This window comes from Myotis lucifugus, unplaced genomic scaffold (genome assembly GCF_000147115.1).
Source record: "Myotis lucifugus unplaced genomic scaffold, Myoluc2.0 scaffold_0, whole genome shotgun sequence".
Lineage (NCBI taxonomy): Eukaryota > Metazoa > Chordata > Mammalia > Chiroptera > Vespertilionidae > Myotis > Myotis lucifugus.
In genome coordinates, this window is record NW_005871048.1 from 6,076,978 (window position 1) to 6,149,066 (window position 72,089).

Sequence of the window (72,089 nt, forward strand, 5' to 3'; positions counted from 1 at the left end):
AGTGACACATGCACTGTTAAAATTACACATAAGGTTGTCATGGCTAACTTGCAGCTAACAGGATGCAGTTATTCTTTATATTTGCATGTTGATGTTTATAATAAATTTGTACTTTTCATCTTTGTTATATAGACATTTTTATTTGTTAGGTGGCATAAAAGCACTTATATGCCAGATACTGTTCCAAGTGAATACATTTAACCTTCAGACTGATCCTAGGAGGTAGGTACTATTACTTCTATCTCTATTTTATAACTGAGAAAACTGAGTTACAGAGAGATTAAGTATCTAGTTCATGGTCATATAATTCTTAAGTGTTGGGTTTGAAACTTGAGCCCAGGTAATCTGGCTTGAGTCCATGAATGATTTGACCCCTGCTGCATCATTTTATTTCCAAGTCTCTCTCTCTCTCTCTCTCTCTCTCTCTCTCTCTCTCTCTCTCACACACACACACACACACACACACATAATAAAAAGATATACTTTGTGTCTGGCCACAGTGTATCTCAGTGTTGAGCATCAACCTATGAATCAGGAGGTCACAGTTTGATTCCTGGTCATGGCACATGCCCAGGTTGTGGGCTCTATCCCCACTAGGGGGTGTGCAGGAGGCAGCCGATCAATGGTTTTCTCTCTGTCTCACCATTGCTGTTTCTCTCCCTCTCCCTTCCTCTTTGAAATCAATAAAAATATATTTTTAAAAAGTTGTTCTTCAAAATAATGTACCTTTAAAATATGTATGTGTATGTGTGTATGTCACACATACACATACATATTTTGAATAATGTCATAAATTTAAATGACCACCAGAACTCAAGTGGAAATATAAAGTATGTATTATATGGGCTGGGGTATGTAAGAATCCAAGTATATGATACCTGAAAATTACATTTTATAAGATCACCTACCCATTTATCCCTTATCTCTAGTTATGAAACATTATGTTATGAAACTTTATCATGTCGGGTTAGCAAACACTCAAGCCTTTCCCTTATTTTTAAACACAGCATAATAGCCTTCGTGGAAAACCAACGAAGTATTCTTAATGCTCTCCATTAAGAAATGTCCAATCTCCTGCTGAGGGACAAGAGAGATGAAAAGTACAGAGGCCTCATTTAACAAGTCACACCGTTGCCAATACACTTGTAAAGCCAGCTATATATTTACTGGTTGATATCATGTTTGGCAAGAGAGCAGAACAAGCTATGGGAGAAGCTCCCTCTTCAAGTGGCACCGTGGGTGTTACATCATAACCATGACAAAGTGTGGAGGAACAATGACTTTCATGTGTAGCGGTGAAGAACATAGATTCCAGAGCCAGAACGCTGCAATCCACACCCCAGCTTTGCTACTTGCTAGCAGTGTGGCAGTGGGAATGGGACGGCCCCTCCCCGTGCCTCAGTCTCCTCATGTATAAAAGTGATAATAATAGCACCTCAGAGCTGCTAAGAGGATTAAGTAAATCAATAATATAAAGCACTTAGGATAGTGCCTGGCAGAAGGCACCTGCCATATAAATGTTTGTCAAATAAGTAAATAAAACGTGTGCTACAGATAATTCACCCTGCAGTTGGCTAAAACTGCTGCTGTACAATGCAGTGCATATATGGCCACATATGAGGGAGAAATGTGGGACGGCTGTTGTTCTCATTAACATGGCAAGGGAATACTGGACAGAACAGACACTTCTGGTTACTCATTATCTGATGGGCTGTGACAGAAAAGGAAAGTTAGTTTGAGTATTGACGGGGTGCTAAACTATGTGTGCACCAAGAATACAAGAGTAAAATGATGGTCCATTATTAAATAAGTGTCACTCCATACCCAGCTTTATTCACCAAGAACAGCCTCCAAATCTTAATTAAATGTTGAAGGAAATAATGAAAATTGTAACTATAATCAACTCACGACCACTGGATGTCTTTTCGGTGCACTGTATGAAAAAGCAGTGACATACAGGCCTGCCGGTTCCCCACGCAGAGCTATCTACGACACAGCCATCCCATGGAACAAAGAATCACAAAAATCTTCATGGCACACAACACACATGCTGCTCGTGTCGGGGGACCACTGGGGATTAGCTTGGCAGCACCGGGAAGCTGGCTGGGCTCACACAGTGTCTAGGAGTTGGCTGGATATCAGCTAAAGCTACTGGGACAACTTGGGTCAGTTCCAAGTGTCTCTCCTCCTCCCCAGGCCTGTTCTCATGGCAATGAAAGAGGTATGAGAGAGCAAGCAGCAACACACAAAACCTCCTGAGGGCCGGGCTCAGAACTGGCACGCAGTCACTTTACACACTCTATTGACCAACAAGTTAAATGCCAACTCCTATCGGGGGTGTGGAGAAACACTCCGCTTCGTGTGGCCCAGATACAAGCTCACAGGGCAAAGAGAAGGAAAACAGAGAGAGGCAAAGTAAAAGGCCATTCAATCATTTAAAAACGTTCCCCCCCGCTTCCCCCAATATTTATTCTCCAAGGAATGCAAAATGTACCTAAAATTGGTGGGCTGTATTTTTATGAACTGCTCATAATGCATTCTGCTTCTATGATACGTTCTACAATATCGTGAATTTTAAGTTAAAACCATAATTTCTTAATAAGACAAAACTGGAGCACACATGTCTAACTGCCAAGAGCTTTTCTGACACTTGATCATTTTTGTCATTTTTTTGGAGAAAAAAAATCAATGATGTAATATTGGATACATTTTAAAACCATAAACAAATGCTGCAGCAGAACAGGAAAAAATACCTTCCACAGCCACGGCACCCAGAGTGGATTAGGAAACCAGCCTTTAACTCTCACGCTGAAATTTCAAATTTCCAACTTTGAAACTGTGCATGTTCTTCAGGTTAGATTTCTGACACAATGCCGAATGAAATGTTCAGTGAAAAAATTCGTAATTCCTGGCTTTGTGTCTAACCTGAATGTCAACGACGCTCTGACAAAGCCATCAGCTACCTGCTGCCCTTGCCAATAACTTAGAATTGGAAATTAAGTGTTTCTAAATTAAAACAAAGAAAGAAAAAGGAAAGAAACGGATGAGATGTGGAAACTGATCTATGACTCAAGCTATTCAGCTTGGAGCCACTTGACGAGATTACCTTTCAGGAAAATAATTTGGGGAAAGATTACAGATACTACCATTCCTATAGTTTATGTGAAAAAAAAATATGGTGACTTTTTAAATGTTTTATTTATTATTTAAAGCTTATAAGAACTCTTTTAAAATACTATACCTAAAATTGGCAGGCTACACATATGCCCTTTGCCATTATATTGTCTACACACAATAAAAGTTTAAAAAAGAGGTAATAGTTAGCAAATGTCTGAAAAGGAGCTTGCCAACCCTGAGAGTCAGCAGAATACAGATTCTGTATAGATCCAGGCATTTAACTGACTCAAGAACAGTTATTAGGAAGGTAGTCATTTTGCACGCCAACAGCCACAGGGAAAGCCTCACTGACCAATGAGAGTCAGAGCAAATGAACTTATCTCCGTGGAGAGAATTTCCCAAAGCACACTTCACTGCCCACTCACTGTTATGCAAAATGCGTAAGCTCCATGGTGTGTTAGTTTCCTACAGCTGCCCTGACAAATTACCACAAACTTGGTGGCTAAACACAATAGAAATTTATTATCTCACAGATCTGGAGGATCTAACAGTTTGAAATCAAGGTGTCAGCAGGGCCAGGCTCCCTCCAAAGGCTCTAGGGGAGAACCTTTCTCTGCCTTTCTTAGTTTCTGGTGGCTCCGGGCATTCCTTGGCTTGTGGCTACCGCACTCCAATCTCTGCTTCTGTCTTCACATGGCCATATCCTCATGTGTCGTCTCTTCTGTCTCTTATAAAGGATACATCACTGGATTCAGGAGCTAACTGGGCAACCCAGGATGACCTTGAGATCCTTAATTATGTCCACAAAGACCCTTTTCCAAAATAAGGTCACATTCATGGGTTCTGGGTACCACTCAACCCACTACAAAGGGGAAGGAGTATGGTAAAACCCAGAAGAGAATACAAACAGAAGCTTGAAATTTTTTTTATTAAGGATATCAGAGATAAAGTAGATTATATGTGTGTGCCTGTGCAAGTGTGTGTGTGTGTGTGTGTGTGTGTGTGTGTGTGTGTACTGACTACCTGAACACAGGTAAAATTGAAGAAAAGACCTTGTAAGAACAGTCCCCTCACTATAATATGGTGAGTTTGTGGCTAAAAGTTCTGTTTTACTTGCTCTGATAGGTACTAAATAATTTATTCTGGTTGTGATTGGGATTCCAAATAATTATTATTCCCTCACATTTGTAAATTGTGCATACATTCTATACACTCAGATCTGGTTTTAATTTAGGGATGGGGAAAAAGGAATAATCTAGGATAAGAGGTGGAAAAAAATCCCTGCCTGGTTGTGTCACCCCTTTTAATGATAACGAAAGGACCTCTCTAACTTATTGATTTGGCCTGGCTTTCTGTCTAGGTCTCCATGGGCCTCATACCCAGTCATAAACAGGAAAAGAAGCACCTATTACTGACCACGCCCCATTCATTTTTTTATAGAAGCATCTCAGCATATACACTTTTTAAAAAGTATTTGTTAAGTGAGTGTATACATGAGTGATGAACAACCAATACAAGTTGTCTGAGGACTCGAAGTCACATTAAAGCTGCTTGAAACAGTCCCAACCACAAGGCTGAAAACCAGAACCACCCCCCTGTCAGGCCCTGCCCTCCCCCCACCAAGTGGCACTGAACTGGGTCTATATTCTGACCAGAGAACTGGAGACACAGGAGAATGGCGCCATGTGCATTCCCAGAGCACCCTTCCTTAAAGAACCTCCAGAATGAGAGCGGTGTCCCACAGTGCAGAGTTCTACTAATTTCTAAGGAGAGCCTCCCTTCTGATGTAATCTTTCTCTCAAGAAACGTATGCATGTCATTCCTGGGCAATGGAATACCCATGTGGTGCCACAGAGGAAGCAGGAAAAATTCAACTCTGTTTGCAAACAGGGCCGGCTGCTGAGCCTGGCCACGCAGGGGAGTCAGCATCCTTGTCAGAGCGCTGCCTACTGTGCATGATCAGATTCCTGAAAAAGTTCATCTTCCCGTTGCTTAAGCCCCAAAGCCTTGGAGTCATCTTGACTTCTCTTTTTATATAACATCCCACAGCCAACTTGTCAGTAAATTCTGTGCATCTTCAAAATACACCCAGAATTTAACCACTTCCTGCGCCTGTCCCACCATCAGAGCAGAAGACATCCCCACCTCCCACCTGTATCAAGAAGCCCTCCTAACCACCTCCATCTGCAGCCCACTTTCCCCTCCTCTATTCTCAGCACAGCAGAAGGAAGGATGGCTTTCAATCAGATCAGGCCCACCTCTGCTCAACGCCAGTTCCCCCACCTCACTCAGAGGAAACAGCCACGTTCTCGTTGCAGCTTCAAGGTTCTAATGGCCCAGCCCACTTTACCGCCTACAATTTCCCGGGCTCTCAATCCACTCCAGGCTCTGTGTTCTCCCTGCTGTTAAGCTCAAGTACTTTTTCTCAGAGCAAAGTAGAACTTTATGTTCTAACAGAACAAAAGGTAAATCCAACAGCTGACGTTGGCTTTCTCACTGAGAGTCTCCTGGCCCTGGAATACTCTTAGAGCAGGAGCTTTCTGCTCTTCTCCAGGTCTTACGAGGGCCAGAGGTCAAATGTCAAGGCCACCCTGCAGCAGAACTGCAGCTGGGCCTCTGCATGTAAGTTTCCTTCAGAACAGACTGGACTCAGCCGAGCGAATGAGCATGCAAGCACAGGAGCGAGGCAAAAAGCAATCTAAACATACCTGAAGAAACCATGGGGCTGAATTTTAACAGTCACTCTGATAGCTAGTGCTACAAGCATTCTATTTTCCAACGTATGCGTTGCCAGGAAGAGTTGGTTGACTTCCTACTACCTAAGCTGCACGCTAGAATCAAACAGTTGGACACGCAACCAACATGGGACTGGAGAGAGATACCATCGGCAGATTAAGTCAGCACAGGAATGTTTTATTAATCAAATATATTTACATGTCTTGGTCAATTATCTCTAAAAGTGTGCCTGTTTTTCATTTAAACATAATGTAATCCCATAGATTCTATCATAAGAGTCCAGCTGCATGCATGATCTCATGGGTCCTTTGTAGTTTTTTTTTAAAAGATGTGTGTTTAATAGAGCTAAACAACATAAGCACATTGTTTCCCATTCTAAGTGCAGGATAATCATTCTTGTCATACCAGTGACCCGTAGAGTCAGCGCCCTCCCACCCACAGTGAGCTTCTCCTCGTTCTCTTGACTGACTTATTTAAAATTTCCAAACCTCAGAAAACTGAAATAGAGCACTAACCCTAGACATTTTATGTGGTAGGAAGATGGAGAGAGACATATTTCTTTTCCAGTGGGGGACCATTTACAGTAGTTTAAATGAGTATATTAAGGAAATTTACACAATGCCTTGACAACATCTAAATGTCACACTTCTATTCGCATACTATTAAGCTAGATGTGCCTTCCCTGTAATATAACAAAATAAATGAACTTTGGGACATCAGATTTCCAAAATTACTTTGCTTTTCTGAGCCCAAGTTTTCCTTCGTGTGAGTCACCACCTTGGCCTCTGCATGTGTACCAAGAGGAAGCTCTTTCTCCGAGTACTTATAACCTCCCAGGAAAAGAATGATTTTTGCTATTTCATCTCTCCAAGTTGGAAGAAACCTGAGAATGTGTCCGAGCTTGTTCGGTGAAAGTAAAGTCTATGAAGGTTGTTTCTCTCGTTAGAGAATGCTTGCAAGGGAACCAGCAGGGACTGAGTTGGTGGACATTTGGTCTGAAATGGCTGTTCTCATGGACATGTGGTGATCACCTGCTGTGACAGGATTTTTTTTTTTTAGCTCCAAAGAGTTCTGCTGTAGAAATATATCTCCAACTTGCTGAAGTTTGTATCAGGATTGTTTTCAGTTGGGAGTGCTGTGCCAAGCACTGGGGGAGAAAGGCAGCAGCAGGGATGCTCTGCAAGGCAGGAAACAGGAAATACCAACCGGAGCCCATCCTGTTTGACTGACAGGGAAAACGTGTTCATCTTTTTCATAAACAAATGTGCCCAGTAGAATCCGAATTTGGACAAAAGTAGCATACAGTGTGGTTTCCATGCCATGGTGAAGAACTTCCTTCTAGTAAAGTCAGGTCATAAAGAAATTGTGTAAACTCACTTTTTGAGTGCATCTTACAAATAGTCTCGTCTAGACTGAGCCTAAGACCTTGAACTGGCTCCTTGAGTGCCTCATTCATGGAACTGCGTTACCTGTGCCTTGGACAAACCAAACCTGACCCCAGGCTTTCTATCTCACTGCTGTAAACCAGCAGGCAGACAGCATAAGCTCATATTCCTAATGGACACAACTGCATAATTACTCCATTGATGCCCGAAAAGGCACTCACTTAGCATTCAGTCAGAACAAAGACAGACAACTAGATTCCACTTAGCCTTGTTCGGGATGCGTCTTCAATAGTGTTCAAGCCTCGTTCTTCATTTTTGGCCACTGCCCAACATCACCTGCCTTCCTGCCTGGTGCCATTTGTCCTAATGTGTGATCACATACTCGAGAGGATTTGTTTTCTTTTAATGCGGAATTTTAACTACGTAGTTAGAAAAATAAAAACAATTCCTGCCAGCAATGGGGTGTTTGACACTCTGCTGTCCAGCCGCACAGATCTGAAGATTACGAAATCGGCAACTACAAGGATGTATATTTTAAGAGTATTTTAGCATTAAGGATAGCATGGTTTCCCCAAACACATTTTGTAAGTAAATTATACTTGTGTTTCTTTTTAAAAGCTCTCTTTCTCAGAAAATAAGCTTTGAATAAGGAAGTATTTTCCCTTTGAAAAGTTCCTATCATGTGGTTTTGGAGGGGGGGTGGATAAAGAAGCGGCTAAGAGCAGATTAAGTATATATTTGAAAGGAGTAATGATAGTATCTTTGTCACAGAGTAATTGAGGGTTAAATGAAATAATCCCTGTAAAGCACTTCAAACAGTGCCTGACAGTAATTGCACTGTATACGTTGCTGTCGTTATTATCATCCCCATCTACATCTGACGAAATAAGCTGACTTTATTTTTCCATTAAAATTCACGCAACAGAGACTTTCATAATTCTAAATACAATGGTAGCTTCTCAATATATAGGGAAGATGATTAGATAGTTTTATTGTCTTTGCTCTGTTTTCTGACTGACATTTTTATCATTGTTCATATTGATCTGATGCAACATCTGACATTCATTACTTAAAAGAAGAACCGAAATAGGTATTTTAAATGTTAAATACAACCATGGATTACAGGCTAAACATCTGCAGCAAGGCTTCCATGGATAGAGCAATATTCTTTTCAGTTTGGCTCTCTGCTCAGTTATACCTGACAGCTGGTCTCTGGGCTTGTAGAACTTAATCTTGAGAAGGCTGAAATATGTGGCTCTTCCCAGGACTCCGCTTGCTGTTTTGTGGTAGTTCAGAGAAGTGCCAGTGATGGGAGAGCCGCAGGCCCTTGGGGGGATAAGTACCCAAACATCTAGTCACTTCATCAAATGTCTCCAAACCTCTTCACCTTGAAAGGATCCTGACAAACGAATGACATTTCTGGAACTTGCTGTTACCACTTAGAGAAGCATATCTCTTAGTATCTTTCAAGATTTGGTGTCAGGAATTCGTAAAGGCAGTGGGAAATAAAATTAAATGACAGGAAGGAAGGAAACAGAAGCTAACTTTTTGGAAAGTGTGCTTATTTCGTTTATTTGTCATCCCTGGCCTGGTTTCTGCAGGCACATGTAGCCTTAATATGAGAATGACCGGTTTGCTCCAAGCGACCCACAGACCCCAGGCTGTTCTGGAAATGCCCTCCTTTGTGCCATGTTCCCCATTTTAAACAACTCAACAGATATTCCATTTCATTTTTTAAGTTCATGCAAAACAAATATATAAGGTGTGCCCCCAAAATGCATACACACTTTAATAGCTGATAACTCACTTAATTTTCACTCCTTTTCAGGTTTAACTGATTTGAAATGGTGGGTAAAGCCAGACTAAGCTTTGAACAAAGAACATTTGTAATAAAGTGCCGAAGACTTTTTAATGGGGATACATAAAAGATAAAGTTTAGGGTTCAAAACTGGCAGCAGTCAACACAGTGAGGGCACACAAATGCCGAACGAAATGACTCTTGATGTTTGCGATTCCGTTGCTTCACGTTACCAGTCAATAGTGCCTGGGCCAGAACGGTCATCAGTTTGAAAACAGGCATTGACAAAAAAAAAAAATCCTGTACATTCTTTTAAATTTTGAAGGTGAACTATATATAAACACTGACTTCATAATAATTCAAAGTGTGTATACACTTTTGGGGGGACACCCTGTAGTAACAGTGCGACTTCTAGTACGAAAAGCAATTAAATACTCGTTTTTTGGGTTTGTTTGTTTTTCACAAGAACAACTCCTTATAACCAATGACTAGCAATGAGCTTTGCAACGATGCACCAGAGCCCGGGGGCCTCGGAGGGCCATGCTGCTGAAGAGGAAGATCCTCCAGTTTTAGTGCATAAAGAGCTTAAAAAGCCAAAACTTAACCAAAGCCGCCATTTTTAAATCGGAGATGAATATCCACTCTGTGCCCTCTGAAGCACCTGAGTGCAGTGTAGGCATCCCCACCTCTGGAAGCACCCCGGGCACACACTGGGGACAGGGCTGCATTGCCCAGACCAGTCACAGGAGGCTCCTCAGACCCAGGCAGGTCTGCAGTTCCTTCCCGGCCCTGGCCCCATTTGTTGCCTTATCACTGGAATAGGGTCATAAAACCCCTACAACCCTGGCCCTAATCCTAGTATCTTGATATTGTTGCTAAGAACCAAGAGCCCAGGGAGTCAACCAAAACCAATCAAGTCGTGCATCTTAATTTGTTTTGAAATATGCTCCCTTCTGATCCTCAGCAGAGCGTACATCCCTCTGATCCTGCAGGAATCCCTGTAACTTCACTGAGACAATGATCCTAGGGCTAAGATATCCATGCTACCAGCCTACCACTACCGGGGAAAACATTATTTCCTCACAAATAGTCACTTGAGTACTGCTGCTTAGCAAGCACCTACAGTGGGATCTTATACACATCAAGAGTTCAGTACATGTTCCTTGAGTAAATTAATAAAACAATGAACCAACTGACTGATGAAAAAACTGGAGGAGTTGGTACATGTGTGTAAATCTTTGCGTATCTGGACTAGAATGAAGTTTTTCTAAGGTGCAATCCAATAAATTGTAAGCCCTGTGAAGACAGAAGTGGTATCATAATCTTTTTCTATCATGAAAAAACAGTTTCCCCCATAAGGCTAACCCTTGCCTGAACATTCAGTAACTATCTACTAATTGAATCAAATTATACAAATTACACAAGATTTCGTTTTATAGCTTTCATTACCCACACAGTAACTTTACAAAAGCATAGATACTGGGGGGGGGGGAGTCATTTTTTAACAATAAAAACAACCAAAATGAAAAGCTTATCTTAAGAAATCATGTGCATGTCCTGGGGAAAATCTTCAGCTTTGCTAAGGTTATTGAGCTACTTTTAGAAATGTGATGTCTGCAGCCCCACCCCTCCTCCTCCGTATCTCCACTTGTATGTGGCATTACCTCTGGTTTAGACTCAGAGCTAGACCAACAAGCATGTGCTGTGATGGTAGGTCTTATTCTGGGGGGAGGGGGGAATCTGTCTCCATTGATCGAAAAGGGCAAAGGGATTGCTTCAAACTCCGACCGTCTCCCTTTCTCATCTTGGCTATCCTCCCCTCTCCTCAATGACTCGGAGCATATATTCTCTTTATGCCATGATTCATTAGAAAGTCATTAAGAAGCGGGACTGGCAAATCTTTAGAACTGCATTCTCTACCACCATTTACAGTGTTCCAAGGGAGTATCTGCCAATTTTACATAGAAAATGCTGAAGCAATTGTTGGGCGGTTTTAAGAAAAAAACCCCTCCCCAGAACATACTTCAACTAAAAGCATTTGGGACTCCATGATCTCAGTACCTGCTTCAAGGCCCCAAGTCAATGTGCGGTGAAGGCCTGTCTCATGGACAGACGGCCTAGGGCCAGTGGTCGGCAAACTGCGGCTCACCAGCCACATGTGGCTCTTTGCCCCCTTGAGTGTGGCCACGAAGTTTCAATCGCACTGTACGTGGTATTTTGTGGAAGAGCCACACTCAAGGGGCCGCAGTGTGCCAACCACTGGCCTAGGCTGTCTGCTACCCCCTGGCAATGGCTCAGCAATGGGAAAGCTGTGAATGTACCCTATTTTCTAAAATACTTTTCTAACCAAATTTGGTAGACAATACATGCCAAGATTTTCTCTTACTAATAAAGGAGAGAAACAAACTTAACTGGGCCAAAGGCTAGAAGAATCTTTTGGTACAGAGGTTACTGCCATAGTAAGTGACACCTGGGGATCAGATGGGAAAGCCATTGGAGTGGAAGAGACTATTGCGATGAAAGCCCTCCCCGTGCCAGATATCAAGAGCAAGTGAAGGCTTCCCATGCTTGCAGGGGGAGGAGCTCAGTGGGGTGCATCGTGTTCAATTATGAAAGGGGGCAAATGACTCAACTCATTTTTCTCGCAGGAAAAAAAATATTAGAAACATACAGGTGAACCCCCTATTATTTTAAAAAGGTACAACCAAGTGTTTTAACCTTAATAAAGGGAACAGCTTGCTCATCTGTGCAGCCCATCTGTCACTGTCTCTCGGGTTTGGGTTGAGATGGCTACATACTCTTTCCACCCTTCCCGTTGCCACACATTGTTGGCAAATGCCTCCATCTCTTCAGGCAAGGAGCAGCAAAATCAGAACACACCCCTAGTGAGCAGAGAGAAACCTTTCAATCAGCCACAGTCACACAGCTTACTATTTGCATGATAAGAAGCCAACGAGAACTGGGAGGAAGTTGTAGGTGAACGACTTGAGAATGGACATAGGGAGTCAGAAGTTGCCACGTTCCTTTCGGGGGCCTATCATCACATACATGTAAATTATGAACACAACCAGCGGAGCCCTGTTTTACTCCATTTTGAATTTGGCATTGGTGCCAAGGGATGGGGAAGCAAAATTAAAAGGAGAGGAGGATTTTCTGAGAACCAAATACATGATGATCCATCAAACTGAACCAGTGGTCAGTTCAGTGACGTATCTCACATTCTTGTTGAGAGAAGACAATGGGAGGCCTAAAAAGTCAAGGAGTTCCTCAAATGGCAATGTTTGTTATCAGGCGACCAAGAAATCTACACAGAGATTGCTACTGTTAACGAAGCATGCTAGATGGAACAGTTTTATCTGCACTGGCCATCAAGGTAGACTCAGTCTCTGAGATGCTACTGTGAACTAATAGACAAGAGGACAGAAGCCTGTTTTTTCCAGAAGTTGAATCATTTCATGTAAGATGATCCAATTTATGGAACATCATTGTTGAATTACCAAAAGCCTCGCTGAAGTTAAACTTACTTTCCTAGCAATCCAGATTCAATTCAGAAATCATGAAATTGTGTATATCATTCTTCCTTTCAATGGGTCAGTGCTGAGAGAAGAATATTACCAAGGGCCACAGGAGACAAAAAGGCAATTTCCATTGATAAATTTAGCTTTTTCCCGGGCAGTCTGTTCTAAGCATAATCCTCGCTGTGGCTCCTCCTCTCAATGTTTCCTTGTCTCGGTTCCTTGCGCCTGTTCCTGCAGGAATGCTCCCTGCACACCCGAGGAAGGAAGATGAAATTGCCTAAAAGGGCCCTGACAATGGGGCTTGGCACTATTTTTCGCATATTCAACACTTCCACAGACACAACAACAAAAAATTACTTGAAGCCTAGTACCTTATATTCAGCCTCATACCGAAGAACTTTTATTTTTGTGGGGTTTTTTTAAGCTAAAATGTTATTGAAAACAAAATTTTCTCCACTAGCTGCTTCAGAACAATATACTGTATTATGAAGCTCCTTACATTTTACATGTTTTTGAAACAGGACAAAGTAAGTCCCCCATTTTCTTCCACTTCCGGGCTCTTCTGCATCAAGACCAGGCTGTTGGATGGAAGGAACCACGTGACAAGTGCATGAGGCGTGAGCGCGGGAAAACACAGAATGGGATGCCCGTGGGGCTGAAGGTGGCACCGACCCGGCGGACGCTCTCGCTTCTGCTTCCACGGGCCGCGCCGGGCCAGGCCAAACCGAAACAGCAGGAAGAAGGGCTGTACAATGGGTCCCCTTGGATCATGCTACTAAAAAAAGGTGCAACGAGAAACAAGTCCCTGTGCATTCTTAGTCACAACGGTGGGCAGAAGAACCCATACGATTCCTCCCTTTGGTATTAAATAACAGTTTAGAAAAGCTTTTTAGAAACAAAGCAAATACATGGTGGGACTGGACCTGCGGGCCATCCCAGGTTAGTTGTCCACTGAAATGAGTCTCATCCCTAGTCATAAATAAATAATCTCTTCCCCGGTCTGACTTCCACGCCAGGATCGATCTCTCTTAACATCTTACTTATTTTATTACTGCTTTTGGTTTTCTGGGACTGATTGAAAGTTGCTCCGAGGAAATCTTTGGTTTTGCTTAAGTGTCCGTGACATTTAATCATGACTTTCCTTGCAGTTTAATTCCAACCAGTCAATCAGTTAATCCACTTCGATTGATTCTGGGCTCTCGGTGATTGGCTTGCACTCATTGGGCATCCGCTGGTGCCGGCTCAGCTGGGTGGCCTGTGTGAAGCTCCTCTCACACCTCTCGCACCTGGTGGAGGCAAGAGAGAAAATTGAGACCAGGGAGCGGGGCCTGCAGGGTGCTGGGCGTCCTCTCATCCTGCCTAATCAGAACAGACACTCCAAAGTGGCTTCAGATTTCCCCGGCTCAAGAGGTTTAATTGGTGGCTCCTTCCAAGGCCTGGACGCCTGTGATGGGACAAAGCCCGTCTGATGCAGAACAGAGGGATCTGTCAATAGGCGGGGGAAGGTGATTTCTCCAGAGAGCCCTGTCCTGCTGCAGCTCTGATCGCTGTCAGTTCAAATAGATAAAGAACAAAAAGAGATTTTTAGGAGTGAGCCATCAAAGCAGCAGCTTGTCTCCAGTTTTCTGCTCCATAACCCGAAAGAGAAATTGATGACAAATAAAATTTCACCTGCTGCTCATTTAAAATCGGGAATTCGACTCCCCTCAAAACAGCAGCCAAGGGGCGAGCCTCTTGGCGTTTGGAAACCAGAGGAAGGAATGTATTAGTCTGCGGTGGTGAGGCAGGGTCGTGTGGGCAGTTGCTTTTGTGCAGAAGTTTGTTCTAGTTTCACAGCCCAACCAAACTCAGGATTAGCACAACGTTTGTGGTTGGGTAGGGGCTCAAAAAACCTGAAATAAACCTATGACTGTGTGGGTCAAGAAGTTCACCTCTCCCCAAAGTACAGTCATAGAATATCCTTGCGGGCTATAATGAAGGGGTGGTGTGTCTGATGAGAAACCTGGTTTCACACCTCAAGACTATTTCCTCTCCAGAACTTAACAAAAAAGATGATAATCAAGGAACCGTAGGCCTGACCTATCTCCCAGGCAACACACATTACTAACTTGATGGCAATTCAATCTAACACACACACACACACACACACACACACACACACACCCCTAATGGTGGCTTCTAGTTCTTCTGTGATGGTTGGTGTTACTGGCTGGTTGTCTATGATTGTACACACACACACACACACACACACACACACACACACACACACACACACACTATGGCAGCAAGCTGGACCCAGTGACTTCCTGTCACTACCCTGCTTGCCTGGGCAGCCTGGAGCAATGGTCAGGCACTCTTTAGGGCACAGTAGCCACCTCAGCCATCCCCTTAATATTCTCTCTTCAAACCTTTGAAGGAAAGACATTCAGGAGAGCTGCAGACAACAACAGTCTCTCTTTTCAATAACACTACCTTGGGTCCTGGGGTCCCTGCATAATTGGGAATATGGCAGAAATCATCATGAGAAAAATCTGCATTGCCCTATCCTGTGCCTGAGTCTTGTTATCTGGTGAGCAGTCCCCTCTTTCTCCTTCCTGTTTAGTAAAGTATACAAAACCCCCTGCCACAGGAATAATCACCTATAAAAACAGAGCACGCCCATTCACCCCGGAGATTCTTGCACGTTTGTGAGTGGGGGGAGGCTGGCGCTTGACTATCAGGCATGGCTTTTTCAAGGTCCCTATGCCAGCTGTGTGTGGCAGGGTGAAGTTGTGTTTCTCTCAGGGAATAATTTTAGCAGCCTGTTCCACTGTTAAAAACTGCACTGTGATCTTGACAAATGTATAATGTCAGCTTTAATGTATCAGACCTATCAACCCAATGAAAATAACTCAGAAGTATTGACCAGCTAATGATTTTTGGTGTATTCATTAACGTCCACGGGCAGCGCATCCCCTCTCCAGAGCTCCTGAAGTGCTGATGACATGTTAGTGAATTGCTGATTGTTTATTAGAAAACTGATTAGTTCCTGGATTAGTGTGTCAAAATATACTACCTTTCACTGCTTGACAAACTTTCAAATTATTATAGTCCTTTTTTTTATTATTTCAAACTCTAGAATCAATTTCGATGAGAGCAGAACCGTTGGAACAATTATGAGGCTTGACAATTTACCTGGCTCATACTTTTGCACTTCTAACCTTGTGTATTAGAATATAAAGTACTCAAAAGGAGGAAGTCTCATATTCATAGAAGGCAAAAGTGTATGTGGATATGTAATATATAAACATCCAGATTGGACAAAGACATTAAGAGGAGAATTAGGCATTTCTCAAGTGTTTGCCTAAATGCCTCACAGATCTTTACTTACGGAACAGTTTGCTGTAATAGTCAGGGATTTTACAAAGTCAGATCTAACCATCCCATGAGATCCTTACTGAAACTTCATTGTTAGTGCCATCTGCCCACAAGTGTGAGTAAAATTATACTTAGAACCAGGCTACTAGAAATATCTATGTGATTTGGGAATTAGAAGAATACAGTTTGTATTATTGAGGAAGAGAGCTTAGATATAAAAATATTTTTAAATAATGGAAGGACTTCAGTTTTATGTATATCATCTTTAATTTTAGAAAAATTTCCTTCACAAGTTATTTTCATAGCTTCATAACACTCATCAGAAGGACAGATTCAATGCAGATACCTAGGTTCTAGCAGGTCAGATCTGGACGTCAGCTGGGTTGGCATTTAACCCTGAACTACAATCCCAGACGCATGACTGTGCATGGGTACCTCTAAGCCTGGACTTCATGCAGGGGAGCAGAATAAGGAGGAGAGAGAGATGCAGGTAATGAGCTGGGAGCAAAGAAATGTTCTTGCACACAGGGTCCTCTTCCTTGTGATGACGTCACGGCCTTGAAGGGAACCTCGCCGGAACAGTGAAGTGGAAAGGCGTCCAAATAGTTCAGCAAAGGGGAAGTCCCCAACTCTCTACCAGTAGGGGTCTCTTAACTGGACTCGATTTCCTTTTAGATTTGAGATCATTCTTTACTTACTGTGATGGTTGACTGGATTATAGGTACAGGGAGTTTAACAATTACCATCTGAAATTGACAGAGATGCAAAATAATGTCAAGTTCTGTTCCTTTCTGTGCCCCTCCAACCTGTCAAAAAATACTTCACGAACCAAACCACACTGCACAGGGGGCTTCATACCTATGATGTGCTCAGTGCATTTTTACTGATGTGCTTTTTCAATTGGCTTTGATTTTGCCTAGTTCTTATTAAAGTATTAGCTGCTCTCTGGAATATCCTTTTTTTTTAACATACTGAGCCAAACTGTCTTTACTTAAGGCAAAATGTAGTGATGAGTATTGCCCCTGCTTCTAACAGATGCAGGCAAGAGCCTCTCCTAGGATACGTCCTGGGCTTCCCAGGCACAGAGCCAGGCGGGAAGCAGCTCACGGGGATCCTTCCAGGCAGAGCAACCTCCCTGAAATCCTGAAAGATTGCGTTTAGTAACAGAGAAGGAGAAAGGATTTGTCATTGCAAAGAATACGTTTTAGACTGCCAACTTCCTTCTTTATTTCCTTCCTTTTTTTCAATCAAGTGCTTGGCAATTGCTGTTAAATGAAACGATGTCTTGCTTTGGTTCCTCGTTCGCCATGACTTCCAGTCTCACAATACAAACTGAAAGCCAAGACCTGTAATATCATCCTTGGTATGCATTTTTTCCTATGTGCTCCTTTATCTTTAAAAGTCTAAGTCTACAGCAGGTTAGCTACCCGACAGACCTTGAGGGATGGAGGCTTTCAGTGGGAATTCAGCCAATCAGACTGTGAGGCAAAGCCTGGAATGTGACTGATCCCTTAGTGCCAAATCTTCTCCAGCCTTCCCTGGGTGGCAATCATCTTGATCTGCCTTCAAAAACCAAGTCGCAGCAGAAGATTTTAGAGGTTGGGAAGATGTGGCAGGTTCCATCTGGCCGGGACCCTGGGAATTCTGTGAAGGCCTCCTGGGCCCTGGGTGGGTGGGACAATTGGGAGACTGAGCCATTTGGGGCATCTATTTGGAAGCTGCCCAACGTGGAGAGTTTAGGGTTGTGTATCTTTTACAAGATTCTTTTCCTTCTTTGCAACATTGTTTAAGCCAATACCCATTAGTTGAAGTAGTAAAATTAACTGTTGTGGTGAAACCCATTTTATTGACTAATCTGCAAGAAAAGTTTTTTTGACTGTTTGTTTTATAAGCTTGTAAAAGGACATTTTCATAATATTTACAAATGTCCATGGGACGGATATCCATGAGCTATGTTGGAAGATTCCCAAACTCCCTTGGGATAGTTCAATCCTGACTGATCCATTTGTGTGTGCTGAAGGGCTTGGCTCTCCACTTTCTAGAAGATGTTAAAATCTTGCCCTTATAAAATAAGCGTACACTCAGTTCTTCCCCCAGGAATATATGTAAGTTAAAAAATGCCTGCAGCATGTGGCTAATCTTAATAAGAGTAGGAGCAGAAGGAACTAAACATACACATAGAATCTAATCCACCGAACTCTGGCTCTTTGCTCTCCCCTCCCCCCAGATGAAAGTAGGTTATGGTCACAAAAGCATCCGTTTAGAAAGGAAGAAGATAAAATTGCTAAAGCCCTTCAAAAGAGTACCCTGATGAATTAAAAGTAAGTTAAAATGGCAACTCTATTGGAAACATGACAAAAACAGGATGTTAAAGAAAAAAAATTGAGTGGAGTCAACGAGGTTACACATAAGTAACACCTTAACATTAATAGAAATCTATTTCCCATTTTGACCCTGAAACCTCTTCAATTAATTACTAAAATCTATTTACACAGCAACAAGATAAAAATCAATCTGATCCTGGCACTGTGTCCGTCTGGCTGCCCTCTGTACTATGAGGGGCCAGAAAGACTGTCAGTCCTGCGCCTCTTTTGAAAAGCTCTCTTGCTCAAAGGCTCTGGGGGAGAGGAGCCACGGTCACCTTCCACCTCCAGAGCAGCGGGGAAGCCAGAGTCTGTGACCCCCTGAGGGTCAGGCCTGAGGGCAATGCAGAGCCCACCTTGCAGGACACAAACACCCGCAACAGGGAACTCTAGGGCTGTGCTAACCCATCTGGTCCTTAAGGAAACTTAAAAGACCTTTGGGAGAGCTCAGACCCAGAGGTCACAGCGTGGCTGGCATTAGTGCAGGCTCCCTTTGGAAACCCATTCAGTCCCCTTAGCCAGATGTCTTCATGCCGTGATCAAGACGCACCCACATACAAAGACGAAAGTTAAAACTATTTTTCTTATCCATGTCATAAATTAAACCACAGTGGAAAACAGTGAAGGATAATGAGTGAAGGTGACTGATTCATGGGGAGGTGAGTGAAGATGCCAGCCTTTTAGGAGCTCTCCTCGCTGGCAGAACAGAGGTGGCAGGATCCCAATGAGCAGGACTCTGCCATCCTGAGCTGAGCCTGACATAGACTGAGCACCAGGGCAACCACCACACCTGGAGGTCCAGGGGGGAACTCATGGATAATGAGAGCCCTGAAAGGCTCCTGGGCTGATCCTGAGCCAGGGGATTAGTTCTACTACCTGAATCTTTTCCTTTCGTGCTTGGTCTTGTCATACAGAAGGTAAATAGGCGATACATCTATGCCCTTTTTATTTGCCTTCTTAACTAGGGGAAGCCACTATGGTAAAAAGTAAAGAGAGATGTCAGGGGGTTGAACAGAAAGGAGTCCATTACACAGAGAGTAGAAAAGGCTTTGAGACCACCGACCAGTCATCCATACTACTCCACATTCCCAAGCCGTCCATATGCTGGCTGGGCTACCAGAAACGTCTCTTTCCTTCGAATGCCTTCAAAACACATCTTAGAAATAAAACAAAGCAGAAACAGACTCATTGATGCGCAGAACAAACATGATTGCCAGGAGGAGGAGGTTTAGGGGGCTGCGTGAAAAAGGTGAAGGGATTAAGAAGTACAAATTGGTAATTTTGTAACAGTCACTGGGATGTAAGTATAGCATAGGGAATAGAGTAGTAATATTGTCATAACTATGTATGGTGCCAGGTGAGCACTTGAAATATGAGGGTATGGAAAGAACTTTGTAAGTGTATGACTGCCTGACCACTACGCTGTACATCTGAAACTAAAGCAAAATAATGTTGAGTGGAAACTGTAATTGAAAAATGAAATTTAGGAAAAAACACTGACATCATCTCCCAGAGACAAAATTGATTACTCCACCTCTACACTACTCTGAGACATTGTACACACACGTCTAATTGCATTTCACGTTTGCATCTTTCACTCTATGTCAGTGGTTCTCAACCTTCTGGCCCTTTAAATACAGTTCCTCATGTTGTGACCCCAACCATAAAATTATTTTCGTTGCTACTTCATAACGGTAATGTTGCTACTGTTATGAATCGTAATGTAAATATCTGATATGCAGGATGGTCTTAGGTGACCCCTGTGAAAGGGTCGTTCGACTGCCAAAGGGGTCACGACCCACAGGTTGAGAACCGCTGCTCTATGTGGTAAGACTTGTTCATCAATTGGGCTTCCCCATAAACCATGAGGTCTTCAAAGGCTGGAGGGCTGAGTCTAATTTACCTTTGTATCTTTTGTGCCTCGAAGGGTGCCCAGTACAAAAGAAAGTGCTCAGTGAGTATTTGCCAAATGAATGAACACGGACATGAACGAACAAATGAATGAATGAATAAGTGAATGGGCCATATTGCATGATTCAGATGTCCATTGCTTTCATGATTGTGCTATATCAAGAAACAAACTCTCTCGCTCAGCCAAAGCCCTTGGAATTCAGTTTCACTTCTTTCTACATTCCCTGAATCTTCAAGAACTCAAACGCGCCCTGTGTTTGGATTTTTTTTTCTCACCAACATGGTAATGCTGATTCAAAAGGCACAATGAAAACTGCAAGTTGGCTGCCATAATAGAGTCAAACCAAGAGGAGGGAAAAAATTCACCAGAATCCTACAGGGTTCAAGGTCCTCAAGAGATGTCCTAAATTGTGGCCACCTTACTGATGGTCATGGGGCTTGCTGATGGCCGTAAGGTGGCACTCTGAAACTGAGCTCCCAGCTCCACTTCTAGAAGAACAGATCCACGGGAACTAGAAAGAATCTTAACATGATTCTTTCTGCCTTATTTTACTGATGAGAAAACAGTCCCAGAAAGTTGGTCTCATGTCCAAGATTGAACAGCTTGAGTGAGGATCAATGTATAGGTTTCCTGACCTCATTTTGCAAACAACAGCCACTAAACAAGTAGGTCCTTTTACAGCCTGGACATTGACCTTCCAAATAGCCTTCTCCAGCCACTGGCTGAGCCGGGCAGCACCGATCCGCCTTGTCTGCGGCTGTCGGAAAGGCTAGGAGAAAGATGGGGTGAAAGGTTAGACACCACTTACTTGAAGGGCTTTTCTCCAGTGTGGGTCCGGATGTGGTTGTTGAGGGTGGTGGCCCCGGCAAAGGCACGGCCACAGTAGCCGCACTTGAAAGGCCGGTCACTGGAGTGAGTGACCACGTGGTTCCTCAGTTCTGAAGGCTGGGAAAAGGACTGGGAGCAGTGGCCGCACTGGTAAGGTCTGAAACAAACAAACAGACTGCCTGGTCATTCTTTTCCATGTTGGTCAGTGGACGGCAGTAACGTGAAACAAAGGCCACAACTTCTTGGTGACATTTTCTGTTTTGCATAGAACTTTGGCCATTAGTTTCCCATGGCTTGTTGCCACAGGAACAAAATTGACATAACTACTGAGACATTAATTCCCAAATGGTTATTTTTTTTCTGGTATTAACTTTACCATTTCAAGAACCCCAACTTTCTTATTTCTATCCCTTCCCCCAGGCCAATGCTAATGTGTTTGGGGGGAGCACAGAGAGTACAGGCTTGATTAGCCAGCATCTTACAAGAGAAAATACGTAATTGTCTCTGATAATTCCATGGCACTTTTAATTTTTCAAGGGGGTTTAAAACCACTTATCTACTTTAATCTTTACAATAATCCTCTGGGACAGGGAAAGCGTCCTTATTTCTGTCGGTTCAGAAAACCGAGGATAAACTGTCCTCAAAGGAAATAAGCTCTTGATGCCAAAGTCCCTCTAGGGCAGTGGGACCTTATTCTAAGCGCCAGGTAAACATGCAGGTGCATCAGCAAATGCATGTGTGGGTTTTTTTGTTTGTTTGTTTGGGGTTTTTTTGTTTTGTTTTATTTTTTAAAATATATTTTATTGATTTTTTTTATAGAGAGGATGGGAGAGGGATAGAGAGTTAGAAACATTGATGAGAGAGAAACATCAATCAGCTGCCTCCTGCACACCCCCTACTGGGGATGTGCCCGCAACCAAGGTACATGCCCTTGACCGGAATCGAACCTGGGACCCTTCAGTCCGCAGGCCGACGCTCTATCCACTGAGCCAAACCGGTTAGGGCTGCATGTGTGTTTTAATAAATACTCATCTATCTTGGGATCTGTTGATGGCACTGCCTCAACATGGAGGCGTCTGATACACAAGATGAACGCAGGCATGCGCCCAGATTGGTTCCTTTGTAAAGTAAGTCCTGACTTCTACCTACTCTCCTCCGCCCCTCCACCCCCATAATATTTCTCCGTTGGGCCTTTCTCCTGAACTCCAGCTCCCTGGTTCATGTGGTAGAAGCAGTAAGTTATCACAGTTCAGAAATGACAGAATGCCACTGTGCCTGCAGAAGGGCGACTACAATGCAAAAGCAAATGGAAGGAAGTTGTGGCAAATACGTGATAATTAGCAAGATTGCCGGAGAACATTCTTTCCAGCTCCTAAGAATCAGATCAATTTTGGGTTTTCATAAAATAGATTAAAATTCTATCTTCTCTACAGAAGTTCTGCTTACTTCAGCAAAAGCTGCCAAGTGATAGAAAACCTGGGCAGTTGTCACTATCTGAAGCTATTTCATGTCATTCTTCGACAGGACTCCAATTTGTTTATCAAAATTTTTGTTAGGAAGATTAAGAATCTGTCATGAGGGATATTAACAGCACTCACGAGCCCTAGTGTATGGCCTGGACTTTTCTGGCTGCATTCAGAAAGCCAACGGTGCAAGCGGACTTAATTGCTCTACCTTCAACAAACACTTAAGCTCCGACGACCAGAAACCAAAATGCAGGGCTAGGAGACAATGGTGACCGAGCATGTACAACAATTCAATTAAGTGCAAAATAAAGTGGACCCTCTCATTTGTCAAGCGAAGTGCTTAATTGTGGCTACTTGCCTCACTGAACACAAATACCATTATTTTACCAGACTTCAGCACGCTGAGCACTGATTGTAGAATTTTTTAGCTTGATTAATAGTCCAGGATTGATCAATAACTCAATACTATACAATTTTAATTACTTACACTTAGAAATCTATTTAACTGCTCTCAAACAGGTTTCAAAGAAATATGTAAGAGTCCTTGATAAGGAGTTTATCAATCTTGACAAATTGCATACACATTTTATTATAATTATAAAATAACGCTTTGAAAGCCATTGAAGTTATATGTAGACGAAAATGTCCTCCTGCCAAATCTGTTCTTTGTTATAACCATTAACTTTAGAGTTTTTCAAGAAATCACTCTCTCAGGGATGAATGTTTTAAATGTTATTGAAGATTATAAATAAAATAATACATTATTATATGCTATATCCACTGACAATTGATTTTTCTAATAGTAAAGGGACCATTAACATTTATTAGCCTCTGGTTATCTATTTTTAATAGCTATCACAATAAACAATAAGCCACTAAACAAAACCAATTAATCTTTTCTTTGCTTTTTCTAACTCTGCTGTCAAAAGTTGGGGTGATTTATTTTCTATCGTCAGAAGTCAATCCATTCTTTTTATGTCAACGGTCACAAAGATTTACAAAAATGACCACAGAGAGGCTTGGGTTGCATTCTTATATCAAGGTAATACCAATGAAAGGCAAATGGGATCCCAACACATCACCTCTACCCAGCACCAGCCTGAGAGGTGTTTGCTAGGCATCTAGTGACCTAAGTGTGGCACAGCTTTTAAAACGTTGCAGAATTTAGCTTAGCTGAATGAAAAGGTCTAGAACAGGAAAAATAGGAGAGGTAAGTGCTACTTCAGCCTCTGGCCCCAATCAGCTGTGGGACTTGGACAAGTCACTCAACTTCCCTGACTGTATTTTTTCACCTCTCACCTCTGGTAAGGGGGGTGGACTGACCTAGACGCTCTCCTGCATCCTGTCATGCTCTGCTCCTGCTCTCAGAGGTGTGCCGCCTGCGATCTGTCCACAACACAGCTCACAGGAGACGGCATCAACAACATGATCTCCACCTGCCGTCATGTGCACTAGCCAGTTCCCTGTACAAAGAGCTTCCCATGTGTGTGTGTATGTGTGCGTGTGTGTGTGTGTGCGCGCGCCATTTAAACTTACTTGGTAAACAGCTGCAAATCAGAGCAACAAGAAAACCGAGTACCAAAATGTAGGACCAAACCTTATTGTAGTTGATCTCAAAAAATCAAATGGCAGCCTTTCTTCTTAGGTACCGTAAGGAATAAAATTTTAGACCGTAAGGTCATGTGTCCCTGTATGGAAGCTGACTTTATGTAAATTTAGAACTAAAATGTCTGCTCTACTTGCCAGTATAAAAACAGATTGCCTCTCTCAGCCTAGAAATCTACAGAAATTAGCCCTAAGAAAGCACAGAAGTTACACAGTGAGTCAACAAGATCCCTTCTTTGCCTGGATTGTCAATATTTCCTTAAAAAAAAGAATAAAGAAAACGACCCAGAAAGTAATTTTAACACTGACTTCCTCCTAGGCTTTCATCTAAGGATGCAGGAAAACATTCAAGACAGAATGAAATCCTCAAGCCCAAACGCAGGGCCTAGAAAACATCGTCACTGCTGTGGAATCTCAAACCTCACAACTTCTTTGGGGACAACTGTACACAGGAGTTGAGACCCTGTAGGCAAGTTCCCATGAGCATATCCTGAATGCCTCACCTCTCAATTTACTGCTGGGGGTTGTTGGGGACACAGGAATAACTGCCATTACTCAGCTTCTTATTCTGATGATTAACAGTCCATCAACTTTTCAAAGATCTAGCCGAAAGGTAAGACTGAATATATTAAACTTTTGGACACAATCAGGTTCACCTCCGAAGTTCTGTCTCCCTTTGGTGAGTTGTACCAGAAGAAGCAGGGCAGGACCGACATCGTCAAATGCTGCATTCAGCTTCACTCCTTTCAGAACCTCGTGTCATTGAACAACTAAATGGGACTCTCCTTTCTAATGCCCTTTGATTCTTCCCAAGCCATCATACACAGACAGCACTTTACTATTCTCAAAACAAGCGCAAAGAGCGTTCCTTGCAAAGGGACATCTCACAACCACAATGAGCTTATGGCTCTCTGGCTACTGGAGACCTGAGGGGTGCAATGTTACCAGCAGTGCTGTCCAGTGATGGACATGTTCCGTATCTACACTGTCCAATATGGGGCCACTTGCCACTTGAAATGTGTTAGGGCGACTGAGAAACTAAAGTGTTATTTTACTTACTTTGATTAATTTTAGTTCAAACAGCCTCCACTGGCTAGTTTCCACAGAGATATCAAGCTTCATGAAAAACTAGAAGGTGTTCCATACTCAAGAATGAAATAACTAGGAGACAGACAAAGCCTAGGTCCATTTCGTTAGTGTCTGTGATGGCTGGTCAGATCTTAAGCAGAAGGAAGCAGGGGGACAATTCTGTACATTCCCCTGGCATTCTCCGTAACTGGCAGCTCCTCTGCCAAAGACTCCTCCACTAAAATGTGCAATTCATTTACTGTGAGTCTGTGATTGGTTTGGTGTACACACAGGAAAAGAATGAAACATTTAACAACATTAAGTGTGGTTTGGTTTAAAATATTATTAATTCTTTGATTTTTCTTTCATGGCCTGAAAGCCTCCAGGACAAAAGTTGTTCAGTTGGGGCCACTTCCTCTCCTTGCCCTGTTAGTCAGACCAAGTGCAAATCCCCAAAGACTTCAAAGGGAGCCTGCTGTTGGCTGTGTGGAGTGAGAAATGACCTGAGCTCTACGTGAGGAGGAAAAGGTTGCAGGGAAGCAGCAAAAGCAGAGCCAAGGGACCTGGAAAACAGGGAATGCCAGAAAGAAGATAACCTTCACACTTGGGGGGAGGCGGGCAGTGGGACACAAGAACACTGACACATTCCAAAGAAACCATTATGGTGATGGATTAGCTCCAGGCTCCTCCCACCAACAGCAACCTCGAGAGTCATCTTCCCCTCTGGTACCAACACAGCCATATACAAACAATGATACTCAAAACACAAGTGTGGGCAGCCGATGATGCATCCAGGAGGTTAAAGGCAAACCCTCCCCACGTGACACAAACAACCAAAAAAAGAGAAAAGGAAAAGGATGCAAAATGAAGATAAGCATTAAAAAGACACTTTCTGCTGAAAAAAAAAGAACATATTTATCAGCAAATAACCCGCGGTGATTGAAGGCTTTGCTTACCCCTTTCTGGAGCCCCCCCAATGGGACTGTTGAGGGTTTCTGCAGCAGAAAAACAGAAGAGAAAAGGGATTGCTAACTCCTGGTTCGAGCAAAAGTGAGTCAAGCTGCCCTGGCCTAGGTCAGAAGCTTATGTAAAACCCCAAATGTTTATGAAGTTCCTGGATGAAATCCTGGTTGGTCTAGATTCCAGCAGTTTCTTCCCTTTGAATTTGCTTAGGAGGAGAGAAAAAAAGCCAGTTGACTGGGAGAAAGGAAGAAGGTATTTGGGGGCTTGTTTGTTTAATATTAACAGAACAAAGTCAAGAAATAACAATTCTGTGGCTCTTCGGACCCTCATGAATGTGAATCGTTTTTCTGTGTTCAATGTAAATAACACGGTAGTAAAAATAAAAACCGGTGATGCTGGCAACCCTGGGTTTCCTTGGATCTCTTTTCTTTATATCAAGGCATAGATTTTTTTATGGCCCCTCACATGAAAAAGCTCACAAATATAGACACACAAAGTCTCTTTGATGAAGGTTGAAATGTCTTAGGTTTCATGGCTAAATACTTAGTCTGTTGAGTGAAAAATCTTTTGGACCTAAGATTCAGGGGCCTGTTTCAAATTTGGATCCATTTGAAACTCTAACCTGTTTACCTGCTGGCTTTGTCTTCTGCATCTCCCTTTCTTGCCTGTGGTTCTAGCGAGATTTTCCTATCAAAATAAAAGTGTGTGTCTTTCTCAAATCAATGGGAAATGAATTCTGACTGGTAAGTTCCAAGCTTTTTCACTGTCTGTGTCTGAACTGGCATCAACTGCCAAAGATGGAAAGCCACTCAATTTATGGTCTCTCCCTAAAGAAAACACGGACATTCAGCACTTGTCATTCTCCACGTGGATAACAGAAAAGGCTCCAAATTTTGCAACCATCATACACAAATTTGATGTTCCATTTTAGTTTTGTATATTTCTCTTATTTAGCACCCATGGGGTTAAGAATTATGGAGAGTTATCTTTTACTTCCAAATTTGCTGGTACAAAGACAACATCCTAGGTTCTGGGACTGAAAGAAACCATTCCAGTCCCATTGCTAAAGGCAAACCATGTCTCCAGAATGAGACCAGTGGGCCAGAGTGACTGGGCATCTCCTATGTTCCCTTTATCCTCAATAACCAACTCGGATGTAATGGAGGAATTCAAGTATATCATCATCATCATTTTGCCTATAAAGGGACTAATTTTTTGAATTCTTAATTTTAACTTATTTATGAGTGACGGTGACCACCTCTCATGTCACCAATAAAGCACAGGAAAGTGAGAAGCAGAACCCACTGCGTGAGTAATCAGGTCCCTCTCTGGCTAACTACATGGATACCGAGCACCTATTACCTCACCTCATCTGGGGAGGGAAGGCGTGGCCACACCACGCTTGGGCATCTGAGCCAGAGATGCCCGTCAGCGTCTAGCACAGGACAGGAGGCTCATGCCACTTGGATTTTTGCCAAGAACTCTAAATTAGCTTGGAATGAGCACTGACCCAACAGTCTTTCAAGGAAGTGTGTTTTGTCCACATATGTTGCCTGATTTGTCAGGTACTCCTCTGACAGTTCATATAAATGTGTTACAAGTTATGACACCATAACGACTTAAAGCTTAATACACACACGGTTTTCTAAGTGTGCCTGAGGCCAGTCCAAACAGTCTGTTTTGGTATCTTCCGATTCACCGTGACATATTTTCATTGCTTTACGTGACATTCAGCGTGGGATTATATTATACTCAAAGGTAAGCTTGCCATCCAGAAACTTTCAACTATCATTTCATTTTCACCTTGCACGTTCAGTTATTATAACAATGAATCTGTGCAAATAACAAATCTATCCACTTGAACTCACTCAATTTAAAAGTAAGTTTATAATAACAAGATACCCCTAAACTACTGAAATGCTTTGCAAACTTTGAATGCATCTATCTTGAGGCTATATGGATACTCGCAAGAAAGGCAAACTTTTTAAAAAGAATCCTTCCTGAGGGAACAGAACATTTTCAAAACTTGTGTGCCCCCTCTGAAGCCAACAGTACTAATTTTCACCAGGTGAGGGTTGAGGCTCTCCTACTGAAGGTAAAAGGTTGTAAAGACACAGCTGCCTTACCAGGCCCTAAAGCAAATGTTTCGGCATAAATTAGCTACAGCAATGATCGATGTTAAGTAAGTGGTTTCCAGAATGGCGCAAATAAAAACACGTACACATGTGTGTCTATGGACCCTAAAATGATATTTTAGAAAAGACCCACCCCCTGTGCACCATGCCCACACCCTCCCTGCTGGGTTTCCTAGCACGTGTCTATCCTGCCGAGCCGGGGAGCTGGGAGGGAAGAGCTTGATGTACATCGTACGGCAAGGAGGGCCATGTGACTTAAGGTTAATCCAGTGGCCCAACGAAGAAAATAACTCAGGAGTCCTGCTCCCTGGTCTCTTTTTCTACTTCCAAAAATTATTTCCTGCTTTTATATTGAAAGTGATTTTTGATGCTATCCTTAGATATGTGAGGGTTAATCAAATTTCCACAGGCTGTGAAGAAGAGATAAAACACACTTTCTTCTTTTTGAATTAATTTGATTTTTGTCTTTTGCGCTCCCAGCGATCAAGGCTGTCGAATAAACCAGTTTTGATTCATAAATAATAGTTCCATTATATCTACTATGCCACTCGTCAGACTACCTGAAATTTTAATTCACTTGTTCAGCTAAATTTCATCCTCAGTTCATGGTCATAAAATTCTTTATTGACAAACTTTCAAACCAACTTTGACTCTGAGGTATCTAGTCCACATTTTTCTTCGGTGTGGATATTAGTTTATTGAATAAGTGGCATCTGTTTTCCTCCACATCACTAGCAGAGGAGGTATTTCCTTTTGACAGCTTTGCAGGATTTATGGGTTTGCATGCTCTGAAGAAAAATAGTACTAAGCAAAAAATTCCAATTCATTACCTCTTAGTACTTAATTAAGTTCCTACCCCCAGCACATTGGAGGTGAACCCTGAAACGACCGTGGCAGCAGCAGGGCGGCCGGCTGTATTATCTTTGGAAGACAGAGAGGATTCTAATTATCCTGACCTCATTTTTCCACCCATGATATTCATAACTGTTCCTCCTATCTTGCTCCCCTTTAGACTCGGACTGCTTGGGAAGCAAGCACAGACTCCTCTCGATACCACTGTTTGTGTGGCCCTTCTACACAGCCAGGGCAAGGGTGGCCTCACAGGCCTCTGACCTGCCAGAACACAGACGCCTCTGATCACAGGGTTTCCCCCAAGGGGTGGCTGGAGGAGGAGATTGGCACCTGTCAGGAAAGCAAGAGGGGTTTTACTAAGCAAACATACCGAGAGCAGAAGAGTCAGGGTTACCTGTCGGGGTTCTGCGTGCACACGTGCATCTGTAACAGGATCCTCTGTGTGAACGTCTTAAAGCACTGCCCGCACTTCCAAAGATGCCAGTCACTGAACTCCGAGTGCAGCTGGCTTGTGGACGTCGGGCTCGCCAGGACGCGCTGGTTTTTCGCGTTGATTTGGTTAAATCCGGATTCAATGGACCCCGATTTATCCAGGAGAGAGAAGTTCCTGCTGCAGGGCGTCTGCGGGAACACCACAGAGCGCTGCTGGGCGGCGGGGGAGAGTTTGCTGCTCTTGCCAAAGGGCTGCAGGGCATCTTGTCGGCACATGGCTTCCATGACCGTGGAGGGGACATTTACTGGGAGAACGACAGAGTTTTACAGGATCAGTTTTATCAGCCCTTAAAATAAGCACAATCACGTGCACTTTAAAAAATTCTTATAAATCAACATTTTAAAACTTCACTTTTCTGGATTCAGAATGAACATAATAGCAAAATTAATAACTCATTCAGTGCTTGTTTATCATGCAACTATTACATGCTCAGGGTTGTTCGTATGTGGTCTTTGTCCTCACGGAGTTCACTTATGACTTTACACAGAAGGACTCCCTCCTGAGGCTCCACACTGCACCCTGGGTTTAGAGGGAGCTCAGATGGGAGGTACAGCAAGAGAGGGGGAGAGAACAGCAGGGACTGGCAGAGAAGGTGGCCTTAAGCCGTGCAGGGAAGGTAGGTTCAGGCCTTCCAGCAGACCCTGCCAGCAAAGGACAGGTCTTCAAGAAAAACTGGCTGAAGAGATGAAGGGAATAATACGAAATGAAAGACACCTGGAGACAGAGGTCTAGCATGCTGGTGAGATGGTGAGAGACACACTGACCAGGCAGGGCCATGGGCTCTCGACACTGTGGGAATAAGGCAGGGGACGGGGAGGCTAGACCTCAAACAACCTTTAAAGTCAAAAAAAAAATAAACAAATGACTTCAGGCCTAGAAAATAGATGCAAACTGTTTCTGAGCAGAAATAGCAAGAAAAAACCCAGTGTTCAGGGAGGGCTTGAGTGAGGCATGATTTACAGACAGGGTGCCAAGGATAAAGTCAGAATGGAGGCAAGAGTATGAGTGCTTGCAACTTGGGCTTTGGAACTACAAAGACCTAGGTTCAAATCCTGTCTCTACCTTTTATAGCTTGGTGATTTTAGGCACAGTTAATAAATCTCTCTGTGCCTTAATTTCCCCATCTGCAAAATGAAGATAGTGGTAGTAATAAAAGTAACAGCAGCACGGTTTACTGGTTGAGGTGGCCTAGATTTTAACTCCACTATTTACTAGCCTTGTGACTGTGGGCAACTATGAAACACTGAAGTCCACATATAGTCCTTGGTCAAATGTAAAATGATCACCCAAAAGGCTGAGTGAGATAATGCACAGATAGCATCTAGTAAATGCCAGGGTTAATACTCAAGAGATGTTGAGCTCCATGAGCCCTATTTCCTCCTCTTTACTCCCCTTTGTGAGTTTTAAATGAGATAATTAAAATACTCATCACAGGGCCTACCATCAATAATAGCCAATTCTCATTATTTATAGAAGGAAAAGAGAACAGAATGAAGGAACCTGACCCTAAACTGGGATGGTGGCAGTGGGAGTGAGGAAAGAACTAGAAGAAACATTTTTGAGGGGGGAAACGTAATATACTTGAAATTTGTTTTTCTTCTTATAAGTTGTTATTGTGTTAAAAATATATATCATGTATTCACTGGTCAACCCACAGATTCAGAAGTGATTAGAACCTAATATGCTTAAAAACTATTATTCTTTTTCTAAGTACCTACTGTGTCAATAAATGCACTTATTAGTTATCTCAGGGGTCACAAAGATTAAAGACTATAAAGTGATTAAGAGAAGGAAATTAGAAATCAAAAAATTTGAAAGGTTGTTTGGCAAAAAGATTGGGGATGGGAAGTAAACCGTGGCTGTTGGCCATGGTTCAAGGCCATGTGGAAGGAGACACATGAACTGGAGGCTCTTATCCTTTCCAGCCACAGAGCACTGCTGAGGTCCCTACAGAGCATGAAGACTCGAGCACACTCAACTATACAGAGGAGCATGCTGCAAGGGGCTCCGTGCTGGAGTGGACAGACAGGGAGACACCATGTGTGGGGACACAGAGGGGTTGGTGTGCTGGCATTGAGCACTCTTTAACTCAGAGCATTCTGTGTAATCCCATGTAATGAGACAAATCCAACAGAGGGAATAGCTCTGCTCGCATGATCCATCCTACCCTGAGAAGGAAAAGGAAAGCAAGAGACTCGCAGACCTAGAGAGAGCAGAGAGTTTTCCTAGGTGACAGTTCTTGACCCTGACTGCACCTGAGACTCACAGGGGAGACTTTTTAAAAATTAGATCAGAATCACTTGGTAGATTCTGGGCACCTGCATGTCTAATGTGTAATTGGGCTGAGAACCAGTGATCGAATTCTACTCTCTCTTATTACAAAATAAAAACAGCTCAAGTCCAAGAAGGGCCAATAACTTGCCCAGGGTCACACATTCCGTTATGGGCACAGCAGAGCTGGAAGCTTTAGCTTTTTAACTTCCAGATAATTTTTTGCTGACCACACTCCTACACTGTCTCTGCTCACAAGCTGTGCTTCAAAAATAAAAAGGACATTTTATAGCCAGTACATCTCACATGAACATGTCATATATACATATAAATACATATATATCTATACACACATACATACATACAGGTTTATGTGTGTATGTGTTTTTATATATAAATATTTATGTACAATTTCAACTTCTGGGGCAAAAGTGTATGATCAATATAACATTTATCCATACATTTTAGACTTTTAAAAAATCTTTGATTGCACACAGACTGTTTTTTTAAAAAAGGTATTGAAAAATAAGGAGCAATGTTTTCTCCTATTTTGGCACTTTTTAAATAAAAAAATAAAAGCAGCAGCATTGTCAGAGATGGGGGTGGAACTCATCTTGTGTAGCCCGTTCATAACTAATCTGGGAGAGACACAGCACAGAGAAACCCACAAGTTTTCAGACAACACTGAGCTCCTGCGGGCTGGGAAATGCCCACTAACAGGAAGGAAGGCACGGTGGGAAGACGGTGGGATGAACATGTCATCAACATGCATGCGAGCAGGAAACCGGCCAGAGCTTCGCTGTTGGGAAGAAGGCTGTGATGCCTTCGGGGGGAAATAATTCAAATAACACTCTAAGTATGGGTTATAAATCCTGACTTCTCATTTACCCTCCTGAAAAGCAACCTAATAAATTAATTTTCAAAAACTGCTACGGTCACACAACCTTTATATTAAACTAAAGAATTTGTGGGCCAATGAAGTTTTATTAAGTTTAATGATCAATGTCAAAATGGTAATAAAGGAAAACTTCAACCAGTTTTTATAATAATCTCAGATTTATGAGATCTGTGTTAATGTTAGTAATAGTAGTATTTAGGCAGTAAGAGTGGGAATGGGTGTAATGAAATTCTTGTCTTATTTTTTTTCTTTTCTGGGACACCCCAAAACAAATGTAATATTTTTTTGAGATATAGGTAGCAATGCTTGCACCCCAGAGATCGACAAAGTATCCTTTCTTCAGGACCTAAAGGATACAGAGATTATTCTTTCCAAATACCAGCCTGACTGGCTATAGCAATCGAGAGCATTAACAAAACGCAGGGAATTATCAGGAAAAAAATAGGGAATGAATTCAGAAAACACTCATCCCAACACAAGACAGTACAGACAACTGCAAAAGGCCCAGAGATGACTGGCTGAAGGGACCAAGAGGATGAAGTGCTTCCTACTTGAAGACAAATGGCTAGAAACATCTCTTCAGTCTACAAAACAAAGATGAATGGGAGGACGGCAAGCTCTTAGAGCCCTAAAGGATACAGTACAGTAAGGATATAGAACATAAACTCATTAAATCCTGGAAAATTAAAACGTTGAGGCAAATTCAGGATCCATAAAACAAAGTCCTGCTTTCCTCCCTTGTCCATTCATTCAATCCACAAGTAGTTACTGAGCATCTATCCCATGCCTGACACTGCAGATACGGGGAACGAGAGCGCCACGGCCCCTGGCCTCCCGCCACTTAAACTCCAGAGAGAGAGACAGTAAACAGATGTTGTTACAAACAAATATTTACACAGCTTCATCAAATCTAAAATTCCACTAATGGCAAGTTGTAAGTCATTCATTGCAAGTCACCGTTCACTGTAAGACATCTTCCAGGTTCGGAAAGAGTAAAATGTGACAAATATATAAATTTTAGAATTAACAATATAACAGCCGATACAAGTTTGATCAGATCTATGAGAGAGAAGAAAGGGATGAATCCATGTGGGTGTGAGGGGTGGCGTCCCTAAGGCATTGACCTTGCAGGTGAGTCGTGAAGGGCACGCAGATCAGACAGGTGTGAAAAGAGGAAAAAGCAATGCGAGGAGATGAAACACCGGCAGCTTTGCCATAGAGCCTGTGTGTGGTGCTGAGGTGAGAAGGTGCGCAGGAGCACTGAAGACACCAAAAGCAGGCTGATGTGGCCAGAGAGAGAGGGGAGGGGGCGGCAGCTGGGGCTGGAGAGGAAGGCAGTGCAATCGCCAGTGCCTGTGGGGGCTGGGCAGGTAACAGAAGGAAGTGATGGGAGGCAAATGATACAATGGAGGACGGTGGGGTCTGCAGCAAACTGAATAGGGCAGAGCCAGTCTAATGATGCTTGACTCTAATTTTGTAAAACATTGTGAGCCATGCAAAATATTTCTGAAGACTATGTGTGGCCCAAAGGCTATCATACTAAAAAAACTCGAGATTTATTATGAGAATAATGACAAGCCAAAAAAAGAATGTAAAGCTAGGGTGATGGTGTGAGGTGATCAGATTAATATATTAAACGCATCATCACTCTATATTGTTAAATGAAAAAGTGAGGTGCAAAGCAATGTATATAGTATGTTACTATTTGTATAAAAAGGGGCAGGAGGCAGAGTGAGAGCCAGAGACAGAATGGGAGAATATGCTTGATGCTTGAATGGGAAAAAAAATATGTTTGGAAAGACACCTGAGAATCTGTCAATTGATGACCTCTTGAAAGGAGAATTATATAAGCCCATGGTCCTCTGGATTTTGATATATGTAACCAAATACCTATTAACAAAGCAAGTAAGCTGAGACAATAAAATAAGCAAATCAATGAAAAACTTCACTTTGGCTACTGTAATCCTAAAAGGACATTGTGACATGCAAGAGGCAACTGCAGCAGTCCAGACCAGGGCTGGTGGTGACGCTGACCAGGGCGGGGCAGCAGAAACTAAAAGAAATGCATTTAAGAATATACAACCACCCAGCCGGCATAGCTCAGTGGTTGAGCTTGGATCTATGAACCAGGAGGTCACGGTTCGATTCCCAGTCAGGGCACATGCCCAGATTGTAGGCTCGATCCCTAGTGCAGGAGACAGCTGATCAATGATTCTTTCTCATCACTAATGTCTATAGCTCTCTCTCCCTCTCCCTTCCTCTCTGAAATCAATAAAATATCTTTTTTTTTATAAAGAATATACAACCAACAGGACATGATGACTGACTGGATAGAAGGGTGAGGAAGGGCAACTGGATGAGTGGGAGTGAGAGTTACTGAGCTGGGGGAGAGGCAGTTGGTGGGAGAGAACAGGTTCAGATCTACATGCTTAGCTGGGGACGCCTGTGAGGCATGCTAGTGAAGATGAGAAGTAGACCGCTGGACAGGAGTCTGGGCTCAGTGGAGATCTGGACGGGAAACATAAGCCTGGGGGTGCCTGTCTTAAGTCAGGTTCCCTGGGAAGCAGACTCTGAAGTGGACATTTGGAGCTTCGTGTGCCGTTTCCTGGGGCGTGCTCCTGAATCAACACCTCCTGAGAGTGAGGAGGAGGATTCTGTTGAGAAAGGAGATGAACAGGTCTGGGCTGGGAAGGTCCTTAGTTGTCCTGCTTTGGGACAAGGGAACCATCTTCAATATCCCCTACAGTGACTGTCAGTAGACATGGGCTATGGAAGAGAGCATGACCAAGGAAAGTGGCCCTCAAGCTAACGGTGATTCCTGGAGTCGCACGCACCTGAAGGCTGTGAGGGAATGGGGGGGACGAGTGCCTCGCCCTGTGCCAAGGGTGGGGTCTGGGCAGCCCCAGAGAGGCCAAACCTCCCACGACAGCAGATTCCCTGTGCTTGTCATTGTCACTTCTCTGTGTGGGTGTGTGTTCAGTGAGTGACCTGCTGGAGTCCTGCGCAGACTCAGAGGCGTCCCAACGGGGTGACCCCTCCTTGCTTGTCCCATAGCCCTACAGGATTCTCCACTTCTGGGCCAATTTTTATATCCGTTTCCTGGCCCAGGATTTCCACACCTGGCAGGCAGAACCAACCCAAGCCACGCCAGTCCTTAGCGAGGGCAGCTTTATCGAGTGTGGTATTCTATTTTCACCCAATGGCTCAAGAAGGACACGTCCTTGGCCTGTTGACTTGAGGTTAGCTTTTTTCTAGTCCCCATTCAGGTACAAAAAGTAACTTCCAGTTCCAGATTTATGTAAGGAGTCCAACTCCAGCTTCCCACTGTGTTCGGGGAACTGCACTGACCCTGAGCTACACACCCACCCACGCCCCGGGCTCCCGGCTATGGCAGCTCACAGGGCGGCTACATGGTGTTCTGTGTTGTAGTTGTGGGCTTATGTGCCTTCTCCTAGACCAGTGATGGCGAACCTATGACATGCGTGTCAGAGGTGACACGCGAACTCATTTTTTTGGTTGATTTTTCTTTGTTAAATGGCATTTAAATATATAAAATAAATATCAAAAATATAAGTCTTTGTTTTACTATGGTTGCAAATATCAAAAAATTTCTATATGTGACACGGCACCAGAGTTAAGTTAGGGTTTTTCAAAATGCTGACACGCCGAGCTCAAAAGGTTCGCCATCACTGTCCTAGACTGAGTCCGTAAGGAGAGGGTCTGCATGTGCTTCCCATGGGCCCTTGCACAGATGTTCTTGTTGGATGGGACTATACTGCAATCTCCTCCACGTTCATGGATATAAAGCTTAAGTAGGACCTTCTTTATCCCGGGGCCGAGGTTTTTCATTATTGGAGGGATAGTGAGGGTGGGGAGCACTACACAGGGGTGCCCCTTTTTACTTTCTGCTCTTTAAAATCAAAAGACAAAGGCCGGCCTCCCGGAGGCAGAGTTCACTCCAGTGCTGGCAACTCCCGCGTTGCCCTCAAGTTTCACATTCTGCTACCTCAGCTTCATCGGCCGAGGCAGGGAAAGCAGCAGGAAGACTTGTTTGACATTTATCCCCAGGTTTTTTTTTTAATTTCCTCTGAAATGAATATGAACACGCCATGGTCTTTACACTCCGCAGGAGCTAATCCCCACTGGAAACTTGGGGCACCTCGCTCCTTCTCGTGGATGCAATCTGTCGACATAGGCGTTCCTTCAGGCTCTCCTGAAGGGCCCGCAGTCCATGCAGCGGCTCTCTCGTTGGAGCTCTGTTACATTTAAAACGATGGCTTTTTAAAAAGAAAATAACACAGGGATTGCTTCCAGAACCCAGGTGCCTGTGTGAAACGCTGCCTTCTCTTTGAGGCGAGGCGGCTTTCAGTGGCTTGTCCGGGCAGTGCGTGTGCCCCACGGCTTCACGGCCACTGCCAGGGGGGCGGTTACTCGGGCCTGAACCCACCGCACACGCTCCATAGGAAATGTGTACTTTCCATGTTGAAAGAACCATGGGAAGAAAATGATATTTTTATAAATGAAAGTGCTTAACCAGTACTATGCACTGAGCAAAATCATATTTTCCTTTAATGTCTTGGGCCAAATATCAATTTCATTAACAAAGAAAAATCTGGCTGAAATATTTAATCCCCAGATATTTAATGGCAATCAGATTCTCCATATTTATCCAGTGAGCATGTATTAATTGTGTGCTGTGTGCACAGCACTATGAGGAGGCTCTGTGGAGGCATTTTGTCAAGTTTTTGATCGCAAGAAGCTTTTGTTAAGAACAATTCTTTAAATTGATTTTGGAGAGAGAGGAAGGGGGGGAAGAGAGACAGAGAGAGAAACATCAATATGTTTTTTCACTTATTTATGCATTCATTGCTTGGTTCTTGTATGTGCCCTGACTGAGATTGCACTCGCAACCTTGGAATATAGGGACAATGCCTTAACCGAACCGAGTTACCCCGTCAGGGCAAGAAGCATTTTTTAAGTCCCTTCATTTATTTTGTGACTAACTCAAAATAAAAATTCTTATGTTTGCTGATCCAGTTGAGATTAAATTTCTCAGTGCTGAGGAAGCTGATCTGTCACATTACCTGCCCAGGCATTTCCCCACATCTGTGCTTTTAAATCACACAGAGTATTTTCTCAGTACAGAATAAGGAGTCCTCAGTATAAGCATTCCCAGGTCCCTCACTGAGTCACATGGAATGAGAATCCACCTTCGAGTTAGAGTCAAAGTCATATATCTATCTCCCCCACACTCTCTGATGCAGCTTTCTGCTGGTTTCTTGGGTGGCCAGTCACATGACAGCTATATGAGACAGGAACTGAAATAAAATTCCTATAATACCCTTAGGGGGAAAGGGGATTGTCACTGTTGAGCATTTTAGTCAGTGACTTAATTCCTTTTAAAGTTCCCTCCGCCCTCAGTTAGAGCTTAAACTCGACCCAAAAGAGCTGCTTAGTTTACCTACTGAATCCACAATACTTCAAGCTGCTGTGGTTTTGTGGATTTTCTTCCGAGGATTTCAGGTGCTAAATGATAAAACATATGCCCTGGTAGAGTTTATTCAATACTCTAGTCAGCAAAGCTTCAACCGGGTTGGACTCTAGGAGAAGGAAGAACTGAAAAGCAAAGCAAATGGTGTTTCCAGAAAGTACATTTTTTGATGGTATTGAATCTGAAGACCACAAGGTATGCTCTCAGACACCGATTTTCAGGTGGCTGTGAACAGTACACAGGAATCCTCCAGCCCAACCTCTAAGTCTCTCTCATCATGTAACAAAGTCATGAAGCGGAAGCAATGTTGTAGATGTGTGACTTACACCCCAAAGATCCATGTCAAGGGTAAGAAATGCATCCCCTAAGTCATCGTTCCATGGCACTTTTCCTTTCTAACTAAATAACTCAGTCAATGGCCATTCCATCCTTCCAGTGGCTCAGATCAAAGCCTTGGAATTGTCTTGACTCCTTTCTCTCTTACTCAGCATCCAAGGTGTCAGCAAGTGTTGTTGGCCCAAGGACCAAAAGGTTGCAGGTTCAATTCCGGGTCAATCCTGAATTGCAGGTTTGATCCCTGGTCCTGGTCGGGGCATGAGCAGGAGGCACCCACGCAATATGTCTCACTCACATCTATGTTTCACTTTCTCTCCCCCGCTCCCTTCCACTCTCTCTAAAAAATAAAAAAATCAATGGAAAAATATCCTCGGGTGAGGATTAACAAACAAAAAACAAACAAATAGAAATATATCCAGAATCCAACCACTTCTCACCACCTCCACCACATCTACACTGCTCTACACTACATCATCTCTCCCCTGAATTCCTGCTCCACCCTCACCCCTCACTGTCTCCACGCAGTAGCCAGAGTCATCCTGTTACAACCTCAGTCAGATCGTATCACTCTTCTGCTCAGAACTCTGCAATGGCCTACACAGTAAAATACAGGGCCCAGACAGTGGCCTCCTGGCCCTACAAGCCCCACCTCCCCCCAATACCTAAGTTAACTTCTCTCTATCTCTCTCACTCCCAAACATCTACACCAACCTGTGATGCTCTTCCAACAAGCCAGGAACAGTCCTATCTCGGGGTCTTGCGCTCTTGGACAGCCTGCCTTGGAACACTCTTCTCCCCAGTAACACTTGTCCTTTCACCTCCTTACGTCTCATCCCAAAGGTCACATTTCCAGTAGGAACCACCCTGATCACTCTCTAAAACTGTGATTCCCAACTCCTGGCACTCCTTGCCCCTTCTCTGTCTTGTTATCTCTACAACACTTATCACCACCTGACAAACTATTTATTAACTCCTTTATTTGTTCATAATCTGTCTCCCTCCACAGGAAGGAACATTCCATGAAGGCAGGAATTCTTGTCTATTTTGTCCACTGCTGTATTTGCAGCACCTAGCAAAGACACTGGCCTATAGTAGGTGTTCAGTAAATCTCTGAACAACGAATGAATGAACGAATGAGCAAACAAATGGCTAGTTGGACTATGGGGCTATGTATTTTAGAACTCTAGGCTTTGCTGTTTATTCCCAGATAATCTTCAACACACATATCATAATAACATCTTCAGAGTTTGTAGCAGGTTTTATTAAAGGACTTCTGGAATCCTTTTGGATCAAATGCGGTATTTCAGAAAGTGAGGTTATGTCAAGGCTCTACGTACAGACAGGCTCATGCCAGCAGGTCGGGTCAGGGTGGGGGTTTGGGGGTCTGATACTGGTGCTTTTTCTGTCCAGGGACCTAGAGCTAGTGCTAGGGAAGCTGGGGCCATTCTGGGATGAGAGAGCGTACTGGCCTCCATGCCCCTATCTGCCTCTAACACCAACCACACACTCATGTCCAACACTGAGATTTTATTTTATGCAAACACACACTCCTTCAAACTGGGGTATCACTGCAGGAAAGAAACTTTCCAATGGAAACTTGGGAAGACGGAGGAATGTACTATATGTCCAAAGATTCATGTTTTGATTTGAGAATGGTTTTGGGTTCAAGTAGAAAAGGAATGTTGATAGTAATACGCCTTCTGAGGATTCTATTTTTCACAAAGAAAATAAAGGCAACATGGAAAAGAAATACCTGATCATCAGCATTTTGTTCAGTAGTAATGTTAACATTTTGGGGCGGGGGGTGGCGTTTGTGTGGGTGAGAGAGAAAGTTAAGTGGAGAAGGATAAAGTAACATAAAACTTGTTTTCAAAATAAAGTTTCTTGAATAGATCTATTCTCTCGGCTTCTTTTTCTGTTGCATAATCCCAAAGGATCAGTTCACAGATTAGTCAATTTTGGGACAAGAAAGAAAATAGCATCATTGAAACCAGTGTTTCTCACTGAAGGTCATCAGAATTACCCAATTCTGTTTCAAATACTGAAAATCACCTTAAAATATTTTCCAAAGAATTGATAAAGCACCGATATAAAGTTTAAATGGAAATTGCTGCAAGTTTGCATTTGCTTAGATATTAGATTCTTTTTAAGAAGATAATGGCTGCCCTGGCAAGAAGGATAGAAGAACATTACATGGTTCATTCAGGCTAAGAAATGTAGAGGGACACACATTCCTCAGTCATAGGTCTACGATTTTTACCATCATTTCTCCTTGCAGTGACCACTTAGGAGAAAGCACACGCCATGGACTGGTGGGGTGCTAGTCCTGCTGAGCGGGCCTTGCTTTCTCATTCTCTCATTTCTGCAGGGAGGGTGACGCAGCAGGACTGCACATCCCTTGGGAGCAGAAGTTGTACCTTACAAGGTACCCTGCAAGGTGGCAAGCACAGAACCAGACACACAGTGGGCGCTCAGTAACTCCCAGCTGCCCGAACATTGCTGCCGGCGATTATGTGAAACTCTGACATACGTTTTGACATTGTTACCAGGCACAGAAGGATTGCCCTGTATAAGGCAAGATGCCCTGCGAAAAAGCCAAGGACACACAGGGAAAAGAAAGTGATGGAACAGACCGTGCACGTTTGTGTCATATAGCAGAGTGAACCGCATGTTTCAGGAGTTTCAAACAACACTCTACAACGTCAGCTTTACAATAGGGATTTTGAGGTGTAAATTCAGAGCTAAAATAAATTCTTACAGTTTTCATCCTGGGCAATGCATTGTAAGGGGATCCCAAAGAAAGACGTATAGCTGTCATTGTACCACACCAGAAGCTCGGTGCCCCTGGGGATATCTATACAGGCTCGGTAGAATATATTCGACCTATTCAAAACAAAAGAAAACCCAGCTTAGTAACATGTAGCACTCATGTGCCCCCATCACATTCTCATTGCCCCCAAAAACTTCTGTCCATCTCCACCTACACAGTTAATGCTTGCAATAAAATCAGCACCCACCTTATTGTTCCCAGCAGCCAATGAAAGCCTGTAACCCAGTATGATAAACAGCTCACAGTTTATTTCCACAGGGTCCCTTCCTACAGCGTCTTGGCTGAGGAGACTGATATTTGGCCCGGGAGACAGCAAAAAGGAAGGGTTCATTTTTTAAAAAAGAATTCCATCTCACACTGATGAGAAAATTCTCTCTCTTGGCAAATTGCAGACACTGGTGCCTCAACCTTGTATATAAATTAACACTATTGATTTCTTATTTGAAGGAAAAGCATTACGTGTATTCTTGCAACTTGGCATTGGGAGTTCACAAATTTGTAATAAAATTAAGCAGCTCTGTGATGTAAGGATTGAGAGAAATAAAAGTCCCCCTCCCATCGCCTTCCTTCTAAAGTTAGATGCGGGGGAAGAGAAACCCCCTCTTCTGTGAAATGGATGGCAATTCGATAAATACGAGAGAAGCACTTGACTCAGGTGGAAAGATTACACTCTGAAATGATAGAGTGAAGGTACCAAGAAAGAAACATTATTTTACACAGCTTTGGTACTGCAAAGAAAAATCTACAGATTTTTTTAAAAAATGAGACCGCAACTGGTTTTCTCAATGAAGAATTGCTGCAAATATTAGCCTCCAGTTCCAGATAAAAGCGTTGAGGGTTGGTGGGCCTTCACCGTAGCCTCTCTGTAAGGAATGGGCTGTAGCAGGCAATTTGTTCCTTGTACAACACTGCAGACAGAAGGCGAATCCTTCACCACATTTTTCATAGCAGTGAGATATGCACTTGTCAACATATTTTGTCACCACAAAGTGGCTCTTGGCAATAGGATCATAAAGATCAATAAAAAAGTGCAGATTCTCAATATTTTACTTGCAGCTGCAAAAATTTCATTTATCTTGTTATTTTCCTTACTTGCTGCCATTCTGTCTCACGAGGGCACTGCTAGCTAAGCAGAATGTTTTTCCCCAACATTCTATGAATATCTGACAAAAACTCCAGCCAGTTGTCCGGCCCTCGCTACCCTTCCTCCCTCTGCATCCCCGAGCGCTGTGCATTTTATTAATTCTTTCCACTGCTACATAAAAAAAAAAATCAAAATTGGAGCCGAGCTATAAATCACTGGCATCTCCTAACTTGAGAAAAATTGAGTCTACTTTGTACTTCACCCTTGTAACATTTCATCTCTCGGTTTGGCTTCCCTTAATATAAACACAGCGCCCGGCAAATGAATGTGCTAAAACCAAATGACACACTTTGCCGCTGAAAGAGCAGAACTGTTTTCGAGCGATGGGTGGTCCTCGGAGGCACGGAGTCGGCCGAAAGGGGAGGGGGGAAAAAAAGTGTAAGCGTACACCGTTCCTTACAAGCGGGCAGAGCTTCCAAAACTCGCAGAAATCTCTGCATGCTGAAGCACATCAAAGGGATTTTTCCCTTTTCAGATAATATTTCCTTTGCTGACATGTATTTAGTATTGTGGTTGGATGACTCATAAAGATAGCTCCGTGGCGTCCCCACACAGTTGAAGCAGAGCACATGCCAACAAACATTATTGTCAGCCTCAAAATAAAAACAAAACGTTCAGCTCAGGGTCAATCAATCAAGGGCGCTTTGAAGAAAATTCCATTTAGATATTACAAATCATAACAGAACGAATCTAAACCAGCTGACTTTCTGTGAAGAGGACATTCATGTACAATAAAAATTAGGCTGGCTCTTCAGGGTCCAACTTTTCTATTTTCTTACTCTTGGACGTGGTCACCAGTGATGGATGCCAGTGTTTCTTTTTTTAAAAATTGTGTTTTTGTAGCTCATTTTATAAAGATCTGAAGTAATCGAAAACAGATCGGCACGGCAGAGAGAACTTGGAGTTTAAGCGCCCTCAAGAAAGGGGAGCTATAAAATCCACTTACTATTGACAGCTAGGTAATGACTTACTCATGCCCACCTTCCTCTCCGGGCTTTCTCGTTCGCCCGGATCCCGACTTTGCCTCAAGAGCTCCCTGAGCGCTCATTACAGGCCCAGCCAAGCTATCTCTTGCTGAATGGACAAGCGCAATCTTTACTAATTTTCTAGCTGCGAGTTTCATAAAACCTTCATCACAGAAATGCAGCCTCAATAAAGGTGGGCCAGGCCTGGACACAGCAGGGTAAGGAACTACTGCTGTGCGCTGTTTCGTGTGACCATCATTTCATGACTCATAACTGCACAGGAAACCAAGGCAGTGCAGTGTCGAACGCTGCCCCAACACGCTCCTTTGGGTTGGAGACCTTCAGAGAGCGAGCCAGACTGGTGCAGCCTTTAACCTATACGGGGCATAAAGCTCTTTCTCTCTTTTTTAAAGGCTTCATTTAAAAAAAAAAAAGGAAAGGAAAATAAAGAGCCACAGGCAGAACTCCAAGTTGCCGAGCTCAGGGCCTCTTGCTTTGATGTGTCAATGGTGCCTAATAAAGTTAAACAGTTGCTTCTGATTCTAAAGGGAGCATGGCTGTTTATAACTGAGGTCATGTATTTATATGGCACATGTTTTCGAGGGAATTTTGAGAAAAGAAGGCTTAGTGGTAGGGCTTTTTTCCTATGTGATGGCTTGTCTCCACGCCAGCCTTCTTTAGCACTAAACGGGGAAGCTTGACCAACAGGTGCACTGAGCAGATGTGGCTCAGCATCTGCTTCTCAGTCTCCCCCTCCCCCACCCCACCCCAGAGGCTCCCCTGTGAGACTCTGAGAAATGGAGGTGGCTCCACCTTGTCTTTGGGCAAACAGCTCGGAAAGCAGGGGCTTCCCTGTGCTCTGGAACCGCCTCACCTCCTGAAACACATTCTGAATCGTCCAAGGACCAAAGTCCAACGGGCTGGCCCCTTTCCAGGGCTCAGGAGAGGTCACTCTGGCTCAGGTGCTGCTGCTGAGCATAACGGGTTTGGAAAAGCAGCCTTGGGAAGGCTGAGGGACCTTGGTTTCCCAGGCCTTTGTGCAAATGAAACTGTTCCTCCGGGGAGAAGGCCTGAAGGCGACTGAAAGCGAGGGGTCTGGGGCTGGATCTGCACGTCTCTGTGTGTGCGCCCATCAACGGGTGTGCTGGGCTCATCCAGCCAACGTGGAAGTTCAGGTGAGGATGTGGAAATGACTGTACCACATGCACTGAGTGAAAGAGGCCTTCTACTAGGATCTTTATTCTTGAATTCTCATGCAATTACTGCTGCAAGAACTAAGGTTTCAGAAACCTAGCAATAAATAAATAATTTCTGCCAGTCCTTGCAGAGGTCCTGCAAAAAGCCCTGCAGAATTGTTTCAAAACTAGCAGCAAGCCTGAATTCGTATATGCAAGCCCAAGGGCCTCCGCTCCGTAAGTGGGAAATCGAGGTATACTTTACCTGTACTGAACTACTGTTAGATTCTGCTCTCCGCAGTGCCTTGCACATCGGATATACCTCATCCAGCTCGACTTACTAGGTTCCCCACCATCAATAAAGTGCTGTAGTGTCCCATCTTGGTCATATATCTAGAGAAGAGGTCAGAAGGTCAAGTAGTTAGAATGAATCATCAGCAATCATTTTCCCTGCTTCCCTTGGTGTCTTTATGTGTCGGCTGCAGAAATTTATTGTCCTTCGCTTTGCTAGTGCTTATTGATGCTCATGGAAACTCAACCGGAATAACAGGGAAATATTTTTCAGTGATGCAAGTCAATCACACTCTTCTTATCAAGCCAATCTTCCCTGTATTAAACATATTTGTGGTATCTCAAGGATGTAAGGGACCATGTTTCCCAAAGGATATTTAACCTATTTTGACAGGCTTCTCTTAAGTAATGAGCTGCTGGATAAACAAAGCCAGCTGAAAGGAGAGGCCACACGGACACGGCTGGAACATCCACACTGCAGGCCTCCAGGCTCCAGCACACAACTGTCCGAAGGCAGCAATCGTCTGCCCTGCAAGCTGGGCGACACCCAACAGGAGGCAGGTGGAGAGTGAGGGAGCTGTACCAGCCCTGGTCAAATAGACTCTGATGTGGATGAAATAAATGGACTCTCACCTCGAAGAAGATGTAGGACTGCAACTGTCCGGACCTGAAACTATTAGGAGAGGAGTCATCAAAAAAGAGAGACCCTCGAAAAGGAAAAAAATACTGTTTTCTATGGATTCAAACGTCGTAACTGAGGTTGGTCTAGTAACAATTGCCTTGGGTCATCTCAAACAGATTTTCTTTCAACACTGCATTCAAAGAAATGAAATCTGCTTCAAACCAGGCAATCAGCATGGGACAAAAAGGTCTTATGCAAAACAAGTAGCCAGCCAGGCACAGGTGGAGTCAGTGCCGACAGCAGAGGCAGGCAGCTTCCAGGAGCCAGGTCAGCCCTGGGCACCTGGGAGGATGTGGTCCCTACAGGAGCAGGAGATCAGGGGTTACATATGCACAGCAATTCTAGGTCATTCCCTGTCCAAGGAGAATCCAGGAAGTGGTACAATTCTCAGAAGGACCATTGTGAAACTGGACCTTTTCCAATAAAATCAGTGGTGGGATCTGACAGAGCATGCCCAGAGCATCCTAAGAAATCATGTCTTTTACTCTTGCTAATCAGCTTTCCACTTCTTCCTAAACAGTCATAGAGAATAAGTCTTACAGAGAGCCTCACTGGTTACATTTGGGTCTTAAAATTACTATGGTCATTCACATTAATTTAGCTCAGTATTTCTATTGTGGGGGCCAAAGGGCTTAGTGATGACAGCCCCCCCCTTTTTTTTTAATCACCATTTTAAAACAGCTGGTTTTTTTTCTTTTCTTGAACTCAGTTTTCCACCCCAACTGTTCCATTAACCCTCACAAATAAAAGATAGACACCAATCTAATAAAGACAATTGTTTGAGAAGTTATGATGGCATCAGATGCCAGAGTGGTCCCAGCTGATAATCATTATAGCCAAGAAGAATGAATACATCATTACATTATATTTTAGATTAATAACTTCTTTAAATTCCTGGTTTGGGGATGATGGCAGAGAATGGAATCATTTCGGGGGGGTGGATACATCTGCTGCATGAGCAATCTGACGACAGACTTGGTATTTAGGTTAGATGGCACTGTAGTTATTTTATTGTTCTTGTTTTGGTTTGTTTTGATTTTGTTTTAAGAAGCTGGTTCAAAGATTGAAGGTCTCAACCCCGAGCCTGCTGTTGACAGCCCATGAACACTGAACAAGGCCATCAGTTCCTTAAACGCCACTGTTTATCTATTATGGAGCCAAAAATGTTGATGGCCCAGCCCTCTGCCCTGTCCTTTCCCCATGAACAAACAAGCCTTCCAAGAGAACTGCTGGTGAAAATAATTATGAAGCATTTTGAGAAATGCAATTCTCTTTTGTGCTTCTAGCCAACATCCCAGCAAGGAAAACTCTCAACATTTATATGTAGTGGATGCTACCTTCTGTGTTAGCTCATCTGAACACCAGACACTAGCCAATCAGTCTTGCAAATAAATAGAGCATAAAAAGTGTTTCCTCCTACACTCTTGTTTCAACATTAATTTCCTTAAATTAAGCATATTGTGACTACAGGAATCCTACAACTTTTGTCTGTCCAATGAAACTGCTACTTGCCTTAAAGAAAAGTAGACAGCTGCTTGGTCAGACTTCTTACAAATATCACACAATGTAGAACATGGCGGGAGGTTGAGCCTCCCTAGCTTCAGCTAATACTGATATTAAACTATTTCACAGGAAGCTGTGATGAAAATCCCGTACACCTAATTAGAGCCCATAATCGTGCAGCCAATCAGAGTTGAGGAAACTCATTTGATCTTGATTGATCCTCTTCCTGCCCTCAGCCCCCAGAGCCCAGCTATCACCAAAGCCGGTTGGATTTGCCTCTTAAACTTTCCAGGTGCATCCATCTCTCCCTCCCCAGTTAGCCTCCTTGCTCACAAAAGTATTGCAATAGTCTCTTAACTGATCTCTCTACAGCTTCTCCAGGCCTCTTCCAACCTCTTCTCTAAATGTAGCCAGAGTGATCTTTCGGAACAAAAACCTGATGACCTCCATATCACCCAACTCTCCCCCAAATAAAAAGCTTCATAAATGTCATAAAACCTCAAGTCATAACAAAGTTTATTCACAGTAGGTGGGAGCTCATCCTGCTCTTGTGGCCAGCACCTCCTATCAGTTACGCAGAGAGGCCAAACACGTGTGCTTCTGCATTGGGCTCAAGATCATCTTGGGCCATATCTGTTAAGAGTTAACATTTAAACTCAGTGTAAGAGAAACAATGGACCAGAAGGCACTGATGCCTATTTCTGTTCATTCCTCTAGTTAAAGGAGAATAATATTGGGAAAACACCCAAATGTGAGTGCTAAATGGGAATTAAGGACGACGTCTCAAAAAGGTTCTAGGTACTAATTTGGGCCCTATCATTATTCTCCATCACCAGCTCAACTTTGTTTCCATTGAAGAGCTCAGTTTAAAAAAAAAAGAAGAAGAAGGGGGTAAAATTCTGCATGTAACTAAAGCATACAAGGACACTGTGCCTTACCCATCTACTGTACCAGAAAGGGGCTGATGTTCTGCCTCCTACGTGAAAGGGGAAATGTTCCAACCGGTTTCAGTCTAGAGTAGCAGCAACAATTTCAAGTTCAGGAAGCTCTTCGAGGTTGCATTAACATCTACATTTGTGTGACACTAAAGGAAAATTTGAAATTCAATACTGAATAGGTGTAAAAATGTAAGGATTTTAAGGAGACAAATTAATGCCAAAACCAAGAGTTATTTTGTATTTATTACCTTTCAGAAGATTTTAAATAAGCAGAAAAATATTAGAAGCCATATACAAAGTGTTTAGACAATCCCCTTAGGACCTATGTATGTGTGAAAGGTGAGAAATTTTATTCATTCAAATAGTGAGAATGAAGGCAAAGAGTTAGATTTAGATTTAGATTAGGGAAAGATCTGTTCTGAAAGAATGCTTGACTTCAGCACAGTTTTGATGAAAACTGGATTTTATCCTGAATGAACATAAACAACCAAAATTTTGAGTTGAAAATGACTCAACAATTTCACATCTAGAAAGTTACTCCAATGAAACTCTGATACATGTGCCTGAGGAGACAAGTTCAAGGGCATTCTCTGTTGCACTGTTCATAATAGTGAATGTTGAGTATCATCAGAAGAATAAATAGTGGCTTACTTATTCAACGCAATAGTATAAAGAACTTAAAATGGCTGAACTAGATCTGTATATATTAAGATCCAGTTCATATAGATAAATACCAAAAAATATACCTTGACTGAGAAAATCAGGTTGCATATAATACCATTTAACATTTCAAAATGTACAAAATAACATTATTAATAGCCTACCTTATAATAGTATACATATGGCCATGTATCTATCTATCTATCTATCTATCTATCTATATCTATCTACATACATATTGTAAAATTCTGAAAAGGCACACTGGAAGGATTCCTGATAACGTCCTCATAGTACTGGCTTATTGGAAAGAAGAGAGTGGAGTAAAGGGAAGTAACACTTTATCTGCAATGCTTCATTTTTCCTAAAAAATTCCTGAGCAAATTTGGACAAGTGTTAACACTTTTTTGGTGGCCTGTATATTGGCTTTCTATATTATACTTCCTGCTTTTTGGTGTGTGTTCTTCCCCCAAAAAATCGAAAGAAAAATAAATAAAAAGAAAACTTAGCCATTTCTTTCTTTGTAGATTAGTTTTTGCATGTGTTGTTAAAATAAAGAAGCTGACTATTTTTCTCAAGATTAAAAACTACACCTGTATTATGCTCCTGGGAAAAATAGTTGTAATACATATCACTACATTATCAATTACTGGTTTCTTTTGTGATTGTTGCTGTTGATACTTAAAAGCCACTGTTTTGGGTCTGTACTTTCTCTTTTATCTTGTATCAATGGGAGCAGAAACATAAGGGAAAAGAGCTAATTTTTACCAAGTTAAGGGGATTTTTAAAGTTTTCAATTCAATCATACTTATTGGGATGTAACATATGTGGTTGAAATAACAATCACAAATTCTCCCTCATTACAAACCATGTGTGGCATTAACTGAAAACCACCAGGCAAAAGACGTGTTTTATTGCAATCCTGGATATTAGGAAGCACCACTCTTTCCCACGATCTTATTTTCCTAGAACAAGAATCTACTTTAAATGAGAACAGCATGAGCAAAAAATGCACCAACATTGTATCTTATAAACCCTGGTTATGAGTGGCCTGTCCATGGCTCTGTCATTTATAAATGCTGCCAACTTACATTAACAATAATAATAATCATAGAGACAGTGTGAGCCAGAGACTGACTTGGGCCTATTTTAATATAATAGCAAGAAAACCATATTTTGAATGATAAGAATTCATGTATGTTGGTGCCTCTGAGCAATCTGTTTCTCTAAAGTCAGATCTGCAGACTAGTGGTTCCCAGGCTGAATTTGGGCAATTGACCAACACTGCTTTTCCTCCACTTGTATGCATAGCCCATGGACACGGGCAATAGGGTGGCGAAGACGGGGAGGGGGGGGGGTAGGGGGGCAGGGGTGCAAGGAGGGGCTGGGCTGAGGAGACTAAAGAAGGGGAAAATGTATTGTTGACATCTGTAATACTGTTAATAAAAATACATATATATTTAACATTTTTGAAAATTTTACCTATTTTCTTGAGGAAAAAAAAATCAAAATATGGGCACCTGCCCATTGTCTGGTAATCATCCACTGAAGCTGAGAAAAAGTAAGTGGACTCTTTAGTTTTTTGTTGTTGTTGTTAATCCTCACCCAAGGATATTTTTTTCCCAGTGATTTTTTAGACAGAGTAGAAAGGAGGAAGGGAGAGAGGGAGGGACAAATGGAGAGAGGAGAGAGGAGAGAGGAGAGAGGAGAGAGGAGAGAGGAGAGAGGAGAGAGGAGAGAGGGGGAGAGAGAGAGAGAGAGAGAAAGAGAGAAGAGAAGAGAGATGTGAAAGAAGCACATTGATTGGCTGCCTCCCAACCAGGGCCGGGGATGGAACCTGCAACCCAGATACATGTCCTTGACCAGGAATCGAACCTGAGACCCTTTGGTGTGTGGGCTAAAGCTCTAACCACTGAGAACATTGGCTGGGGCAAAAGTGGTCCCTTTAGATTGGCCATGCGCTTTTCTAGTTTTCCATAGTCCCTACCACTCCCTATAGTCTTACATGCTTCCTCGGTAATTCACTTACCTGCCTGGCCCCTTTCAGTATCTAAGTGTGTAATCCCAGCTGTAAAGGAATTACTGCTCCCCTGAATGAGTCTGGTACAGCAGGGCCACTTTCCAGGGAAACCGTTTGAACTGATAGCTTGGAAACACTGCGAACATTCATCACTCCTGTGCTGCCCGAAGCCATCCTCTGACTGAGAGCCGGCTTTCTGTGCTTGTTTTCCAGGGAGCGGGAGGGCAGAGAAAAGCATGCATTTCTTTCATTTTTACCAGCACGGGCTTTCAATGATCTTTTTAAGCAAGGGATCCTTTTTAATGCAAAGAAGTCTAAAATGCAATTCCACTCTAAAAACATGAAAAGTTGCCCTGGTCCACTATAAAAACAGAAAGAAAATTTCCTGGTCCACTATAAAAATGGATAAAAAGCAAGTCCACCGGGAACACCCCGCCAGCTCGGCGAACGAACCTTGCTCTCTGAGGCGGCTCCTGGGGCCTCACCAGGGGTCTGCAGTGAACTGAGGGACCCTGTTTGAAAACCACAGGCAGCACACTTCCTGCAGCAGGTAGACCTCCATGAAGAGGTCAGTCACCAGTTCTTCTGCTAGAACACTGAGTGCCTTGGCCACAATTAGAGCCTCGGAAAATCAGATTTGGAAAGGACCTCGCCGACCATCTGTTCCAACCTCCTTGGCTTACACATAAGGAAATGGGGTCTCCAAAAAGTTGGTGACTGGGACAAAGCAAGACTACTACCAGTCAGCGGCTGAATGGGGCCCAGTCTCCAGGCGTCCTCACACCCTCCATCACCTCTGCCTTCCCATCGGAAGGGTGCTGAGGCCGCCCTCAGCTCATGCAACCCTGCAAACACCCAGAAGAGAGTCACTGCTCTTAATGAAAGGAACTTGAATTGTAAATAAAACAGTAATCTGTTCCTCCCAGAACCTGGGTGCCTGAATGTTGGCATGAGAAAAAAAAAGGTTTTATATGAAAATAATTAGTCAACTTCTGTTGAGAGGGAGAGGAGAAAAAAATTGGGGATGACATCAGGGAGGTGTAGGAGAAAACCAGTCATTCTAATTTATGTTTTTATTTCCCAGATGAGCAGGAAGGCGTCCCAGGGTCCCTCTCTGATGGTTCCACGCGTTGAATGCCCCTGTGCCGAGGCCCCAGACACCAGCATTGGGTCTTGTGCTAAAATGCCAGCCTCCTTCAGCTTCTGCTGAGCAGCTAACACGAGGGAGCATATTTTATGCCCAAACATCTAACACAGGGCCCAGCATGTAAGAGGAACTCAAAGCATGCTGAAGTGAACTGAACTGAGTCTCCACAATAATCCTTCAGCTTCTTAGAGAGCTCAGATTTTATTCCAAGCTTGCGAAGAAATCACCACTAAGGGCAATTAAAACTTCATTCTACTAGTAAGAGCTCACAACCAGGGTTTTTTTTTTAGGAGAATATGACATCCTCCTTGAATCTAACTTCTTATAATTCTATGAAATGCAAGGGTGAATTTCGTAAGAGGATTAAAATGTCTTAAACAATTACCACAGAAACTGGCTGAGGGGAGAGAGGACTTTGGGGGTTTTCCGGTTTAGACCTGAGGACCCAGCGCTGTTTGGGGTCCTCTCACTGCACATGGAGGGTCTGGGGAGGAACAGATACAAAGACGGTTTCTCAGACTTCTTCCCCCTATTCTCCACCCCATGCCTTTATAGGGCCCCGCCTTTCTGTAAAATTCAGAAAATTAGGGTTTCAATAATCGAGTGTATTAGTAATCTGAGAAACTCAGTGGGAAAATATCCTGTTTGCCACGATGGATAACAATGTTTTCCTGTGAGGTTTCTCTGTGTCGGGAGGTGCAATACGCTGTGGCCTGTGGAGAGCAGTGAGCCACAGCATTGTTTTGACGGTGAAAGGTTAAAACCGGAATACCTCTGCTGCTAAATAAAAAGATTTTACTTTTAATAGTGTGGTTGTTAGTGACGACTTCTTAAGCACCACCCGTGAAAACACGTGAGGGAAGTGCACGGAGAGGATAGAGCACAGAGGTTAAGAGCACGCATTGGGTGTCAGCTCCCCTCCCTGTGAGTTACAATCGCGGCTGCACCTCAGGTGGCTGTGTGAGTTTGGGCAGGTACGTAATTTCTTGAGGAAGCTAGACAGTCTTGGAAAAAGAGTGGGGCTAATGGCGGTCAAAGGACTGATAGGCATGAGCTAGTACATATGAAGGACTCGATGGGCACTGGGCACACAGTAAGCGCCCAAAGAGCATTAGCTGTCCTTTGGGCCATCCCTATAACCATACGGAAAACGTCAGCCCAGCGTCACCTCTGACCTGCTCGGGACACTGACCACAGGGTAATATGCACAGCGTAGGCAAACTCCCTGTTGCTAAAGTTACCAGTTGGTAAGCTCAATGAAAGCAGAAATGCATTTCGAATATTTTTTAAATTTATCCACAGCTACCTTTACACAAGGCTTTGTATATACCAGGAAATCAACTTCTGTTGAGAGGGAGAGGAGAAAAAAATTGGGGGATGGAATCAGGGAGGTGTAGGAGAAAACCAGTCATTCTCATTTATGTTTTTATTTCCCAAATGAGTCTATCAAAAAATAAGACAAAACATTTAAAATACTGGATGAATGCGAATCCTACCTAGAAAATAGTCAAGAAGCATTTCTTCAGTCCTACATTTTCCATTACCTCAATTTCAATCAGTCTTCAGTTAACACAGCGTTATAAAAATGTCATCCACAAGACACAAGCTCCCACCACACCTTTAAGAGCATTCCGGGAGCATCCCCAGAACTAACAGGTAGTTATTACAAGTGTTCTAATTAATTACGGCTTAAGGACCCCAAAGACCTCTCGCTGAATGCCACCGATCATGCAGGGTTGCCTGACCTCTGAGACCACTGGCATGTCTGGGCAGAGGAGGTCCAACTTACAGTGCCTCATTCCTACATGAGCCAGGGACATGTCAAGGTAGGTGAGCTATGTGTGTGATCCGCTGTACCTGGACGAGGAGTGGGACACACTTGTGGATGGCAGCCAGAGCATCAAATCCACAGAGATCCCTGTTAGCCAGGGGTTCCGGGCACTGCTTCCCAAGCTAGAGAGGGAGACAGCAAGAACACCACCGTGGTCTCCTAACCGCTTTACTTTTAACCTTTCTAATCAAGCAAATCAAGGCTTGAGAAGACAGACCCCAAAAGAACGCTTTAAAAATGAGTAAAACCATTTGTCCCCACCTTAACACAAAGAAAGCAAGGCCTAGCAGGGGGACACGGTTGTAGCATCGTCCTGTACACCAAAAGGTTGTGGGCTCGATTCCTGGACAAGGCACATACCTAGGTTACAGGTTCCATCCCCGGTTGGGGCGCATACTGAAGGCATCTGAACAATGTTTCTCTCTCACATCGATGTTTCTTTCTCTCTCTAAAATCAATTTTTTAAAAATATCCTCGGGTAAGGAGGAAGGAAAGGAGGGAGGGAGGGAGGGAGGGAGGGAGGGAGGGAGGGAGGGAGGGAGGGAGGACATCAGGTCATACACATTTATGTAGGATTTAGTTTATGAAATACTTCCACAGGCTTACTTGAGCCTTCTAACTGACCTCGAAGCAGGCTGGAACATTATTCTGTGTTACAGGTAAGAAACCTTGGGCTATAAGGTTAAATGACTTGCCCACAGTCAGACAGTTCATGAGTGTGACAAGGATGAAACCCTCCTGAATCACAGGTTGTCATATTATTGCTATTTTCATCACATCCCAGTTGTCCTATCAGAGAGAAATAGTACAGCTTTTCCTCTAAAAGCATCTGAAATTCTCCAAAGGAGGGCCATAAAAATGTTCATAATGATTAATAATGGCATTTATAAAGCAAGCCTATTTTCAGAGTAAATGTCAATTTAGTGAGAATTACTTAATCTGTCAGTAAAATTTATACAAAGCAACCATGCCATGGATAAAGATACAAGTCCCCAACACCGTATTAAACCACTCCCCTTCCGCTGGCAATGGGCCATAATGGCCGGGAACATCAAAAACCAGGTGAGGCAAAAGTTTGTAGATGAAGATGCATATTTTACAAGAAAAGCTTCTTCATTAAAGCAAATACTAGCTATTGTGGCCCTATTTATTTGTGTTCAGTTTTCCAACTTTTTTCTCCAGTATATAATACGATAGGTGTTTTTCTTCATTTCAATCATTTCTTTTTCCTCCCTCCATTAGAATTAATGTATTTTTGTTGTTGTTTCTCATAAGAAAACTCTTTCCTCTTACTTTGGTTTGGACTGTTTTGGAATGCTCGGAATGGCAAGATTTTGAAACGAGGCTTCAAAGGGCAAGTAATAAACGCCCCATAAAATAAATGAGTGATGGTTATATACACCGTCGCGGTATTTTCAGTAATGCTGATAGAAAGCTATATACTGTACTTTGTCAATTCACATTCATCAAGTCCCAGAAATATTAGAAAATCATTAGAGGTTTATGTTGAGCTTGCAGATAATACTAACATATAAGTCAAGACTGAAATATGGTCATCAGAAAAACAGTTGAAAAGTGTCAATAAACTGTAAAACACCCTTGGCGGGGTTTGCGAAGCCTGCCGCAGAGCGCCGGCCTCGTGAAGAAATGGAAACGGGTATTTTGGTCACACTGTGGGTCGGAGACTGGTATGTGTCAGGCTAGCAGGACAGACTGGGCGACCTGGGATTCCAGCCCAGAGATCTGGGCGCTCCCGAGAGCTGCTGAACAATGGCTGAGTCCCACTTATCTCCGGGGACGCCAGCAGCCATCAATACGAAGCCTGCCATCCATCAACCTGGGGTCCTCTTCAGACATCCTCTGCCTGTTGATCAGAGGAAGACTTGGGAGAATTAGGCTTCCATTATCAGGATTTTGTCTGCGATCTGAACAAGCCACTGAACCTTTAACTTTTCACTTGGCAGAAGCCTCGATGCTGGAAAAGTCCTGACAGTTCATTCATTTTGCTCCATCCTGGAGCCAGCTGATGTCTGACTGGTGAGACCCGCCCTCTTTGATGTTGTACTCTTCCGAGAGCGCCCTGCTGGGAAAAAAAATTTATCCGTCCAAATTAAAGAGAAATATTTCTGCATCCAGCTGTTAGCTGTGACATGTTTGCCATTTTTCAGGGCACTGGCTCGGTGCCATCCACAGGCTCGGCTGCAGACCTCTTTTTCTCTCTCCTCCGTGGCAGCAATAATATCCACAGTGCACAACTGTCTCCATGTCCACACAACATCAACACGAAAAAGGAAAATGCTGCTAACCCTGCATTGCTAAGAACAGCCTCAGAAATAGTTTCATGTGGCCATTCCTTTCTTTCATTTCTTTTTTTTAGTATCCTCATCAATGTCTTTCACAAACTCCAAAATTCTTCGACAGAACTCACCCATTTAAAAATTACTTCTGTTCAGTTTACTAAAAATCCAGTTTTTAAGAATACCAACAAGAAGTCCTAACTTCTATTAAATACATTTACAAATGACATGAATTTGGAGCCTGTGCAAACTTGTTTCATATGTACGAGTCCACGTTTAAAAACGGACGTTTGTTCAGGGGAGAGAAATCTGTGTAAATGAAGAAAAACTCTCACGGAAGTTTGAATATTGAGATCTAAGTTATGAAGGAAGCCTGTATCTTCTCGTATTTATTAAGTGCCGGGCAGGGGGGGGAGGGGGGTTATAAAGATTGCTTCCATGAACTGTGTGTGTGACAAAGACAGCTCACGTTGTTACCACGTTTTTCTCCATACACTGAGATGAATGAGTAAAACACCCCAGTTCCCAATGAGTGCCGCCCCCCCCCCCCATTCTGGCCTCTTCTCTCTCATTTTCACTTTTGCTGAGCTGGAAAGGGATCAGTGGCACTAGATCTCAGCATTCTGCGTCAGAGCATCCTGCCTGGAGGCTGGTCTCCCACTGACTAGCAGAAATGCACCATCCTTTCGCACATCGGTAAATGTGAGTTGTGAACAAAGTAAACAGCAAAAACATGTTGTATACGAGAAAGGATCAATTTTGGAAAATAAACCACAGGGAAATCCGAGCGAACACGCTCCTCCATTTGGAAAAACAAAACCTTAGTTTTCCATCAAACAGGAAAGGGGAACATTTTAAAATAATTCTAGAAATATTACCAGTGTGAGCTGATGGGATCTGCACATTATTCACAATAGTATACCAAACAGCTCTGCACCGGAGAACTATAAAATAACACACTAAAGTTAGTTCACACACTGTGGCACACACTCGAATTTTCAATGGCTCATGCAATGCTTCTATGGAGTACTGTTTAACCCTCACTGTAGTGGAAACTTCCGGTTTATAAATTCTAGGTAAGACCATAGAGACCTTGGTGAAAACTGTTACTGGTTTTACACTTCAACGTGGGAGCTAATGAGGAACACGATGTCCAAGAAACAGCTTGGACCGGAGCCTAGGTGCAAACTGCTATGTAGACAGCAATCATATTAAATGCTTACATGGTAGTGAGTAGGGAATATCCCTGAAAAATCAGACAGAGGCAACTTCCATGTATGCGCAGGCGCACACACCATGCCCTAGAACTCACCCGTGGTTTTTTTTAGTAAGAACTTTCTGAAGACACAAAATATTTGTCCCAATGAAGTAATGGTTTCCTATGGTTTTACTCTCTTTTCAGAGCAGTCCACAGCTTTATTTCTTCGCTGAAATTAGTCACTCTTTAAATTATTATGTTTTCCTAAGTCTACGACATTCTTTTCCTAACCACACCAATAAAGTGTGATTGTCAGACACACTTTATTAGAGGGAAAGTGACCATCTGTCCAGGGCACAAAACATATTTTCAGGTCTTAAATTTAGGAGACATTCCTTACGTCAAGTCGAGACACTCATTTCCCGATTTATACCTTCCTGCCCAGGATCCCTGGACAATGGCAGAGACACTATGAACCCTCAGTTTCACAGTGCTCCAGAAAGTGAGCATCTGCGGGTGACAGCTGGCCCAGGCCAGGCATGGTCCCGAGGGAGAGCCCCGAAGTTGCTCTCCTCCCAACATAACTGTTTACAGGAAAAACCGAATGAAATGCTAAGTTTGTCCTGGAACAAGAGACATGGGACAGAGATGGATTTGGGCTTCTCTGAAACATTTTTCTCGAAGGAAGGGTTGCACAGTTGTACAGAGGACTGAACAAACACACTCGTTTGCCATGGGTCTCCTCCCTATCAAAATACAGAAGGTGAAGTACCAAGGACAGAATGTGACGGCAGTGATGGTGAGCCTGGAAGGTACACTCCACTCCTGCCCTTCCAGGCAGCACTCTTTCAACAAACATTTTGTAAGCAGCTCCTATGTGCCAGCCACTCTGCTTAATGCAGGGCATTAAACACTTAAGACCCAGTCCCTACCCTCAAATAATTTATAGTTCAGTAGGAGAGATACACACATAAATCAGAAGATATTTATTCTAGCACCACAATCTGTAGATTTTTCCCCACTCAAATTTTGGACATTTGATGTCTAGAATTGGATTACTAGGTATGGGAAGGGTAATCCATTATAATTTTATAAAAAGAACAACAGAACGTAACGAGTTAAAACTAGTTATTTAAACAAATTATGGACTGTGAAGGCAGCATTAAATAAACACTTGATTAAAATCTGCCAGACTATAACCTCAATGAGGGCAAAGATAAAATCTATCTTATTTGCCACACAGTATCCCTAACAATTAACACAGACCTTAGCTTACTATAGGTACCTGATGTTCAATAAATGTGTGTTGGTTGGTTGGATGGTTGGTTTGTTTGGTTGTTGGTTGGTTGGTTGGTTGGTTGGTTGGTTGGTTGGATGGATGGATGGATGGGTGAGTAGGTGGATGGATGGATAGTCACAAGGATACAGATGAAAGGATACCCAAGCCTTAAGGGCTGGACCATGTCTGTCTGCTCTCTGGGCTGCTCACATAGCCAAGCAGAGTTGGAAATCCAACTGGGAGAATTTTAAGGGATGCAACATTACTTGAAGAAGTGTGCTTTGCCTCACTGGCTAAAATTAACACTTATCTTTTCCAGTTCTTTGGGCTTTTCCCCCCAGTTTTATTGAGGTATAATTAACAAATAAAATTGTAAGATATTTGAAGTGTACATCATGGTGATTTGCTATGTTATACATTGTAAAAGGATCACCCCCACATATTATTAATTAACACATCCATCACCTTCACATATTTATCTTTTAGAACACTTAAGTTTCTTTAAAAATGCCCAACAGTCTCTGAAGAGTTGAGTCCACTGCAAAACAGTTGGATGAAGACTTCAGATAATGGCAAGGCCAGAGGCTACTCAGAGCCTGGCACATACCTGCCTCTCTGCCACTGTTGGTCCCTCCTCCCATCCCAACTCCCCAAATTGCCCCCTGCTGAGGGTTATTGTTGCTCCTCCTAGCCTTCCCTGTAGGTGACTCTCTTTCTACCCTCCATCCTGCTTCAGTCCCTCTCCACGGGGTCCAGTGCTCACTTGCACCAGGACCCCAGTAGCTGAGATTTACTCCTAGCCGGGAACCTAGGTCAAGGTGCTACTCCCAGAAAGATTGTTTGCATTTTGAGCTTTACCTTCAAGTGAGGCTTGAATGGGGGCATAATGCCCTTTGAAAGAAATTCAAGGAACCATGACAAGTGCTGAAGTCATCCTGGGAGGACAAATGACCATCCTGGGACTTCCTGTTGCACACATGGTCCGTTTGGGTCCTTGGACAGCACCAGGCTGAGGCTCTGACTGCGTCCCTGCAGTTCAGGACAAGAGGACAAGCCTCCTCAGGAGGTGGGCTCGGGGAGAAGGTGGGGATTCTGGTGACAGGGCCACCCCAGCGCCTCCTGCAGAAGAGCTTTCTGCGAATCCTCTCCAGGGGATGCCAGCAGGGCCAATCCATGAAGAGCCTCAATGTGGGCCTTTGAAGTGATTTTCAAATAAGGTTATACATACAATCCCAGACAGATTGACAGGATTAATAGGAGGCCTTCTTTACACACTCCAATCGTGGGTCCTTTGACTGGACCACACTGCCTGAAGTGAGCCATAAATTAACATTTTTATAAATCCTGTAATTAACTTATGAATAGCACAATTATATCTTTCTGGTATTGAAAGCATTAAGTTGTTAAAGGTAAACATTTAAAGTATATCCCTGTTTTTGTAACCCTGTTAAGGGCCTCAAAAAGCGGAAGTGGCCCAGGCATCTCCTCAGCCCTGGTTTGGGCTTGTTGATAAAGCTCCCTTCACACAGCTTGTTGATAAAGCTCCCTTCACACAGCTGGGCCAGAGGGCTGGCAAGTGTGCAGCTGACACTGGCACACGGTGCTGTCTCGCCATCAAGTCCATGAGGCATGATTCCTCGGAAATCCAAGCAAGAGACCCAACAAACCTGAATGTCTGGGGTATGAGGTCTGCAAATCCTCTGGTTAGCAAAGGAAAGACTAATGTCAACACCAAGAAAGGCAACCACCTAATTACCACATTGTTATAACCTGTACACTTCCTCATTTTTAGACAAGACTTAGAATTCACTTCTTTCCACAGTAAGCATTTATTTCCAAAGAAAGAACAGAAAGAGACCTCTTACACTGTGGTTCACAGAGGTTTCAGACAGGGCCACAAACACCCTAAAATTTCAAGAAAATGATGTATTTACATCTAAGTCCATAGATTTCAGTAGATTCTCAAAGGGGATGTGTTCACACATGCATGTGCACACACACACACGCACACACACACACAACTGCAAAATTCCACACATTCGCAGAGAAGGGCAGTACTGGATGAAGTGAAAAGGAGATAAGGGCATGTGTGGAAGAGCTAGAATTCTTGGGGTGTTTTATGTACGTTTCAGGAGGTGCTCTTCAAAAACTGGTAAGTTTCTTTGGTCTCTGAATTGGTCTCATTTTTACCTTGAGCTTCCTATGCTCCTTTTACCACATTTTCACTTCGTATTTGATTGTAACTGTTTTGATGTATTGGTTACGCCTAAATCTCTGACCATATTTCCAGGACCACTGGAATGGAGTTCTTTGGTGATTTATTTCATAAGGCTGATATTTTTAGGTTAGACATCCTGTGAGTGTGCCAGATCACACCGGGCAGCTCAGTTTTTCAGCTCTGTGGACATTAACCACTGCCTATTCTGGATTTAGTGACTCAATGATTATTAATACTCCAAAGCATCCCCATTTAGCTTTATCAAAACCTTGATGGCACCATTCATTTTTTCCTACTAAAAAGAAAGTATATAATCACATTTAATCAGTCCATCCAACAGAATCATTTGCTTTTTAAGCTGTAAAGGTTTTATATATTTAAAGCATTGTTTGCCTTTCTCTGGTTCATACCTTTATATTAGTCATTGGTAGATGAGCTACAAATAAGGAATCCTGGGTTCTAATTCTGACTTGGGCAATGCTAACTTTGTGATGTAGGTAAGCCACTTTATCTGACTCTGCATGTCCTCGGATGTGAAGTATGGCTATTAAGTAAGATGATCTCTGAGATCCTTCATCCTTCATCCTATGAATTGATGACTATGTGAATATGTCTTAAAGGTAAGTATGTGGAGCCCTGGCTGGTATGCTCAATGATTAGGGTGCCATCCAGAGCACTGAAGGGTAGAGGGTTCGATTCCCAGTCAAGGGCATGTACCTGGGTTGCAGGTTCGATCCTGGCCAAGACAGGACACGTGCTAGAGGTAACCAATCATGTCTCTCTCTCACATCGATGTTTCTTTTTCTCTCTTGCTCTGTTCCCCCCCCCCCTTCTTTCCCCCCTCTCTAAAAATCAATGAAAAACAATATTCTCTGGTGAGGTTTAACAAAAATAAATAAATAGTAAGTATGTAGCTGCTGGAACCCAGATGAATAAAAGCCATAACACAACCATTTTGAGAATATAAATAATAATATTGCAATGTACAATAAGGGGGGGAGGGGGGCAGAATAACATAACTGTAGGTCACATACCTTTTCATTAGAACTGTGCAAATTTAATTATAATTTATGTCTGCCAACCTATAGTGTATAACTCTACACTCTATAATAAATTCAAGGATAAACTCTTGCCCTGGCCAGTGTGGCTTAGTTGATTGAGCATCGTCCCATGCACCAAAAGGTCACCAATTTGATTCCTGGTCAGGGCACATGCCTGGGCTGCAGGCTTGATCCCAGTAGGGGGTGTGCAGGAGACAGCTGATAGATGTTTCTTTTTCACAGCAATGTTTCCCTCTCCTTCTCTCTTTCTCTCTCAAATCAATAGAAACATACTTTTTTTAAAAAAGAAAAAAACTCTTAAGCAATTATAGTTTTAAAATTCCACATAATTGTAAGTGAACTCAATTATACCAATGTGGAATGTATACACTTGGATTTCAGAGAAATGGAGACAGGGTATTGGAGCAGAATCAGGCAGCCTGGGTCTGAATCTTGGATTCAGCAATTAGGAGCTGTGTCATCCTGGGCAAAACACTTATCTCATTTGTAAGATGAGAAAGATGTTAATGCAACTTCAAAGGGCTTTTGTGAGGATGAAATGAAATAATGCATGTGTCTGACACATAGTAAGTGCTCAATAAATAACACCATTATTACTGCTTTTTACTGGTGGGTTTCAATATTTCTGAAAAACGAAGTACAAAAGAAAATGACAAGAGGATTTTCATTCCTTGGCTGTGTGTGTTAAGTGGGATTGGACAGAGCAGGAATCAAATCTCAGCTGTGTGACGTTAAGCATGTAACTTAATATCTCCAGTTTGTTTTCTGATGTGTAAAAAGAGAATAATCATCTCAGAGGCTGTGCAAAGATTTACAGAAATAAGGCATATAAAGAGTGAAGAATAGTGACTAAGACACAGCTACAAAAGAGAATTCCTAGAAAATAAAAATTATTTTTTCTGTAGTTTCAGTGATCCTGTATTATAAAATACTAAAAGTGTCAAATAATAACAAATTCTAAAAAACTCTATACAATTGTTTTGAAATAAAAATATAAATGCCCAGGTATCCGATAATGTTTGAAATATGAATTGAGGTACATTCAAACTTGAAAATAAATTGCTAAGTCATCTCAGTTTTACTTCATTGGCTCACACTGGATTTCACTTTAAGTTAAAATAATAGTTTAAAGGGAAAAATAATATTAGTCCTACATCCTTAAAACAATCAGAATTTCATATATATATATATATATATATATATATATATTCCCCAAAAATGTATACACGCTTTGAATATGAATAATAATTCCAAAGTTTCTTTCTTTTCAGATGTTTAACCCATTGGAATTGATCATTATTCAAAGTGTATATACATTCTTATTTTTGGGGCACCCTGTATATATGTGTGTGTATGTGTATGTGGATTTTTAAAATTATTTTACAAAACAATTCTAAGTTTGGGATATAATTACTCAAAACTGGGTCATAAAAGCAAGAAAGTAAAATCATGAGAAGCTTCACAGGATTTATACTTTTCTCTCTCAATAGAGTAACTAGCAGAAGTAGCCCTAAAAAATAATTGACTTTATTTTTACAAAAATGTTTAACTTAGAATCTGAGGTTCAATTTGAAAGAAGGGACATGTCTGATGAAAGATTAGGCCAACAAATAACTTCAGAAACAATCATGCCTATAATTATAATGTATTTAAGAACTAACACCTTGCCTTCTCTTGATTAGTAAACCATTTACAAACCAAAGTCCGAGCAAGAGTAAATGAAATAACGTTTCCATGCACTGTAGGGAGGACTGCATACAAAGATTGTCTCATTCATAAAACCCATTTCTCAGACTTTGCTCTCTTTAGAAAGCAAAATGATGTAGCCTTATGAAGATATCTGCCACCTTTTTATTAGGTAAGAGTATTTTTGTTCTATAAACCATCTTTGAATTTCTTTTTCCATAAATTAAATACATGTCAAATTCTAAATGGCATAATTAAAACCCAATATCTTTTTACTTAAATAATTTTGTCTCGCTTAGACATTGCATAAATCTTGGCTAGTTTGTACATTTTTGCTTTCAAGGATGTAATGCAACCATTGGAGCTGTTACATCACGTAAATAAATTTCAAAGATGGTATTAATATAAAAACTATATCACATAACCCTAAAAATTTAAGATAGCTGCCAGAGTAATAACCAGATCATTTTTCCAAACAAATATATATTTCATCATGTCATTTTGAACTTTTTCTGAACTTTTTTTTTTTAAGAAAGAAAACTACAATTGAGACCAAATGTTTTGTGAAAGAAAATACAGGCAAGTCAATTTGGCCAAGCACAGACAATGTCAAGTTACAGATGTTACTATATCTTAGAACTTAACTAATTTTTTTCACAAGCCACAGTAATTATTAAATAATTATGATCTGAAGTTATGTCACTTAGGAGGTCTATGAGCTTGCAACAGTGCTTAGAATATTTTTGAATGGTTTGATATCAGCTATGACTACCAATTGCACAGTTTCTTTTTTTAAAAAAAATTACATGCAGGGTTTACTGCAGTTTGCAATAATAGCTACAATTATGTCAGCATCTTTTCACAAACAAATTGTAAAAATGAAGTCAATTATTTTTTAGGGTTAACTCTGGTTGTTGTTACAAGGGCAATTATAGAAACTAATATTGCTATTGAGTTAAAGTACAAATTCTATGGTGCTTCTCATGGTTTTATTTCCTTGGTTTTATAACCCAGTTTTGAGTACTTTATCTCAAATGCAGACTATTCCTGAAGCTCCTTTTTGCCTAACCCTAACCCTAACCCTTCCTCCTTCCAGGTCATCCTGCCCAACCCTCATGCTCCTTTCTCTCCTATTCAGTTCAATTCATGTTGGTTCCAAATCTCTGTCATCTTTCAAGTCAACCCTGTGCCTATAACAACCCAAAGTTCTGAAGTCCCCACATTTTAAGGACCGTTGGATCAGTCATTACATTCAAAATAGGAGGTGCAGTGACTTAAAATTAAGTCACCAGGTCCGCACAGCCTGCACACACTGAGTGACGCCTATTTCACCAAAGATGGGTTCAGCATGTGTCAATCAAGAAATAATTCTCCGAAGACCCATTCAAGAATAGCAAAGGCCCTAGGGCCCACACTCTCCTCTTTTTCAAGCTCACCATGCAAAAAAACAAAAATTATGGGGGGGAGGGCGGGAATGGATGCTAATTTAATAACACAATGGCAAGACCTAGCTTTCAGTCAATTTTATCTGTAAATTTAAGCAGTACTCCTCCTGGATTGTCCCCAGGAGGAGATCAGTTTATAGATCACCTAAAAAAAAGTGGCTTTCAGAACCTACCGAGCGATTCCATACTATACTTTAAAGCTGATTTGGGCCAGGTTGGGTCCCTTGTTGGAGAGAATAATAACAAGCTGTTCTTTTACTTATTTGTCAAAGAGGTGCAAATTTATTATTAGCATTTTTGTTCACTTAAAAAAATGACCCAGTACACTTTAAAAAGCAGGAGGAGGGGCAAACCAAACACGTGATGTCTAATACGCCCAAATCCTGAACATTCTGATGATGTTGGCTTTGCTTTAAGAAAACTGTTTGACAGTTCTCCTTAAAGCATCCAGCTTCCCCAGAGCCCTAAAGCATGACTCGAATAAAACAGATTCAGAATATCTATAACATTTCAAACACGCGCTACTGTGTGCAGCCGGGTTTACCTGTGTGTACACACAGATAAGGAGAGGAGATGATACAGGCGCTTAACCATCTGGGCTGAAAGTGAATGAGTAAATGTTCATAGGCGTTTGATAAGATAACCCGCCACTATCAGAGCCATTCCTGACATTTGGGTTTTCATATCTGTCTTTTCCTTCTAAAGTGCATTTCACACTTCCCTCAACTTGGTGCAATCGCCAACTACTGCTTCTTTTTGCACTTAGGATTCCAGAGTCTGTCAGATGCTGAACCAATATTCACTGTGCTCTGATTTTTTAAAAAGTTACTAGACTAGGAAAAACTTGGGCCTACAAAGTTTTTTAAATCTTTGGCCATATAATCATGAACGAAAAAAAATCTTTAATTATAGAAAACCATGTGGGCCATCATCCAGTTCTCTCTCCATATTTGAAACCTGGAGTAGGAAGGATTTCCCTTGCCTCAGCATTGACATAAGTTATTTTTGCTTTCTCTTTACACTATCCGTACCATTATGTATTGAATATTCTTCCTTAAATCAATTTTTCATGTTAGCCTCATCATAAGCAATAGTACTTATAAAATTATGGGTTTGATGTACTAGATGCAAGTAATTTCAAGCTCTGTGGATCTCCTGGTTTGTATATCCATGAGTAAAACGTCAGGGTCATGTTAAAAGTCTCTTTTAAATTAAAAAATTTGATGATCCCAGGATTCCTAGAGTGATTTGTACAGTCACCTTACACACTAAATCAGAGCAGAACCAGGTCCAGACCTCAGGGTTCTGGACTCCCAATTTAGGCTCCTTTATCCTCATCCTACTGTGCACACGAACGTTCACGTGACAGGGAAATGAGCATACTGGGAAATGACAGCAAATGCCTATCTAGTGATTACTTTTGCCAGGGATGGTTCCAAAGATGCACCATATATCATACCCCTTCCTCCTCACAGCCATCCATTCACCTATTTCACAGATGGGAAACTGAAGCATGAAGAGAAGTAACTTGCACAAGATTATAGGGTTATTTAGACAGTGATGGGGCTCAAATTGGAGCCCCAGAAGCCTGGCTGCAACATGTGGGCTTTTATCACAGCAACACGCTATGAATCTGGGGTGCCCCTCAGCTGCTTAGGTTCCCATGCACACTTTGCAGGCAGAACTCTGAGCATGTGAGGAGAGCAGAGGGGGCAGACAGAGAGAGAACATCAAAAAATAGTATCAAAAAGAATGGCAGCTAGAAAATTATAAGGAAACAGAATACCCTGCAATACGGATTCTCTTGCTTTAAGTTTAGCATAAATATGATCAGCAATATTCAGTGCTATTTTTGATAGCACTACAAGCAACTGGAAAAAAAAATCCAAATAACATTACATACCCAGCCACTTCGCCACCAAAAAAAAAAAAAAGATTAAAATTAAAAAGAAAAACTGTAGCCAAAATGTTCCCAAATAGAGTCAAATGTACTAAAATATATTTGTAATCTATTATATTTACTAGTTAATTAGTTTCTAGCTAGTTGGTGTTTTTTGTTTGTTTGTTTGTTTTTACATTTTCATTCTTTCTACAAAACAAATAATAACCATTAGAAACACGTTGATTGGTCTCCTAGGTATCTACATGGTAAAACAGTCCACTGGATTGGATGAATAATGTCATATTTCTACTGCCATTCTTGGCCAATGTGAATCCTATACCCACATTAAAACAGGGCAGAAATAAAATAGAAGTGGTGCGATTCACTTTAGGCCTCTGTAGTTCACGTTATAACAAGCCAAAAAATACATTCAATGTTGTATTAGTCTTATGATCATAGTCTTAAAATTTGTAAATGCAACGATTTCCCAAAGGAGATAAAAGTTTGAATTCAAAGTGGGATGAGGCTGGAAAGATAGCTTTATATTGAAGTCTTCCCTGAAAGTCTCACTGGAAACCTAGTCAAGGCCACTTCAGGGACCTCTGCAAACCCCATGCATGTCTAGCAGAACAGTGAGACTTAGTCAAACAAGAAAGTTTCATTTTTATTGTAAGACCTTAGACCAGTGGTCGGCAAACTCATTAGTCAACAGAGCCAAATATCAACAGTACAATGATTGAAATTTCTTTTGAGAGCCAAATTTTTTAAACTTAAACTATATAGGTAGGTACATTGTTATTAACTTAATTATGGTACTCCTAAGGCTTAGGAAGAGCCACACTCAAGGGGCCAAAGAGCCGCATGTGGCTCGCAAGCCGCAGTTTGCCGAACACGGCCTTAGACCATCTGAAATATAATTTTAATACTTGAATTTTCTTTACTTAAGGAGAATGAAAATAAAAATAAAAAAAAAACATTCCAAGGCAGTGTGACAGTTAACAAAACAAACAAATGAACCCCTAAAATAATTATGTTGACCTCGGCTGTCCAAATAGATTGCTCTGGTTATTTTAATATTTGTGTAACCCAGATAAATATGTATGTGTTGGGGGGTGTGAATGTTCATGAATAGAGTCCTAGGAATTTAAAATTTCATCCAAAATGCAACAGTTTGCGATGACTTAATAAGTTTGATAATGAGACACAGAGACTTTAATTCTTAAAGCATTTGTTTTATTTCAAAGCCGTCAGGGGTGATTAATCAGCATTAGTAATAGTTTAGTGGCTTAGAAATAGTTCCTGGGGCTCTGGACTAGGAAGTTAAAAGTAGCTTGGGGTAATGTTGCATTTCCAACATCCCATCTATAGCAACCATTAATGGACACACCCTGAAGTGTTCTTAAATGCACAGGCCTTAAATACAAAGCTGAGCTGCAACCCTGGCCATGTGCGCAGAGTGGAGCCACCTCAGGGAGAAACCTCTGCATTCACTCTGGTAGCCAGGGATGCCTGCTTTGTTTTGGTTTTGTTTGGGGGAACAGCCTTAGCTGTTTCAGGATGGCAAGTTTCACAACCCAATACTGCCTTAAAGGCTTTCCACTAACACTGGTATCTGAGTTAATGATTTCTAAGCCTTCATTAAATAGGATGAGAAAAACGGTTTACATGCACATAGGCCAAGGTGGCTTCATTCGTGTTCATGTAACACTTTGCATTTGTGTAGGACTTTAATGTTTTCAAAATACTTTCATATATTTTACTTCACTATGGTTTCCAGTCTATGTAAACCATTTAACAACGGCTAATTCTGGGATGACCACGATCTTTACATCAAGACAACCACAGAAATTTGTTTTCAGCCAAAGCTGAATTACTTAAACTGGTCTTGGCAAGGGAGTTTTTTCTTAAAGAATTTTTTTTTGCCCCTTTTATGCATTTATTTTGAAAGATCTGGCTGTCCTTATTGCCTGTGGAGGCTGAATGTGTCAATCACTGCAGGTTAAATGTCCCTGCAATGTGATCATCTTACTAAAACCCTGTGTTTGCCCTAGCCAGTATGCTATTTGGTTAGAGCATCAGCCCTGTGCACCCAAGGGTCATGGTTCGATTCCCAGTCAAGGTCAAGGGCATGCGGGAGGCAACCAATCATGTGTCTCTTTCACATTCGATGTTTCTCTCCCTTCCACTCTCTCTAAAAATCAATGAAAAAAATATCCTAGGGTTAGGATTAACAAAAGAAAAAAAAGTAACAACACTGTCTTCTATAACATTCTATCACACAACTATGCACACTAAATAGTAACTGGAGATGAACCAATTAATTGCAATATACTCAAAGAATTAATTCCTGGGATCTAAACCACATACTATTTGGCAGCAGTCTTATACTAGAAATTATTGGTGGAAATATGAAATTAATAATTTTTATGTGTTCACAGTAATTCAGACTTAATTTCATTTAATCTATTTTATGACAAACACATGAAAAATTTCAGTTCCTTTCAAAAATAAATTCAAACATGCCCATAAATTAGCTTTCTGTGTTTTCTACTGTAATTTCAAATATATATAAATTAAAATGCTTTCTAAACAGATTGCAGGGATATAACATCTAAATCCATCTACTTATACCAATGCATATTTTGTTCACCCACTGTACCAACCCTCTTCATTAAAGTAAGCTTAATCTATTCTCTTGAAATTACAATTTTTATTCCATTTCTTCTAGATGCTAATTTGAAGTACTAAAATAAACATCTCAACTGAAAAACTTAACTGACTTTGAATGCATCCACATTCTTTTAGAGCTAAAATCTCCAATAATTAAATCCAGTACAATTTAGGGGGGGGGGATCAAAATACAGTGGTAAATTCAAACTAGAAAAAATATTATATAAACCCCGCATTTATTTTTCAGATACATTTTGAGTTTTTACAAGGGGAAAGAGCTAAAGCTTGACTGACAATATGAGAAAGATATTTGGTAATAGGACAAAGTGACTTAGAGTTGTTGGAACTCTATACAGAAGTAACCCAAAAGTTTGTAAAGTGATCCTTAACTGGTTTGATTAAAAGAGGGTAATTAATAAATGACAAGACAGAATGAAAGGTTCATTGTGGCATGTGATAAACCACCCAAGAAGTTAAATCAATAGTTTTCTGTTTAATTTCACTATTTATTTTTCCATTTGAGCTGCCAGTTTTTTTTAGCATGCTATGGAAAAAAGAGAAACTTTCCCTCTTTTTTTTTTCTTTTGATTGATAAACATCACAGATTTTTGTTTCAGTCCAATTGAACTTTTTCAAGATGATCCTCTCACTTGCTGTCACACTTGTGGTGAAGCCATTATTCCATCAAAACTCTTTAAACAGCCGCCCCTTCCTTTTTTTTTAACTACTTTGACAAGAACACCATAAACAGTTCACATCACCCCTGACCTTCAGGGTGTATATCATCTTGTCAACATGTAAACAAACACACTATTGGCTGTATTTTAATAGATTTTGTAAATATCAAGATCCAATTTATCAAAAGGTTTGCCCTAAGTGACAGCTCTGAAATTTGAATTGTATTTGCAATGCTAATTCTGACTTTTAATGAAAAAGGATATTTTGGTTGTGTTTTGTCCTTTTGTCTCCCCCCCGCCCCCAAGGATGTGAGTAAACTACCAGAATTATTTTTCCCCTTTTCTATGGCAGAAGTTTTGACTCTGATTCCATCTCAAAAGGAGAAGATGACTTGTACTAGCAAAGTGGTTATTTCTCTCAGAGGAGAAACACGCATGTTTGTATAGAAAAAATGTATATGAGATTCCTACTACTCTCTCCTAAGTTTGGCAAAATTCATAGCCTATAATAATAAGAATACCTTATTTTAAATGGAAAAGGAGGTGACGACAAAGGAGAACACTATTTCTACAATCAAGTAATTTTCATTTTGATTCCACATTCACAGCCGTCTCACACTAGGTGTAGCTGGCTTTGTATCTTCTTTTCAAAACATAAAATGTGTATCAATATTAATGTGCCCTCTTTCCCCACAAGACCCTTTATTAGGGAGATAATTATAGGTACCCTGTACACTTCATGAGCAAGGAGAATTGGATGGACAAAAGGTTCTGTTCATCAGGAAATGGTCTTCTAGATAATGTTTGTGAAAGATAACATGTAAGGTTTATCAAACTTCAACAACTGTAAAGATATAATATCTATATCTTAGCAAAACAGAAAAAATAACAAAAAGTGAATACTACATCTGGGAGCAAAATGTTTTAATAAACAATTAAAACCTCTACAATAATAAGACAATGGCAAGGGTCTGTAAGAGATAACTGACCTGCACAGACACGTGTGTACGTGTGTGTGCGCGCGTGTGCACGCATGTGTACATAGACAGCCACAAATTTTATCATTAGAAATCATCCTTGGAAACTGTCTTGAGTAGCACATTTCTGAGTCTGGGCCAACCACTCAGCCCAAAACTCTGATGCATTTAGAAACATTCAAAGCTTCCTGAAATGTCAACACACTTTGAGAGTGCTCAACCAGAGATATGGGATGATATACCTACTCTTGTGAAAAACTAAACAAGGAAACCCATTAGAAGGTACTTACAGAACATCAAGATTTAGAAACTTCTCTTTGATACAAGTTAGAAAGAGGAAACAAACAAAAAAACCCACATAACTCATTGTTACTTGGACAGAGGAATTTGTTTAGCCTTATGTGAAGGCTGAGCCAGCAATAATTCTAATTCTGAGGGCCCGAGGTGTTTCTCCACATTTATGCACTCCATGTGTTAATGAGTGGCATTTTCAGTGCTGAAAAGATCACAATGTAGGAAGTGAGCTCCGGTAATAAACAAAGGAAATTTGGATCTCTCTACATGAACTTTTTCAAGATGATCCAGAGACATGGAAGCATGCAACAGACTGACGAATCTCAGAGGGAAGGGGAGGGGGGAGGACAGGAAGAGATAAACCAAATAACTTATATGCATATATGCATAACCCATGGACACAGACAATAGCGCAGTAGGCCTAGGGGAGGGAGGGCAGGTGCAGGTTGGAGAGTGTCAAAGGGGAGAACAAGAGAGATATATGTAATATTTTGAACAATAAAGAAATATATTTTTTAAGAGAGAGAGAGAGAGAAAACCCTTGGAAAATAATTTGCATCTATTGGAAATAGCTTGTGCATAAACTCTCTATTTCTCTAATGGTAATTAAAGGGGAAGGAGGAGACAGTT

At 42.1% G+C, this 72,089-nt stretch overlaps 1 protein-coding gene across 3 annotated transcripts; it reads right to left on the reverse strand.

Moving 5' to 3' along the window:
* Positions 1-13,011: 13,011 nt before the first annotated feature.
* On the reverse strand, positions 13,012-45,083 carry PRDM6 (PR/SET domain 6). 3 transcript variants are annotated; one of them, XM_023749707.1, is made up of 6 exons: positions 44,972-45,083; positions 41,351-41,475; positions 29,498-29,840; positions 20,995-21,171; positions 16,610-16,657; positions 13,705-13,840 (listed from the first exon to the last, which is right to left on the reverse strand). In XM_023749707.1, the coding sequence occupies exons 1-5, from the start codon at positions 45,031-45,033 to the stop codon at positions 16,651-16,653; spliced, it is 714 nt and encodes a 237-aa protein (XP_023605475.1). In that variant the 5' UTR covers positions 45,034-45,083; the 3' UTR covers positions 13,705-13,840; positions 16,610-16,650. The 3 variants fall into 3 exon arrangements, with proteins under 3 accessions (XP_023605385.1, XP_023605475.1, XP_023605434.1); XM_023749617.1 differs by lacking the exon at positions 16,610-16,657 and having other exon boundaries at positions 13,012-13,840; XM_023749666.1 differs by lacking the exon at positions 13,705-13,840 and having other exon boundaries at positions 16,270-16,657.
* Positions 45,084-72,089: the final 27,006 nt, after the last annotated feature.

Coding starts and splice junctions, on each gene's coding strand:
- PRDM6 (XM_023749617.1), bottom strand. CDS start 45,033: ATGAGGTATATCCGATGTGCAAGGCACTGCGGAGAGCAGAATCTAACA. Junction 41,476..44,971: donor CTAACAGTAGTTCAGTACAG/GTAAAGTATACC, acceptor TGTTTTGAATAG/GTCGAATATATTCTACCGAG. Junction 21,172..29,497: donor TGCACGCAGAACCCCGACAG/GTAACCCTGACT, acceptor TGTTTGTTTCAG/ACCTTACCAGTGCGGCCACT.